Here is a 71,685-nt window from a genome sequence, read left to right on the forward strand (position 1 = left end):
TCTGCTAGTCCAGTGGTTCTCAACCTTTTTTGTGCCAGGACCCATTTGTAATCAATGGCCAGTCTCGACCCAGTGTAGGGCAAAAGGGGGGGGAGGGGAGCGTGGGACATGGGGGCCCCAAGCACACCCAAATAACCCCTTGCAGACTGGAGCTCAGCCAGTCTGCAAGGGAAAAGTCATGGCTTCTCACTTTTTTTCTCTGATAAAGTAGAATCCAGTTTTAAAGTTTGTTTGAGACCCTTTCATATATTCTTGCGACTCACAGGTTGAGAAAAGCTGTGTTAGGGTATGGCTTTAACAGCTAATGCTACCTTTTCAGCCTTCAAAGTTGGGTCTTTTCCAGACACCGGCAAGGCTCCTGGCTTAATTTAGGCAGCCCTAGGGGATGGTTGTTCAAATTATGGATGCCCACCCCTCACTTCTTTGGGCAGCAGTGCCACCCAGATATTACACAGAACTAGGCATTGTAGCTCTGTCCCCAGGCTATGGCATTCGGCAACAGTACAGCACAGTTCTCTGCTTCCTTTTGAAAGGTCTGGTCCTGGCTTTTTGGCATTGTTGCAGTCTGTGGAAAAGTGATAGAGAAGGTACAAAGTCTTCCCCTGATGTTTAACCTGAGTTGGTTCCCAAATTGCATTCCCACCCAGTTATTTTTGTGCTTTCTGGTCTGACAAATGGCGTTGAAACCCTCTGGTTTAGTTTGCCTTGGAGGGAAGCACTGGGCCCTATGCATCTCAGGGGCTGTGCAAGCAGCCCGGCAGCAACCCAGGAAGGCAGGCTCTACTGAAGGAAAAAAAAAAAAGGAGCAGCAAGCTGGATTTTTTTTTTTTTTTGTCTCCCCAGAGCCTGCCTAAGCTGCATGGGGGCCCAATGCTTCCCTCCGGGACCACTGAGGCTGGGGGGTGCCGCAGAGTGGAGGGAAGCACCAGGCCTCCCTACACTCTCCTCCCTGCCGCAGCTCAGGGACCTCTCGGCCCGCTGGCACCTCGCCCTCCCTTCCCCGCTGCAGGTCAGGGTTGGGCCTGAAGCTTGCACACATGCCACAATGGTTTACTTATCCCTAAATTGAAGCAGTGTTTTTACAGACCCACCGCTTCAATTTAGGGAGAATTAAACCGAAGTAAACCCTTGTGGCATGTACAAACGCCCAGTGGTTCCAAATTTTCCTACTGTCCTCATCTTCAGTCAATTCCCCTTCACCTCCACCCATTAATGAATGTACCTGGTCACTGTGTTGTGCTATTCATGGGTGTGGAAAGAAAGGAAAGTTCCTTATTGTAGTGTGTGTGGCAACAGATGTTTGTCATAACAGATCATTTTCTGGTAAGGGCTGTGGCAATGGGAAGTGCTTTGGAAATCACATCTAGGTGAAATTATCCATCCCTTGTATATAAAAACAAAACAAAAAAACCTTGATCTGTTTTGATTCCCCTACCAGTTCTGAGAATGGAGTAGTGGTGGCATTTTTGGTTAAGATGCAGGATTTGGCATTGGGAGACCTTTGTTCTGTGTCTGTTATTGTCACAGGCACTGCCTGATTCTGGGAAAATTGTTTCACTTTACTGTGCCTCCATTTCCTTACTTGTAAAATGGGAAGCTCAAAAGAGACTGGCTGCAAGGCTTGTGTCATTCACATTTGCCAAGTGTTTGGAGTTCATCAAAGAGAAGCTGTGGCTGAAGGGCAAAGTTATTAAATGGGAATTTTTCTCTGCAAAGGGCTTGAAGCTATTAAGGACTTCCATATTACCAATAATTTGTTTGCAGGGAAGGCAAATGCTACACGGAAGGGCAACCATATGAAATACTGATATATGTTTCATTCAGCCTATGCCAAATCTGTGCAGAATTGTCAAGGAAGTTGATTTGAGACGTACTTTACTTCACATTGAAATAAATCCTCTAAGAGAAGACACTAACTGCCTTGCTCAGGTAGAATGTCCTCACTTGCAACTGCTGCAACCCGTCTTTCCTCCCCTCCCCCAGTTGCTGTAGCTTCCCCCTCCCTCCTGTCTGCTGGGAGTGTTGTCTCCAAGTCTAGTGCACAGAACAATAGGGTGTGGTGAGCAGTGCTGTTTTTTAGTCTTGTACACCATCATACACCACCTGTGTTGTGAGGACTAGAAAGGACACACCCAGCACTTGCTAGTGTTCTGGTAGTATGTGTTTTTCATCTGAATGTGGGTTTCTTTTTTCTTGATGTTTTCACTATCCTTCCGTGAAGAACCAATTCCAGGCCTTCACCCAAAGCTCTCTGGTGACTTTTTGTTTTCTGCTAGATCTTGTACAGCCTTCAGTAAATTGTTCTCAGGCATTTTTCTGGTGCTCTGCCTTGAGTTGTAACTGCGTGGCCTGTAGTAGCACCTTTGCGGTGTTGTGCTCTGATGGTGGAGCTGCCCCTCATCAGGGTTGGCCCCAGAACATCAGTCATGCTTTAAAATGCCTTTGGGTAGATGTGATATCTTTTATTAGATCAACTAAATAGTTGGAAAAAAGTTCTTTGCCAGCTTTTGTGCACAAACGCCCTTCTTCAGGCATTGTGAGTCTCAAGGGTTTCTCAGGATTTCTTTTATTGAACCAACTATGTAGTTGGAATAAAGTTAGACAGGCTTTCAAATGCAAGACATAATTTTACCGGCAGAACTTGAACTTACAGAAAACAAGCCACATTTAAATTGGACATCTACATCTCTAGTGTCTCTTAAAAACCTTGGCCTCAGGGTTCCTGGGAGGTCTGACTTAAACTTTACAAAACTGTTTCTTGTACTGTAAATAGTCACAATATTTTAGGGGAGTGGCAGTTGGTGAAGATGAGTAAAGTGCTTCATATCTAACATTGTGGATGCACCCACAATGTGTCTTCCATGAAGAACATTTCAACAAAACGTGTCACATGTAGCAAAATTTTAGTTGCATTTATAGTAACTGTAGGCTTATTAGGAAACTCACTAGCAAAGTATGTGTACTTTGTGGTTATAAAATTATGGTAATAGCTCTCCTTTCATGCCCTAAAGCTACAGTCAATTCCTTATTTCAAAATCCATGGACATCAGAAAAGAGTTCTGTCTTTTTGGGATGATGCTTTTCAAGTTGATCAGCTTTCTTCATGAGCTCGAAATGCTTCCTGTGCACTCTTCAACCTACCAGTCTGACAACAGCCTTGCTGATGGTGACCAAGTTTTGTTGTTCAGCAAGCTGACATCTAGGGTATGATCCTTGTGTCATAAGCAGTATGATGGGTGGTGGATGAGTCACTTCTCTTAGTCATTGCTTTCCTCTAGACACTTGCCAGAAGTCATTACTAAGATGTTGGGTGGATTAACAGATGAACAAAGACTCTGTTCACTACTCAGACACTGGTGGCAGAATCTCTTCTCCCTGTTGAAGTCAATCTGTGGATGCATAAAATTCTCAGCTGTAGGACCACAGGACAATCTGGGGCAGTGGGAGGCTAGAATCAAGGTGTCAAAGACTTCACTTCAGAGTAAAGATGAGGGCTTACGCCAGGTCAGTGCTTTGATGTATTTTTTTCTTGGAGAGGAACTATTTATAGGACTTTTGAAATAGTGTATGGGGTAGAATGCAGGTGCTGGGTTCTGTGACACCCTCCTCTCCCAGCCAAAGTTCATCGTGCACTGCTTAGAAACCCACAGCAGCAGAAGAGTTGTAGTGGAGACATTCTCCTCTGGAGGGGGATCTCCAGTAACAAAAATCTGATGGGATGGATGTGCTTATTCTTGTGCTAGAACTGTTTCTGTCCATACCCCCACTGACATGGGAAATAGGAATGGGGACAGAAGGTTGTTGGTAGAGTGGGTCTTTGGTATGCCCGATTTTCTGTTGAAAAAGAAACAAGGCTGAAAGGGACTTCAAGAGATTATTTACTCCAGCTGGGCATTGAACTGCAACCTTGGTGTTATAGGCACTGTGCTCTAACCAGCTGAGCTAAACAGCTGACAAACTGAGCTACTTGCAGAATTTTTTTATCTGTAATCAAGAGGCAAAGGAGCTCTCAAGGTTGGAGGTGTGTCTGGCAAGAGAAGAGAAAGTGCATATCCATCAGAAGCCCATCTCCAATTTTGATTTATGGGAAGGAACAGGAAACTTCCATAACTGAAGTGTCTTTGCAATGAGAGAAGATTTGTGGTCCCCACAGCAGTGTTTAACTGAAAAACTGGTTTGCTTACCCTCTCTCTCATCTGCCTCCTCCTTGCACTGTACATAGTCCTCTGCAAAGCAGGATACTTCATCATGTGCAAGTCACCATCTGCTATTCCATGTGATAAGTTTCTAGGACTGACCACTGGGGGAGAGAGGACATTTTCCATGTAACAAAACTGATTGTGAAAACTGTGCACTAGGCATGCAGTCTGCTATTTCAACATGTCCTTGACTGTTTGGATGACTCTGTGCAGTGCTCTGGGGCATGCATTGTAGGGCTGCAAAATTCTGGCAACAGTCCAAAATTCTTTCTGTGTTGTCTAGACCAGGAATGGGCAAAATATGGCCCATGGGCTGGATCCAGACTGTCAAAAGATTTTTCTCTGGCCTGCATCGGGTCCCTTGGCCACACCTGGCTTGGGGGGGGGGCAACCCAGGCCATGGCATGTGCAGCTGATCCCACTGACCCTGGGCATGGAGGTGCCACCTGGTGCAGCCTGCCATGGGCACACTGGGAGCTGTAGTCCATGGAGCCAGGTGGCAGGGGTGGTGTGGTGACTGGACTCAGCTTCCTGGCAGACCTCACCACTGCCACCTGGGAGCAGGTAGATGCCCCGCTGTCGCCAAGCCAGGCCCCCCTACCGGGGCGCCCTGGACTCATCTGCTCTGCACCCACTGCCAGAGGGACTGGACAGAGTGGGTGGGTGAGTGGGGTCTTCATGGAGCCCAGCCTGTGATCCCCAGGAGCAGGGCATGCTTGACCAGGTGGATGGAGTGGGCATGGGACAGGCAGGTGGGGGTTGGGGCCAGGATGGCACTGCGGTGACATTGCAGGGCCAGGGCCCAGCTGAGCCACAGTCTGTTCCCCACACATTCCTGCCCGTGGAACCGGCGCCCGTCACAGAGACATGCAGGGAGAGGATTGCGGATCATACTGCACCCACTCTGTCCAAGCAGTGGGTGTGGAACAGATGGGCTGGGGGTGGATCGGATCAATTGTCCCCCTCTCCCCCTGCCACTGCAGGTTAGCATCCCTCTTCCCATCCCCTCCTCCCCGGCCCAGCCTGGCCCGCAACGGCTCATCAAAACTTCTTAAGTAGCCCTCCAGCCTAAATAATTGTCCGCCCTTGGTCTAGACTGTCAAGGCTGTTACCACAGACTGTGCAGCAGTGCTCTTCAGTAACCATTTCGGAGTCACCAAATAAACTGCATCCTTCCCCTGGGGGCAGAAGAATCTGGGACCTCCCATGCTCTTTCCTGTTAATACCTGAGAGATTTCTTTACCGTCAGCTATGTTATGGTCTTCATCCTCTTCACAAGCCTCTAGCCGCACACAAGATTATACCATCTCTGTAAATACACAAGAAAAGTTTGTTCTGTCCAGGAAGCAGAAGTTGTGAGAATATGGGCATGCATACTATGGTTCTCCCCCGTCCCCTTGAGCCCACAGCATGTACTTCCTTTTGATTGAGTTACATACATCTCTCTTGCTTAACTCACGGTTGGAAGAGTGCAAGGATGTGGAGGGGAAAATGGGCAACTTGCAAAGTAGCAGTGGTGCAGGGGTTGAAAAGGCCAGAAAGAGAAATGTCTGAGAGAAATTTGAAAGGGAACATTTTTGCTTTTCCAAACCTGGGGGTTTGGTTTATGTTGTGTTCTTGGCACACGGTGCCCCTGGTTAGGGCCTGGTGATGCTAACTGTTCATTCTACTCTTCTTTCCTATTCAGGAGATGAATCAAAATGCAGCACACAACATGCACAGAGGACAGGATCCATCATGCTCTGGAAAGATGTTTGCATGGGCTTAGCAGAAGTGCTGTCTCCACCACCACGTGGACAGGTAGGTGATCCAGTATCTGTGTGTCTTTTCAAGGCACAGAACCTCCTCATCAGGTCTTGTATGGGTTGGGACCCTTAAATGAGATGTATGCTTACAAGTCTATATGATTGTTTTGTTTGGCTGTATTACAAGTCCTGGTCTAATGAGTTCATGATGCTTTGTATAACTGCCCTGTCTCCACTATTATCATCAGTTTACCCATTTTTGTCAGCCACAAAAGTCTACTGCTGTGTAATCCCAGATCCTATCTGAAGAATCATAACACCTAGAAAATTGTTTTTCTTTCACCTCGCTAATAGAGCATTGCATGGAGCCAAGAAGAGATACCGGTGTGACCCCTCTTAGAGACACTGAGCTAAGATGATGATTCACAGATTCACAGAAGTTTTACAGATTGCCAAAAGTTTAGGGCTGGAAGGGACCTTGGGAGATCATTGGGTCCATTTCAAATTCTTTTTTCCAATCTATCAACTAGTTCTCAATTCATTTACTTCTGGCTACATTTATTTTTGTAAAGTGTTACTCATATGATGTTCTGATGAAAAATTAAATCAAAGTATATTACGTTTTCACAATTACCCTTTATCAATTAAACCTGTCTCATCAAAAAAGTTGGAAGTGCTTGCCTAGACACCTATTTTCCATAAAGCCACATTGACTGACCACATTGTGTTTATTTCTATACTTATTTATACCCCCTGATCAGTATTTCCATTATGTTGCCTGAGATCAATGTTTGCTTAGGTAGCCTGTACTTTCTGGGCTATCCTGTTGACCCTTTATAAACACTGGGGGGAAGCACTTTTTTTTTTTTCTAGTGCTCTGGAACCTCTTCGATGTTCCTAGTTTATTTAAACATAAATTTAAAAAATTGTAAGGTTTAATAGAGCTCAGTGTCTATTTTCTTTTAATTTAATTAATGTAATAATTTGCAAATTATCTGGTATTGCTGACTAAAAAGGTTTAGTTTTGATATTAGCTGTTTCCTGTCCTTCATAGTTACTGTTGGAATAGAAAATATTTCATATTACAATACCATAGTAGTGAATGCATCATCCCATTTATTTCTTTCCAAATGCAGAACAGGAGTGTTTAATCTATGCGTCATGTCTTTTCTACGTCATTGACAATGTCACCATCCTTCTCTAGTTTTAGACCTATGCCAATATTGATCATAGGATTTTTATTTTGTTCTTCCTCTATTTAAAGGATTTCTTCTAATTTTTTTTATTCTTTCTGGCTTCAGTTTTTCTCATTGAAGTTTTTTACTTCCTATATCAATTGTCTTTGCCAATTTTGTCAGTTTTACTTTGCTTTCCTTCTTTGTTTTTGTCTTCCTTAACCTAAAATAAGCCACTGGCTTGAAAGTAAGTTCTGTGTCCTGTAAATTTTAATAGATGTTTTCACATCTAAGCCATTTATTTTTAAATGGGAAGTTTGCAGGCAGTTGCTTCATAGTGTGTGACAAATTGTTTCTGAAATGTCAACCTCTCCTACCAAAAAGACATCTGACTAAAATGCTGAGGTTTGTAAAGTCAGCATGGAACAAGCTTTGAACTACTGTTAGACTTCCAGCTGCAGATCTAAATTGTGCCCCTGGTAGGGATTTTGGGACAGAAACACAACAGAAATCCCAGGTCAGCTGAGGAATAATTTTCCTGGGGTTGTGGGTTCATTTGCAGGTTTAATGGAACAGCCAAATTATACCTGATCAGCATAGTCTTTGCCACGTTCACTTAATGCATCTTAAGTGTCTTTGAATATGAAACGAAATATAAACAAGACAACACTGATTTTCTGGCTTGTAGCTGGAAAACCCAACCTGCTTCCCTATGGCTTAGCAAGGGATTTGTCCCTATTCGAAGGTGTGCCTAGCTCAGGTAGCTACTGTCAAAGTAGGGCTCTGAAAACCCAAGCTGGAACCAGTGTTGTAAAATAGTAAGGTGAGAGCGGTTCCTAAGGGCACCACTCAACAAAGGGCCTGACAACCTCAACAATGCCAAAATGTCCTGTTGAGAAAGGACTTGATAACAGTCTGTTTGATGCTGCATGTGCTGGGCTTGTTTGACAGCCAGGAAATTGCCCAACATATGCAACAGTCTGCTCACCCTGCAAGCCCTGAGGCCAAGAGGGCTTTTTTCCCTAACCATGTCTGCTGCTGTGGCCAATATACACTCTACTGCCCAGTACAGACCTGGGTAAGAGACTCAGCTGATCAGTGGCATCTACCAGTGCGCTGAAAAACAAAGGAAAGAGGTTCAGTGAGGTGCAAATGGCTCTAGTTGGAGTTAGAACAGAACCATGCTGTTCTCGCCTCAACTAGCTGTCATATTTCAATGGCATAAAGCAGTGCATTTAATATAGAGTAAGATTTGGCAAATGTTGTGTGCTGTTTGCCTGACTTTAAAAGCCAGGAGGTAACACAAACAGCCAGTGTCAAGTGGCTTGCACTGTATCTGCCTGGGGAAAAGGACATGGATATAGAGGACTTTTCAGTGTAGTAGACAAAGCTGTTACAAGACCAGTGGCTGAAATCTGAAGAGAAGCAGATTCAGACAACAAATAAGGCATGCATTCCTTAACAAGGAGGAGGGTAATTAAGCATTGAACCAATTTAGTAATGGGTTGTGATAGCTTCCCTATCATTGGAAATGTTTAAATCAAAATTGGCAGCTTCTATGTTAGGCAGGCCTTAGTTCAAAAGGGATTCATGCAGGGAAATCCTATGTATACTAGAAAGGTGAGACTAGGTATCATATTGGTCCTTTCTGGTTTTAGCATGAAAGAATTCATACACAAACCACTATAAACAATAAAGGAAACAAAAATCCTCAGAAAGCTGATTAGCATGACAGCTGGCTTGGTTTTTGTATGGTTCCTGGGGTGCCTCTGCTGGCTTGTCACAGAATTGCTCCTGAACACAGGGCTGGTGATGCTCTTTTGCTGTCCTAGTCAAAGAAAAAATATCACTCAAAGTTTGTCCAAGGGAGAGATACCACCAGAAACAGTGGAACCTGGAAACAGAAATGAAATATTGAGGGGTAGGAAACAGATCACAATAGGGCCAGATGATGTGTATAATTTTCAAAACCACCTGTCATTTTTCAGTGACTAAGGCCATGTGACTACACAGACTTTCTGCTGAATCCAGAACTACTGTGTAGAAACAAGTCCTGCCCATTTGTTTCCTTTCTGCATGTGATCATGCTTAGCTGCTAGGCAGTTTAGATGGCTTAGTCTGAAGTGTCATGTTTCCAGGTCATAGCTGTGTTGATCTATAGGCAAAAGGAATCAAAACTCGTGGAAGAGGTGATGTCTTTTATTAGACCAACTAGATATTTGCAAACAAATTAATGTAAATAATGCTGTTTGCAAATATCTAGTTAGTCTAATAAATGATACCACCTCTTTCACAAGTTTTGATTCCTTTAGTCCTAAGTGTGCACCCAAGTATACTCAGCACATCTGCTCTGCCTAATTGCTGACCAGGGATGGGAGTGAGTGGGAAGGACTTGATTCTCAGTAGCAGTCCAGGACTTGACACAGAAGTGGCATAAATGTGCCCTTATGCTCTTCATAGTCTAAATCCCATCTATTTCTTTTCTTTTCTTTTTCCATAGGGACTCCTGGCTCACTCAATGTCAGAACCCATAAAGGCTCTAGCTGCCTTTAAAATTAGGCATCTGGCTCCTGGAGTTGAATCCAGACCCCTGAATTAAGTGATTAGGCTTCTAATATTGAGCTAATGCAACTCAGAATAGGACCCTAACCAGCAAGCACACTGAGTAGGAAGCTGCCTAAAGTCAACACACTCGGGGTAAAGCTGCTTAGAGCTAATCAGTTTAAAAAAAAAAAAAAAAAAATTTACTGAGAACTGGGTTTTTTGAGCCTAAAAGTGTTTCACTTAGGACTGTTGGAAGGTGTGTTTGTCTATGTGGATCCCATGGCCTGAAACCCCCTTCAGAAGGTAGCTGCACTTTCTCTGTCCTCAAAGAGCTGATTAGGGCTTACTGGTTGTTGTTTTTTTGTTTTTTAACATATGCTTCTGAAGGAGGAGAGTGAGGATAGTGGCAGTGGTGGTGCCTCCCTTCTTTTTAAGGCTTGTGCAGGATGTGGGATACCTCTGTTGTGTTCCCTACCCGTGCCCGAGGAGATGCAAACCCACATTTCCCATCCCAAGCCATATCTACCAAGCTAGGCCTAGTCTCTCCACCCCTCCTGTTGAAGCTAGACTGCTCAAAAATAAAATACTTGATAATGCATTGTGTCAGAAAAAGAGCACAAAAGGGAACCTGATTCTGTAGCCTAGTAAGTATAATTTCTTCTTTTTTTTTTTAAGTTGACAGCTCTCCCTTTAAAAAAAAAATAGCAAAGAGGAGATGTTGATCACAGCTGCACCATTTAGGAAGAAGCAGCCCCTGGAGGAGCTGTATTGGTGACAAACACTGCAGTATAGTTCTGAGAAAAGACGCATTCAAGCCTCATCCTTCCTAAAGAACCCACAATGATGTTAATAACTGCTGTCGCTTGAGTCTATGCATGATACTGTAATCTTGTCGGTGGTGATAGAGATCAAAGCTAAAACATAAAGGTGTAAATATAGCTTTTTGAGTGTGGAGTTTTAGCTTGATGAAAGAGCTATTTCACAAGTATAATTTAAATTATTAGTAGTAGTAGTAGTAATCATCATCATCTAGTAGCAGTATCTCAGAGCCCCAGCCATGGGTCTATTTTGTTAGGTGCTGTACAAACACAGAACAAAAAAATGTTGCCTATTCCCTCAAAATTATTATTATTTTGTTTTCTACTCTAAAGTGAGATTTCCCCTTTCTCCTCCATGCACCTCGTTTTCAGTAACGTATTACTGACTAGTTGGTCATTTTCTTTGTTTGGGGGGAAGGGAGTACAGCCCAAAGACTGACATGAAGATAGAAACCACCTGGCCTAGTGGTTGGAACATGGGACAGAAAGTACAGATACAACATACGTTTATGCTAATGTCATTTATGTTAGTTTGTATATTGTGAGTTGCACTGCTATCTAGAGTTGACAGACAAGATCTCCAACAGAGGTAGTAGCTGCCTATAATATACCATATTATAGGTAGGGGAGCCACTTACACTCGGTTTTCACTGAGAAAAAGCTATCCCAGGATAAAATTGATTAGAGTTGCGATCACACAGCTCATTTTATTATGCACCTCAAACTTTGCTATTGCTGGTTTTGTAATCTATAACTTTTTACAGCAGGATGGGATGATTTACATCCACTCTGCTCAAGTCCTGCTCCTCCTGGTATTTTGTCCCTTAGACGTAAGGGTAAGATGATGGTGTATTACAAATATGGGTGCATTAATGGATTTTCAGGACTTGGACAGGATGGAATAGAATTGCACTGGGGCTCCTACATCCACTCCAGACACTTAATAAGTGGAATTGAATCTGAGTTCATGTATCTACTTCCCATGTACATTGTGTTGAGGCAGATTACACTGGTGTACCTGTGCTACATGTCCATACTCAGAGCCAAGAGACCTGTGGTCTAGTCCCTTTTCTGCTACTGAGTCACTGTGCATCCTTTGGCAAGTTATTTATACAAGACTTTCTTTTTCAAGAAGACTAAGCATGTGAACTGTTATAGCACTCATGGGTGCTCCGCACTTCTGAAAACCAAGACATTTATCAGTCTGTCTCTTGACGTATATAAAATAATAATACATACCCATTTACTTTTTTTTAATTTACAAGGCTCTTACAGTAATTGGCTGAGGTTTGTGAAGAGTTTTGCATGTGTTGGGCACTCTAGATGTGTCTGAGGATAGTGGGGTTAATATTCAAAGTCCTAACTCCAATTTTCTGACAGGGTTGATGTAATTTGCATCCTAAGGTCCTGTGGCTGAAGACTTGTTTAAGCAGAATAGAATTAAAGCCCCTCAAGAATCAAAGATTGGCCTTTGGTCAATGTGCTGTGGAATGACACAGCTGGCTTTTCATTGCTTCAAGATTTATAATGGCAGTGGCCACCAATAGGGATCCCCTGTGAAGGCCAGCTGGAGGGAATTTTCTTTAATGTTTTAATGAACGTACATATATACGAGCCTGTAAATAACTTTCCACTGCCATCAGCTGAGAAGCACCTGATCCTGAAATGTGTAAACTCTGCCATATTAATGCATTTAGATTAGTAAGGTAAAGAATATTCCCCCACCAACGCAAAACTTTCCGTTACTTGCATAGCATGTTGGACAATATTTGACTGAGAACAGCACTTCTTTAAGCATTACTACAGGCGTGGTCTGTAGCATGTGATTTCTTGAGGTGTGTAGGCAGACAGTTTGAAAAAGAGATGCTGAATAATGAGTGTGACGCCATAAGCAAACCATACTTGCCCTGTGCCCTTAGAAAAAGCAACAAAAGATGTTTTGCTAAGGTCATTAAAAAATATTCAGAGCTTCAGAGAGATGATTGCATTTTGTCATTCTCTCCTTGTCTTGGAATTGGCTTTTGGGACCAGACTGTGAAACCAGTCAAAACCTATGTAAGCCTCACTTTGTTAATATGGTCTCTCCTTCCTCTGTTGCTTGGTCCATACATGAGTCTGCTACAGCAGCTGGCTAATGGCCTTAGTCCCTTAGTTCAAGCGATGCAACCCTATATTTTTAGTGAAAGGCTTGAAATACCACAGAAATAGGTTGTTGTTGACATTGCTGGGGATATGTTGGGTACATGTGCTTTTCAGGCTTTACAGCTCATATATCAGTTACATGACAACAAGTTACTTTGCTTTGTGTTATATAAAAATACTCTCTTGTTACCCCTTTGCCAGGATGTGTCCTTCTTGCCCTTCTCAGTAGACTGAGGACACAAGGACAATTGCAAGAAGAGGAGGAAGTCTGTAACAGAGTGGCCCCCATCTACTTAATGAGCAGTCTCGATCTCCTGACCAATCTACAGTATACGCATAATGTTCAGATCAGACTGAATCTCAGGAGTGGAGTGGTGAAGAGGGATGCAGATCCAGGAGTCTCCTTTGTCACTATCCAGTCCCTAGAAACCATGGTCCAAACCTAGATATGTGCAGTAGGATCCCTTTATAGAAATAACATTGCAGGGAGATGGAGAGGAGACCAAGGCTGCCTGATGCCATATGACCATCACAGCTGCTATCCTGTTTGATTGGGCCACTTCTAGGGATTTTAAAGTCTGAAAGTTTTGTTTTAGCATATTTTACCAGAGATCCAGGGCTGAATTCTGCCCGTGTTCCCCAGGATCAGGTGCTTCAGCTCTGCTCCTGCAGCAGTTGAGTCCCGGAGGAGCTCAGCTCTCTGGCAGGCCTGTACCTCATCTGAGCCATCTGACTCTCTTGTAGTTGGAGAAACAGTGACTAGCCACTCCTGTGATTTAACCCTTTGTTACTTGGAGGTTCCACCAAGTCTAATGATATAGGATATCATCTTGCTTTGCCAAATTATCACAGACACCAGTGGAGTATATCAAGTGAACTCAAGCCATTGCTGCATTGTTGATATTTCCCTTATTTAAACCCACCCTTCATCCATGCTTCCTGCCCTTCTCCCAGTTGTCCATCTTCTAAAGGCTTGTCCTAGTCCTTCCCCTTGGAAGGAATTCAGCTCCCACACCCTATCCCATTCAGTTCAGCATAGTTCCTCTACCCTTCTTTGTAATTTCCTTCTCTCTCTTACTAGTGTTCAGAAGAAGGAAACAGCATGTATATTGTTGGGTATTTGTATTTGTGGTTGTGCTTGTACAAGAAATAAGTTCCCCACATCTGACAATTCACTGAGATGTATTTTAGACCCCTTGCTTTTGCTAATCTTTCTTCATTGCCTTGGACTTTCTCCTTCTCCCGGACGAGACAGCCAAACAGCATGATTTGCCTTAGTGATGGGCAGCATGAATCCCTCAGCTTAAATCACCAGCTGGTGTTTTGTGGACAGGACAATCCAAATCACTGCCAGCACTTCATCTGGACCCGTCCTTCCTCTTGTCTTTGTTGAGATCATTGTAGTGTAGTTTTCTGCACCTTTGGCTGTCTGCTGGGACAGATACTTGCTTAAATATCCTGGGGCTTTTGCAGAAAGAGACTGCATTTTAAGGTGACTTTGGCCAAGCAAAATCTCTCAGAAGTGGTAGATTTTTAGACCAACATGCTAGCGCCCAGCAAAGAGAGTCATAATGCTCGGAAAGTAGCCTTGCATGTACACCCATATGAAGTTTCATTGGCTTACTATGGAAGATGAGCAATTCAAAGCTACTGGTGAATGGAAAACTAAAACAGTTGAATTAACTATTAATTATTGGTCATATTTCCGTAGCAGAAAGATCTCAATTTAATAATACCACATTAAGAAGATTATGGTTATAAATTAATCACTCAGGATTCTGGTAATGCTAACCTTAACCATAGTTTGTCTCTTTCATGAACATGAAATTAGCTAGAAAAATCATATACTATTATAATAGCAGACATCTTGTTTGAATCGGTGCTTAATGAATGTGACTGTTCAATATTTATTTTTAAATCCTCTTTCATAGATCTGGAGAAGGAAGTTGCCTACTTTACAATTGCTCTTTTCCCTCAAACCAAAGTCAAAGGTGCTAAAGTTGGTTGGAAATGTTCTGAAGGAATGCACTTTCATTGGAAACCAGCAGCTTGTTAACAGAAAAATGTTTCACGGAACATTTCTAATGGAAGAATGTTCTGTTGGAAAGTTTCTGCATCATTCACTAGGCTCTGAATAAGAAAAATGGACTGCAGAAATAATAGCATATGCCCTCAGGGCTCAAAGCAGTTGCACAAGGGAAACTAATTAAAGCTGTTTGTAAGCTTACCGTGACCATTTTCTGACTCGTTTGGTTTTTTCACAACTTACTGCTGGTAAGAGTTGCTTTATGGGCTGGTCTTTGGGTAGTTCAACAGTGACAGCTTACAGGAATGGATACAGGACATTGAAAATGCACGTGCGGCAGCAGCAGAGAACTTGCTGTGCGTGCATCCAGCAGCCAACACCAGACCCCTCAGTGGCAAAGGAGGGTGGACTGCACTCCTTGGATCCACCCCTCATTACTGGCTCTGACTCAGCTGCTCTTTTGGCTCTGACCCTACTGCCATACAGGACAGGAGATAAAAGTTTGCAAGAGTAACAGCTGACATCCATGAAATCCCTTGTCCCCTGCCAGCCCAAAGTTAGTGAGGATCTGCTTGGTGTGTAATCTGGTGTGAGGAAGGGAGCAATGTCTAGCAACCTGGAATAGGAGCTCTGAGGAAGCCAACTCCTATCTGTCCTTCTTCTGAAAAAAAAGGAGCCTCAGGATCAGACAAGACATGCATGTGGCAATTATAACTCATATTTGTGGTATTGCAAGCTTTTGTAGTGTACTGTTATTAAACGGCCCCATTCAATGCCTGCATTATACCCATTTTTTTAAAGTAATAAAGTCAGTAATAATGCTAAGCAGGAGAACTGAGAGAATGCATCCTTTGACACCAGCTCTTGCAAACAAACTAAGGAAGTAAGCAAACTAAAAAAGCGAAGGCTGAGAGGGGACTTGGTAGCAGCTTAGTGCTACATCAGGGGAGTACATCCAGGGCTCAGTGAACAACTGTTAACTAGGGCACCCTTGGGGAAAACCAGGAGTAATGGCCACAAACCCCTGGAAGACCATTTCAGGCTTAGCAATAGGAAAAGCTTCTTCACAGTCAGGGTGTCCAGACTGGAGTAAACTCCCTCCAGAGGTGGTGCAATTGCCTACCCTGCAAATCTTCAAGAGGAGACTGGACCATCAAGTTGCTGGGGTCACGTGACCCCAGTTGTCTGTCCTGCCTAGTGCAGGGGGGCTGGACCCAATGATCTTGCAGGGACCCTTCCAGCCCCCTATGATCTATGAATCTATGAAGTACAGGTTGGATGAATGTCTTGAAAGCAAGCTAAGGAAATACAGGATAGAAAACTGGCTGGTGCATCAGGCTCGAAGGGTAGTAATCAATGGCTCAATGTCTAATTGGCAGCTGGTATCAAGTGGAGTCCTCCAGGTGTCAGTCCTGTAGCTGGTTTTGTTCAATATATTCATCAATAATCTGGAAGAGGGGATGCAGCGTACTCTAAGCAAGTTTGTTCATAACATCAAGCTGGGAAGTAGAAATGCTGGAGGGTAGAGCTAGGATTCAGAGAGACTTAGACAAATTGGACGACTGAGCCAAAATAAATCTCATGAAGTTCAATACGGACAAGTGCAAAGCCCTGCACTTAGGACAGAACAATTCTATGCATTGGTTCAGACTAGCTTGGGATTGACTAGCTAAGCAGCAGCTCTGCAGAAAGGGACTTGGGCGTTACAAGGGACAAGAAGCTGAATATAAGCCAACAGCAGGCCGTTATTGCAGAAAGCTAACAGGATGCTGGGCTGCACTAATAGGAGTGTTGCCAGCAGACTGAGTGAGTCTTCCCTTCAATTCAGCACTGGTGAGGCCACATCTGGAGTACTGTGTTCAGTTTGAGCCCCAACTACAGAAAGGATGTGGGTGAATTGGAAAGAGTCCAGCGGGGGGCAACAGAAATGGTGAGAGGGCTGGGCACATGACTTCAGAGGAGTGGCTGAGGGAACTGGGCTTGTTTAGTCTGGAGAAGAAAAGACTGAGGGGGGATTTAATAACAGCCTTCAACTACCTGAAAGCGGTTCCAAAGAGCATGGAGCTGGACTGTTCTCAGTGGTGATAGATGACAGAACAAGGAGCGATGGGCTCAAGTTTCAGCAAAGGACATTTAGATTAGCTATTAAGAAACACTTTCTCATGAGGAAGGTAGCAAAGCACTGGAACAAGTTACCCAGAGAGGCTGTGGAATGTCCGTCCTTGGAAGTTTTAAGACCTGGGAAGACAGATCCTTGGGTGTGATGATCTAAATGGGATGGTCCTGCTTTGAGCCGGGGTTTGGACTAGATGACCTCCTGAGGTCTCTTCCAAACCTAATTTTCTATGATTCTGTGATTTCTGTTAGACTGCTTGCTCAAACCCCTCCCATAATGCAGATAGAAGTTTCTGGCTTAGCCATATACTGGTTTAAAGGAAATTTTAAAATGAATGGGAACTAAGTATACTTTAAATGGCATATTTTACAGGCAATGATCTTCAGAGGGCTTAGAGAAATGACTGTGTCAGCTACTCTATTGCCCTGCTCAGAATGATGTGTGTTGGCATAGGCACTGGCATGACTATCAGGTTTTACTACAGTTTTACTGCAGTTTACATTTTAGTGACACTGCAGCAATGAGGGAGGGAATTGGGGAACTAGAATCCTGTCTTGTTTGCTTATTTACACAGCTGTGAATTAAGCCTCATATCAGCCCCTTCCTTTTAGGGATAGAGAAGTACTCAACTCAACACAACATTGTGGCTATGTCTGTGGCAGTCAGCAATGTTGCATAGCACAAGAGTCTAGCTTGTTTGCTCAGATTCCCTAGTGAGTTTGCAAGGCCAACAGTTAAGGAAAAAAAATCATTTATCACCCAAACACATTTGACCCACAGTCACATAGCTCCAGTAGATAAGGAGCCCATAGTCTCCCGTTTAGAACAATTTTTCCAACTAAAACTGTACTTTAAATCAAACAAGTGTTTCTCAATGGAATGAGTTATTAACTACCAGCTGTGCTTCCTAATATTCCAGATCTATATACTTCCCAAATATATTAGATAGTGCCCAAAAGCAGGAAGGGGCAGGCAGACAAGGGGTTAATGCAGTCTTGAGTAGAATTTAAATTCTCCAAGCAGCTTTGCTCTGTGGGGCTATACAATTGCCAGTTACAAGACAAGTGTTCTGCAATAGTTCTCAGATGGAGATTTTATTCTACCAGTTGCTTTCTTTTGGTCTTCAACCAGATGACTTATCAAATGACTCTATCTGACAAAGGCACATCTTCTTTTAGAAGCATGCAGCCCTGAGTAAAATAGAGCAGCACTTAGCTTTTCCTCGACAGCCACCTGGGAGCAGTTAAGGATAGAGGTGAACTGATCAGAAAAAGCTGAGGAACCAGGATATGCCTGCAGCATTGCCATTACCAGGATCCAACAACAAGAAAGTACGTGTCTGGAGATGGAGATGAAGTTTCAGTTGGTTTAGACAGAAAAAACCTTTGGCCATCTTGTACGATGGCTCTTCTTTTTCTCATCTCATTGGTCTTGCTTTTAATTTAAAATAGTAGAAATACATTTTGTCTGAGCCTCAGAGAGCATGGCTATTTGAGGCCTGAGACATTTTAAGTGTCTTGTCCAAAAGTAATTTTCATTCTTGTTTTACTGGAAGTATTGTCTATCCGGGAACTCTGTCCTGGGATACCTTGCTCTAGATTTTTCTTATGCCTCTGACTTCTTTGATATACCATGTGCTGGTTGACGAGTTGTGCAGTGTTCTTATGATAACTAAGAACCCAACAGTATTCAATAACTCCCATTATTGTCGGTCACTTATTAATTGCATAACTCCGATGCCACAGTTGAGCTACCACCGTTGAGTCAAGGTGGCCAGGTAGTCAGAGTAAAGGAGTCTAAAGTTCTGAAATAAGTTTTGCTCATGTGGCCCAGTGGAACGTTCTTGGCTGGAGATGGGCCTCTCTCAGGCTATCGCAGTGCTCTGCACTAGACCTGTCATATATCAGTCGTATAGCCTCATAGAGCAAACTGTTCAGGAAGTGATAATCAGTGTCACATTAGTCTTTCTGATGTCCTTCCTCTAACAGGAATGCAGAACAGTGTAGGCACTTAAACCCAGAATAAAACTCCCCTAAAGCAAATTTTCCACCGCATACACGCACTTCTCCCTGGGCAGACGATAAAAGAGAAAACCAACCGCATGTACATTATGCTACATGACTCACAAAAACTGGAGAGTGCTCTATCTACCAAGATTGGGGTGAGATAAGAACCTTATTGAACAGAATGGGGATTTAGGGTTTCCAACTCTACACTGAAGTAATAGACCCTTATCAAATAGTTTATCCATACCGCCTCTGCACTCCCACTGCTACTTCTTCAGTTGCATCTATGGTATATTTGAATTGTGTTGGGTTTTTTTCTCCTTTCATAGCTGGCCTGTGCCTCAACTGCTGGAGCCTGCAGGAATTGGTCAGCCGAGATGCAGGAAACTACCTCATTCTCCTGGAGAAAATCCTGCAGAAAACTAAAGAGGTAAAGTTAGTAAGAGCAAAGGCTGCTCCAGTAGGGAGGAGCCTGGAGGCTGTGGAGGAGGGGGATTTTTCCTCTTCAGGTATAGTCTGGCATGCATACCATTTTATGTCCTGCTATAGAGTTTGTATTTTATGTCCTGCTAAGGAATCCCACTTTCTGAGTTTTACTTAAGAGTGGTGGTGTATGTGTGAAAGGTTTTGGACTATGGTTGTTTTTAATGCTAGTATAAGTCACTGCCTAATATCTAATATGGGATGCCCGATCCACAGGAATAGAGATCTGCTACAGCCCCAACCCCGGAGCCTTGGCTTTTTAGGTCAAGCTGTAATAGCTCATGCTTTCCAGGTTCGCAGTTCAATTCCTGGTGTGATGATCAATTACACAGTTATCATGCTAACATTATTTTGTAACCTGGTCTAAAACCCTTTGATACCAATTGCAAAGGATCCGGTTTGATTTCAACAGGCCTCATATGGCAGTCGGGCACGACCAGAAGCATACAATAATCACTCGGACATGTTCCGCTCTGAACTGTAACTCGGGGACCACAAACACAGCTCCACATATATTCTGGCACTGGAAAGCCTGAACTCCCCTTTCTACCATCCTATCCCCTCCATAAACTTATAACTTATCCCAGCTAAGTTATAAGCTGGGATGACCAGTTATCCCAACTAACTCCATAAACTTATAACTTATCCCAGCTGTTTTAATATTCTTTCATAACCCATCCAGATGTGGAGTTCTGCTTCATTCTTCTGCTGCTGAGCACAGCCTTCCAATTTCTGCCTGTTCTGGGCTGCAGAGCTCTTCTCATGTTTTTTTGAGTGATTCATGTAGAGCAGGGGTGGGCAAAATATGGCCCATGGGCTGCATCTGGCTTGCCAGGCCATTATATCTGGCCCATGGGGCCCCTATAAAATTTAGAAACTTAATTATTATTCTCCCATAGCGGTCTGTCAAATATGACAAGATGCCAGCAGCAGCAGGACCCAGGAGGAGCCAGTAGTAGGACCCAGTGGTGGCAGGAGGAAGGCCTGCCTGGCCCTGCACCACCCCCAGCCCCCAACCAGATGCTTCTGCCTAGAGGCTTCTGACCTAGCAACCATGGAGCTGTCCCCTGCCCTTCCTCCACCTGAGAGTGGAAACTCAGATAAGAAAGTGGGGAGGAAGGATTGTCGCCGCAGCAAGAGCCAGCCCAGCCCAGCCAAGCCCCTGTGGTTCCTGGCTGGCTCCTGCTGCATCCTGCTGTCCTGGCCATGCAGTCGGTAGTGGCAAGCTGCAAAGCGGTGGGTGGACTGGGGGCAGGGAGCGGTGGCAGCGAGCAGGGAAGGAAGGAAATCAGCAGGGGAAGGACAGCAATGGCAAGCAGAAGAGAAGGGAAAGTGACAGCAAGTTGGCAGGTAGGAGCACAGGGCCCCAGGGCTGGCAGCAGCAGGCATCAGCTGGGAACTGCAGGGGCTGGGCTGGCTCCTGCTGTGTTTTGCAGTCCTGGCCATGCAGCTAAGAACTGTGCAGTACCAGGAGGTGCCTAGCTGGGCCAGCCAGCTCTGTGCCGTGTCGTATGGGTCCTGGCTGCAATGGTGGGACCCGCGGTGCAGCACAGAGCTGGCCTGGCCCAGCCCAGCCCAGTGGCACACGGTTCCCTTGGACAGGGTGGGCCAGGCATTGTAGGGTCCCAGCACTGCAGCAGGGAACTGTGTGGACTTGGCCAACTCCATGCGGGTTCTGATGTTGCAGCTGGAACCCATGCAGCACAGTCCAAAGCTGACTGGGCACCTCTGGGCACCCCGTGGCTCTCAGCTGCAACACTGGAACCCATGCAGCACAGCATGGAGCCGGACAGGCCAGCCCTGCGGTGCGCAGTTCTCAGCTGTAATGCCAGGACCCGCACTGAGGCAGCTAGGCCTGATAGCATGCTAGTGCCAGGACCTGTGAGGATTCCTGCACTATCAGGCTGGGCTGGCTTGTGCCTCAGCATGTGGTTCCCGGCACTCCAGCTGGGAGCCCCACATGGAGGCACAGAGCCAGAGTCCCGTGAGCCCTACATTGTAACTGGGGACTGTGTGATGCCTTCCCCTGCACCCCACACCTACATGCACCAGGGTCAGGCAATTATTTTGTGTGGAGGGCTGCGTACCAAGTTTTGGCAAGCTGTCAAGTTCTGGCAAACTGCTGCTCAGTGCGGAGGAAAGTAGCCCCCTGCTCACCACCACCAGGCAGTGTTTGCTGTGGCTGCTGGCCTGGAGCCCACACTGTGCTAGGAGGTGGTGCAGCTGCTTCACCACCACCTCTGTGCCGCCCTGTGGCTGCTCCACATGGCCACTGCTGCCATTCTGGGCAGCACAGAGGCAGTGAAGCAGGGCTGCAAGTGGCTTCAGCAGGAAGCACTGGCCAGGGAGGGAGGGGACTTTTTCCCCCACGCTGAGCATCACTTCACCCCCCGCCACCACTGCTCAGTCCAGACTGGTGAACACAGGGCACGCAGGATTGGGGTAGCACAGTGGTCCCTGCCTGTACCACAGGGCTGGGGCAGGGACACCTGGAGTGAGCAGGTACGCAAGAGCCAGTGGTAACCAGATGGGAATGCAGGGCTCACACCAGTGGCACTCGGGGCAGGGTGGCAGGAGCGCAGGGTCCTGGCTAGCTGGGGCTCTACGGAGCCAGGTCAGATCCCCCTTCTACCTACTGGTCCAGTCCAGCCTGGCTCCACAGACCCCTGCCAGCCCATGCCCCATGCTCGTACCACCTCACTCTGGGCCCCACTGGCTCTGACACCAGCACAGGCCCTATGCTTCTGCATACTGCTCGCTTCCACTCCTCCCTGCCGCCGCTTTCCTGCCTACGTGCCAGCTCCTGGCTGCATGGCCAGACCATAGGGGTTAGCAGGAGCTGGCCCAGCCCCAAGGACTGGGGCAATCCTCATGGTCCTCCCCTGCCTCCCCCCCCGCCACTTCTTACCCGAATTTCCTGTGCCAGTGCAGCCACGAACAGCCCCATGGTCCCAGGCCAGAAGTCCCTGCTAGGCAGGGGCCGGGCAGGCCCTGTTGTTGCTGCCTGTGGGCTGTATTTTGCCCACCCCGACATACATGGACACACGCCCACACAGCCCCCTACAAACGTCATACCCACACCCCCCCACACACACATACACCCACTGCAACCCAAGAAAACCCTATACCTCCCCACCCCTCCACATGCCCCCACACTCCCCAGAATGTACAAGAGTAAGACTGCATTTTGAGATCTTATGCAATCACCTCTATATATACAGCAAAACACACAGAAATCAGGACAACAATATTTTTAAAAATAAAATTAAAATATATTATTGTAGATGTGTGATTGCTAGTTTACATTTTAGGTGGGTTTTTTGTTCCAAGATGGTAACCCTCCACCCCCCACCCCTCCAGTCCGAAAAGGAGTACTTCTGGGTTAAGGGTGGGACTTCTGGTCCCAAGATGGCAACCAGGGGGGCAGGGCTACCCTTGCAGCCCTCAACAACTCACCAAAACTCATTAAGTAGCACTCCAGCCAAAATAATTGACTGGCTGTAATGCAGAGGGGTCTCGAGGGCTTCTAACTGTTGTCCAGGCATTGCTACTCCTAGATCATCCCAAACTAAAGCTTATCCAATCTCTTTTTGAAAACCTTTAATGAAGGAGATGCCACAGCTTCCTTAGGCAGTCTATGCCACTGCCTCGCTGTTCTAACGGTGAATAAGTCTCTCCTGATAGGCAAGCCAAGCCTACTTTGCTGCAACTTCGAGCCACTACTCTGCCTTCTATTCTCTGAAATAAGGAAAAAAAGGTGTTCTCCCTCCTCTTTATAGTGGCCTTTCAGATATTTGGATCCCTGAGTGTGCTTGACACCTAACACAATAAGAGCCCTGCCCACCAACTATACCTGTAAGAATCTGAAGTTTAGGGGGTGAGAGGATTTTTCAGCATTGGTGTGTAGCCAGTTGCTGTGTTGGTGCTTGATTATTTCACAGTGCATTTGTTAGGGAAATGCCTTCCAAAGTAGGCTTGGTACACCATCTAGCCTCCATTCAGAAGACATTAGTTCCTACAGATTATTGCTCAGATGGGAAAGAAAAATTATTAGTAGACCTTTGGGCAAAGATCTGTTGTTAGAAGTATGATTCTATAGTATATTGGTATCATTGCTTGCGATTAAGCCACAGTGATGGGTAGTGCCAAACAACAGCAGTGATCCCTGTGATGGCAAGTTCAATTTAAAAAATAGTTCCCTGCTAATAAATTTGTGCCCCTCTTGTGCTCATTGTTTATGGATGTTCTTTTCAAATAGATTTGCTGCTAGAAGGGTTCAGAAAAAGCAGTGAATTTTTAAGTGAATAATGGAGAATAGTTACCAAATTCCTAAATGTGAATATTTATACCTGACACCTGATTTTTAGAATTAATAACATCCAGTCATGAAACATCAGCATATCATGTACTGTCTGGCTTATCAAAATTCACTAATGGCTTGAATTCCAAATATAAAGTATTATAAAGTGTTATGAAGCCGATGAAAAGTCTATAAGTGGTGTGCATTTCAGACAAGGACAACATTAAATCTGATCTAAGAATTACTGGTGAATATTGCTTGGCAAGTAATTTTCAATAGCAAATTCAAGAACATTGTAATTTCTTTAACAGATAACTTTCAAACAGGAATATGCTGTGTCAGTCAAATTAATAAACATGAGTTATATGCCTTTTGCTCTGTCTGAATTCTACAAAGCAGTTCAAAATGTCGTGTTCCTTTAACAAGACCTAGCTTGGGCACAGTCACATGGATAGGGCTTTGGTACATGGGAAAACTATTTCCTCCTTCCCTCAAAGTGCTTACAACAGGATCATCTCCTTTCTTTCTCCTGGGGAAGTCTTTAAAATGCTGGACTCCTGTGACCAATGAAAGAAAAGCTGCCGTTAAGCATGCAAGATTTCTGTTCAGTTGGCTGCATTGTCTTGTAGCACCTGAGCTAGTTAAATCTGTTTTAACGTCCTCCAAATTGCATCTGATTTGCTGTCTGTTGCCCCCATTCCAGACTGGGGTGGAGGGGCTACACCTCCAACTCCAGTTTGGAAAGGTGTCAGCTTCTGTGTCTGAAGCAATTTGAGTTTTGCAATGTTGTTTGGGTATTTTTAGGGTTCCAGAAACACATGACGCAAGTACCTCATTCTGGCAGCAGGTTGGTTGGACTTGGGCCATCCCTTTATAGAGCAGTTCCTTGGATCTTGATTCCTTCTGCTGTGTGGGAACTGCAGAGAAAAGGGATGTGGAGCTACACTGGGAAGGAGAATGAACCTGAACATCTGCGCTTTGAATAGCACTGCAAGATACAAGGGAGATTTCCTACTTCCTGAAGTCCTGTTATGTGCATGACCTCTGTTCCACAATAGCAACCAGCCTCCTGTCCAGGGAGCAGCCTGTATTCCAGTCTCATTATCCATTGTGTGCTGCCTATTGTGAGGGGAAAGCCAGGAAGGGAGATCCTAGCTATTAGATTCTAGGAGCCCCTGGTATACATGTGTCATGGGACAGAGCTCCAGTCTGCCTGGTAGCCTAGGATTTACGAGGCTGGGCTTCCTGAGGACCCCTCTTGTTTAAGCATTTTTCCTTGTCCAATTCAAAAGAAATGGACGGCTTCCTGTTATTTTAACAGAAGCTTTACTGCAACTATTCTGAGCTTGCTGTGTAACTAGAAATAGGTTTGGACCTATGAACAATAACCTGTAAACAGCAGGTTGCTAAGATTTGATATATCAAGTGAAGCCTGGGAAGTGAGACATTTGGGGTGCTGATCTATTAACCAGCAACACTTTCACCCTGTGATGTGAAAGCTGATGGCATCACAAATTAAGTAGCGTTAAGGCAGGACATGGATGGAAGACTTCCAAGGAATATCTAGGGACACAGGAAGTGATGGTGTTGACCTCTGAGTACACATGAGCACTTAATTTACAGCAAAATCTCTCTTTTATCAAGAATTTTACAATCTGAATCTGAAGATTTGATGCTGATTCTGTGAGTCAGCTATTCGGACACAGGCACAACTTTAAAAGTTTTTTTTCTACATACCTTGAGGTAGCAGCGCAGCTCATAATTGGTGCGGTGCTGGGGTGCATGGAGCATCCCACAGCAGCACGGGGGGGCTCCCCAGCATGCTCGGCAATGAACCCGGAAGTATTTCCAGTCCACTTCTGGGTCTGCCAGGGAGTGTGCTGCCTCCCCCCCACAACCTCTCCAGCCCAGCAGTCGGCCGCAGGGGGAACCCAGGTGCCCCCTAGACCTAGGAGGCGCCAGTCACTGAGTCAGGGGGGTGTAGGGCCCCCCACCCCCCTGCACGCTCCCTGGCAGACCCAGAAGTGGACAGGAAGTGCTTCTGGTCCACTTCTGGGTCTGCTGCCAAGCGCGCTGGGGCCCACCCCGCCCCCCGTGCTCCTGGGGGACACTTCATCTGCCCCAGCACTGCACGGTTCAGAGCCCCTGCTACCCAGAGATATGTAGAAAAAACAGTAAAAGCGGTGTCCATGTCCGAATTGCCGGATCGATTCAGACAGTTCTGAATTGATTCAGACAGATTAAAGGGTCCTCTGATTCGATTTGGATTCGGAGATTTGGCCACCAAACCGGGCCAAATCTCCGCTGAATTGAATTGGGGATCAAAGCTTCACACAGCCCTAATGGACTCATGTGATTTAGGTAAAAATCTCAACTTTTTGTTTTTAGTGGGGGGAAAAAAATCTGTTTCCCATGGATAAAGAAAAAACCTTCAAACTGTGATTCCCTGGAGAACAGTCCTCATGCACAACTACCAGGCATGATGCCCTAAACATCAAAAGCACCCTTTAACTTGTCCCAGGTAAAGCAGGGGGACAAGGGCACCATTAGTGTCCTGCCACTGTAGGGACAGGAATTAATTTATTAAAATACTCAAGACATTGAAGAAAGAGGACAACATCTCCCACTCCAAAGGAAGGCAAAAACTCCTACAGTCCATTCCAATATGACCATAAAATTCCTTCCTCATACAAATGAACCTGAGAAGAGGAGACAGACCCTTTAGGCAGCAACCTCTGAGGTTTTTTTGAGCTCCCAACAGAAGGATCCCATATCACAGTCCAAATCTTCAGTCTTGGCTATGGTCAACACCAAATGCTTCTAAGGGAGGGGGAAAAATAGAATGGATGCAACAGGAGTGGGGACATTCCTTCCTGGCCCCATATGGCAGCCAACAAAGCCCAGAAGCATGGGATAACCAGGCCCCCTCCACTTTGCATTGCAACCTGGGACTACAACCACAACTCTACACATGACTAGAGAACCTGAACTCCACTTTCTATCAATCTATCCCCTCCATAAATTTAACCAAGATATTTTCATCTTGTTTCATAATCAAGCTGGTTATGGAGTTCTGCTTATTTTCCTGCTGCTGAGCATGGCCCTGTCCAATTTCTGCCTGCTCTGGGCTGCAGAGTTCTTCTAAGTGCTTTGTGTAGGGCGTTCTCCTGGGGTTCCAACTGCTGCGCTTCACAACCTATTCCAGGCACTTCTACTAACCTTTCCTTGAAAACCTCCAATGAAAGAGATTCCACAACTTCTAGGCAATTTATCCTGTCTAGTCCTTCCCCTGAATTACGCTGCTGCTTCTGATACCTTTCCCTTTGAATTGGTTTCCCTGTGGGTGGAGAGTTTGTTTACCATCCCACATGGAACCTAGTTTCTCTCTCTTCTTTCCCCTGCTTTTCCACTGGAAAGTGCCTGGAAGCAGGTTGACTTGAATCTGTGCCCCTTGGGTGCTACATAGGGTAGTGAAGTCCAATCAGTTCATTGTCTGAAAAGTGCAAATAAGAAAGATCCTGCCAAATTTGTGGCTCTAAATTTACAGAGTGGATTAAGCTGTCTCTCACAAAGGTGATCTTCAGTTCAGAACCAGTGTTCTTCTAGGGAGTTAGGGTTTAGCAGTTATTTTTCCACAAGCTATTGTGCCAAGCTATTTCCCTGTGTAGACAAACGTTGATACCATTGCATGGGGAAGTGGGTGAGACCCTTAGATAAATCTGACCATTGGATGGTTTCTTACAAGCTTCCATCTCCCAACATAAGCACTGCCATAGGTCCTTCTCATCCAGTGTCTGTCACACAGCAGCAGAGAGTGGATGCTGAAAGGGGTGGGGAGTGAACAGAGTATAACCAAGGTTTTTTCCACTGTTCCTCTTTCACTTGCAGCCTCCAGCATTTAAGATCTAAGAAGTTCTGATTTAGAGGCTGCATCCTTAACTCCCACGCTCAGTAGCTACTGATACCCCTTTCCTCCAAGAATTTGCACGCCCTCTTTTTGAATTTGGCTAAACTGTCAACTTCTGGAACATCTGGTGGCAGAGTTCCACACTGTAATTACATGCCATGTGAAAAAGACCTTCCTTTTGTTAGTTTTAAACTTACTACCTGTTAGTTTCATTATGTAAAATGAACTAGTGGCATTTAGGTATTCCAGTAAACAAGTAACACAGCTGACCCTTCTTTGTTTTCATGTATATCCTGCAGGTCCAAGATGACTGTGACTATGACCTCCTCACTCCATTGGCTCTGCTCTTCTACTCTGCTGTCTTGTGTGTAAGTTCCAAAGTGTTTAATCTTTAGCGTCCAGGGCTGTGCTGAGAGCTGGAACACTACCCAGTACATCGTGTTGTTGTACAAATCCATTGAATATCCTCATCTAAAAGGCTTAGTTCCGGTAATCTCAGTTTAAAGACAGAGAGGATCTGAAAACGGATAACATTTATCAGAGGCTTGGAGAAACTGCTGTATGACTGGAGATGAGAAGAGTTTACACATGTGTTTAACTTTAAAGATGAGATGAGATGAGGACGAACATGAAGGAAGTATATAAGATAATGCTTATACAGAGAAGGTCATCCACTCCCATTCCTCAGACTAGAAAGTCAAAGGGAACTTTTAATGAAACAGATGATGTTTGGAAATATACAAAATATTTTTTTTCAATACAAAGCAGTCATCCTGTGGAAATCATTGTTGAAAGATCTTAAAGCAGCCAAGAGGTGAGAAAGATTCATAAAAGGATTAGGCATTTGTGGTTTCATGGTTGCTTAGAATGCGTCTTTATGAGAGAGAGAAACTTTGCTGCTTTGGAGCATTAGGCAGTAGCTGATGGAGGCTGAGGAGAAGCAGCCTTGCTATGTAGAGTTTTCCAAGGTCTGAAGTGGTCAGTTTTGACCACTGTCACAGATGGGATACTGGAAAAGATGGGCTGCTGGTCTGAGCCACCTGTTTTCCCTTCATGTTAGAATCATAGGATTGGAAGGGATGTCAGGGGTCATACTAATGGTCTGCATGGCATCATCTTTTCCTTTTGCTTTCAAGCAGCTCAGTCTGATGCTTCGTTGTTGAGTCTTGGAGTGTGGGCTGGAATCCATGAAGATCTGGGTCTGAGTGGTTTGGGTATGTAAGGCTTCAGGACTGCATTCACAGTCCAATTCTAAATGTAAACCTTCTTCCATGTATTTCTTCCTTGTAGACTCCTCACTTTCCCTTAGACTCGGACCTTCTTCGCAAAGCCATTAGCATCTACCACAACTTCCTTACCTGGCCTGTGCCATATTGTGACATCTTCCGGGAGCTCCTGACCTTCATCAGTGATGAACTCAAGGCCCCAGGTAGGAACCCAAATTATCCATTGTTTTACAGAGTCATTAGTCATTTAGTCCTTTGTGGTCTTGCAGATAGCTAACTGGGGACACATGACACATGGAGTCAAGTGTTTTGATTGTTCTTCTTCACTGACCAGAAGTACACGCTCCTGTGGCCCAGTGTACCAGTTCTTTCTGTAATGCAACAAACTGTGGGACCATTTCTTATCATTTGCTCTGTGTTCTATGACATTTGTAAATCGGCATTTGGTTGGGAACCACTGTCAGCTAGGAGGAGCTGTAGCTGAGACCATGGAGCTGCTTGGGCTGGTTGCCCAACATAGATTGGATGCTAGCTCTCTTCCAAATGGTGAGAAGCTACATTTGACAGGGTTAGGTTTTCAGTGGTCTGTGTATGAATCTAGCAGTGTATCAAACTAAAATGGGAGTGTCCATGAGAATGATAAATTCAGTCAGACATTCTGATCATTATGGGTTAAAGACATGAACATTTCCACTGTAGCCCCTTTGTTCTGGCAGTATCTTTTGCATGGTAAAGCAGCTTTAGTTGCTTCCTGTTGCTGTTCCACCTCACCCTTAACTATGCTTTGGGAACACAGTGGCATAATTAGGTGATAACAGTGAATCCATTCATTGAAAATTTAGGCTTTGACTGTGCTGCTGTATAAATATTTTCATATAGTTCATTGAAAGTCCTAGCCACTTCTTGGTGGTTAAGCTGTTGTTACCTCATACATGACTGTACCCAAAGTCCCATTATTCCTCGTAATTAAGATGTGCTGGTGGCTCAATATTCCTTATTAAACAGGCATTCCAATTAAAAGAAGAGGCCATTACAAAATAGTAAATGTTAGGAAAAGATGCAAAGAATGATTATTTTAAGTACAGCACTAGAATATGTTTTAGAATTTAACACCTGGTGAATCACCACTTAACCCCTGGGTACTATTTAACAACTGATGCAGTATTGCCATGGATTAGATTAGCTGTAAACAGAGTTAGGTGGCACAGCATTTAAAACTGTTGGCAGGTGAGATGCTGTTTCAAGGCTTGTGGCAGCATTCTCCTAGCTGATCTATTAAGGGAGACAGAGCCCTAGAGAAGGCCACAGAGATCCTAAAGCAATCTGGTAGGACAGAGGAGGGATTGCTACATGCTGCTTAACCAAGATGTTAGCCAGGGATTCAGTTTATGCTGGTGGCAGTGAATGCCAGCAACTGCAGATTACCTGGTAGAGTGTTGACAAAAATTCCTTTAGCCTTTGCGGAGGGGTTAAGTGGTGATTTAACCAGGGGTTAAATACGAGTAAAATTTTAGAGGTACCAGAAATGGGATTGGATGGAAGATGTTTTCAAGAGAAGCAAAAGAATGAAAAACATTATATCTGCTCTCATACAAGTAGCCAGAAATATAGAAAGAGCTTGGTTACCTTTGGATTTTCCTGCACTGTTGTCAATTCTCAGCAAGGTAAATAAGCATGCGCTGAGCTCCATGCTGCTCTGACTACACTGCTACTGGTATCTAAGCTATGGGTTAAAGCTAGTTTGGGTAGCTTTCCAGTATACCACAGTCATTTGTGGCTCATCTCCATGGGTCCCCTCTGCAGCTGACTGCACTACTTCCCATGCTGCCTTTAAAGGCCTTGTAAGAACGAAACCTGACAGGCTGGGTTGCACTGACCATGAAACCTGTGAATCTCCACGATGAGTGCTGCTCCCATAAAAACATGCAGTGAGAATTCAGTAGGAGTTGGGAACAGTGAAGATAAGAAAAAAGCATGAGGCTGGAAAACTATTAGCCGGGAAACAACACAGACCAAAAGGAAAGGCTGGTATGACACAGGAGCAGTGAAGTGATGCTCATTAGGTAACTCATTGCTGGGCACTTATCCAGGATACTTACCTGTTTTATTGCAGGGGTCAGCATGCATTGGAAATACTTCTGCTTGCTGGTTAACAGCCAGCACTGGCTGTGGGCTACACTTCCCCATCAGGAGATTGTATTGTGATCTCCACTTGCAGTGCCACAACCCCTGACCCTAACTGGCCACTCTAGTGATGGGGAGGTAGGTGGAGGGCTAGGCCCCGATGAACATTTCAGGCCAGCCTAGCATAGCTGGGTGGTCAGTGGTAGGGGGGCATGTTGGGATGAACAGCTGTGCTAGTCAGACTGAGGCCCCAGCTTCAAGGCTGCAACCTGACAGGGTTGCTGTGATGACAACCCTAGTTTCTTTCCTCTGGGGACCCTCTCATCCATCCTTCCCCCTTCCAGCCAGAGTTGCGGATACGCTTACAGTGAGCAACTGTGAAGTAAGGTTTAATCTGGGAGGCTCCAATACAACTGGTTTTCAGACCTGAGCCCTGGGGTCTGATGCACTGAACAGCCACAGTACTGTAGGTGAATGCAGCTGAGCAGGGTAGAGAGAGGTGGGTTGGAAACAAGCCCCGGTTTTGTCTCAGTCCTAATAAGAGGCTGATGTTTAAACTAGGCTGGTTGACCTCTGTCCTCTCTTGGCTCAGCTGTGGCCCCACACTGAAACCAGTCAATTAATCTTCTATACAACGGGGAGCTGTGATTGTGCCTGTAATGCAGGTGGAGCCCTTGAAGGGTGAAACAGCCTGGTGGTCCTGTAGATGGTTGGAGTCCATTAACTCCCTGGAGTTAGCTAGAATCATCTGTGTGTTCAATCATTACTATTATACCAGTTTACAAACTTGGAACTTCTGAGTGCCATTTCACCAGTCAGGTACAGGAAGCCTACTTTAAACATACCTGCAGCATGCTGGGTAATAAATGCCCAGGAGCCTTTAATTAATCTCTAGGAGACTTAATTATATCTTGCTGTCATCACTATGATACAGGTGCACAAGAATTACTTGGCTCATGTCCCCAAGGCAAATGGGTGGTTTTCTGCATCCAGCAAAGAAGCATGCAGCTTGTCAGCCATAGAGAAAGACAGCATGCTGTTGACACATGCTAGTGGGTACTAACTGTAAGCCAAAGGGACTCCCATAAGGGGTGAGAACCTGTAACATATCCATGGCACATCCAGTCCTTGGCCCTTCTGCTTTCATTTGGCACCGGTATAAGTGGCAGCTCTGTGAATGCAATGCTTGTCTGCTGGAAATCCAACTAAGACCTGATGGACTTGTCCTATTAACTCCCTGACTTATAATGAGGTTAAGGCAAAGCCTTATTGAGCTAAGAGGTAAATATTTAACTAAGTCAAAGCTGCTGTCAGTATTTGCCAACAATTCCATAAACTGTGGTATAGTCTGAAATCTAGGATTAATGCATTTTGTTCTGCAAAGCAAGGTTGCTTGCATTAAACTGTGTGCAAAAGCATCAGCCTAGAATTGTACAAGTTGCCCATGAAATGACATAAGGCACTACTTGCCCCTGGGACACTGCTGCTAGGCCTTAAACAGGAGTGTGAACTGTGATGTGATTGCCATCTGGAGGGTTGTGTGAGTCTGTGCACAAGTTATGTGTTAAAGATTTGTCTACACTAGGACTTGAAGGAGCAATGTTAGCACATGTGATAGCTCCTTGATCTGAATTTTTAATGCAGGCAAGGAATCTTAAATGGATGCCAGGCTTCTAGCCTAATCTTTTGACTTGACCAATTTGGCACCATGTAATAAAACAAAGCTGTATATGATTGGGGCCAAGAGAATCCTGCTGTGCGTGTGGTAAGAGTTGCTGTTGTTTTTTAAATGCCCCTCTTCTTCTTCACAGGTATTTCATACCAGAGGCTGGTGCGAACAGAGCAGGGACTGTTTGTGAAGAACTACCAAAGCTCCACCATGTAAGTGCAGTTGGGGGAAAAGGAACAGAGATTTGCAGGGCCTTGGAATTAATGTTCATAACTCTCTCCAAATACATGACACGTTCCAGAGTACCCTTTGTTCTCCATGCAGTAGCAGCTGTAGTGACTAGAGGTGTGTGACTTTGTAGAAGGGGAGGAATAGGAAGACAACACCAAGCTGAAGGTTAAGAAGAATAAAATGAAAAACGTAAAGTTTCCATAGTGGTTATTCTGGGTCCCTAACCATTCTCTGTATCAATACATGCTTGCTGTGATGCTGTATTCCCTTAGCTGATCAGTTCCTGTACAAAGAATTGCCTTGGCTGATCTCTGCTCATGCAAGAGAATGGATGCTTTGAGGTACCTGTTAGAAAGGAAAAGAGGGTATTGAAGGCAGGGAAGAACTGAGTCCACCCCTAGAAGAAGGTTTCAATAGGGTTTAAACCTGGTCAGTAAAAACCCAGTTTTTATACAAGGAAACAGTGGCAGGAGGTTCTGAATGTGAATGAGGTTGGAGGGATGTTATCTGAGCTTCAGTCCCTTCCTCCTGGTGCTATTGCCCTCATTTGTAAATATGAAAATCATAACACAGAGCTGCCCTCACCCTGGTTAGCCATTAGTCACAGCCCTTTGCTGGCAGGTATGGCAGCTCTCCTGTTCCTGCTCTGCACATTTTTCAGGTAGGGTGTGTCTAAATACAAAACTCTGTATTGTATTAATCTTGTTGGTGCAGTTATAGCAGTGCATGTCCCTCCTTGATTGGATGCAATTATAATATGGCAAAGGTGCTTATACCAGTACTGCTGTATGGGAAAGAGAATAAAACAGATTGGCACCTTTATGTTGGTACAACTGCAGGCACTCTAGGAACTTCACTAGGCTATCTAATTAACAGACATTCCCCGCACACACACAAACGAGCACTTGACATATAACATAGCTGTACCAGTGTAAGAATGTGTATAAACAAAGACCCAGGTTTATAAAGAACCTGCAGCCAGTGCCTGAGGCTCTGGATGCATTAGCCTCCAATTCTGAAAACTTTGACTTAAAGTAAGTCACATTCATTTTAATGGGACTGTTCAGCTCCATAGAGTTAAACACCTGCTTTAAGTGCTTTTCTGGACCAGTGTGGAGCCTAGTTTCAAGTTCAGGGGGCTTCCTCTTTGATCACCCTCCCCCAGACATTTAAGGAAGCTCTAAGTTACACTACAGGGGGAAGCATATTTCTCGACTCATTAAAATGGCCATAGCAGTGTCTGCATAACAGAGTTCCCAATTTGGATTTGGCAACGTCAATTTCATGTTCCCAGTCCAACCTGTGCCCAGAAAAATGTCTTGTCTAGGCACAGTCTGCAGCTTGTGTTGAAAGAAAGCTGAGGAGCAAGAATTCTCTAGGTTAGGAAGGGAAGTTGCACAGCACTTGCCTTGTCTCTGCTTGAGGTTAAGAGAGTGGAATTACTTGGTATGTGACATCTCTGACTATACAGAAGTGTGAAGAACAAAAGCAAGCCCATACTGCTTTATGTGAGTGGTAAAGGGGCACCATGAGGATTGCCCTTCACCCATGCATGGTGTTTTTATAATATGGAAGGCTATTGCCATCTAGTGGGTGTCTTATTAAATAGTCTCAGGGGTATAGGTTGTAGCTATGTTGGTCCAAGGGCATAGGCAGACAAGGTTCTTTGGATAAATCTGATATCTTTTATTAGACCAACTCAAATAGTTGGAAAAATTCTTCTTAGCACGCTTTCGGGCACAAACATCCTTTGTCAGGCTGAGGAAGTGTCTGCAGATGGTCTGTGCCCTTCCTGGATGGAGTGGTAAAGCAGCCAGAGGCCAGTCTGTTGTTAAATGTCTAGAACTTATCAAATGTTGCAAAAAGCTGCCCAATTTTCCTCCCTGCCCATATCCTGTGAGCAATACAGGTACTAGGTAACATGATTATTAGTGTAATGCTCTAACTGGGGCCCGTTTTGGAAGGTGCCATTTAATCTCTATGGTAGTGAGAGTTCACTTTCTATCAGATTCACTTACCACCATCTCCTTTATCCTCAGAACGGTGCTGCTGCTGAACCCCTCCGAAATTCAGAGCGACTTCCTGTCCATTGCTGAGAAGCTGAGTGGCACCGAGCAGCCGCAGCACAGCACTGTTGTCACATTAATTGAACACGTCTATCAGGCCAACTTTGGAAATCAGTATGACTTAAGCAGCTTATGTCAAGTACTGAAGGTAGAGTGAGGCTTGTACTGAGGCCCAGCAGTTCTGTCCCTGTCTTGCGGGGTGAAGCTTCTGCAGGCTAATAGTTGTCAGCCTTGCTCCAGAGGCACCTGTATTTCCATAGTGGAGTAGTGCTCTTCTGGGGAGTGAAATTTGCTGAGTGAATGTAAATTGTCTTATGAATTGTAAGGTGGAATGAGATCTCAAAGCTGTTCAGTTCAGAAACTGCTACTTATTCTACTTGCTTTAAAAGCCATCTTTGAATAGCACTGCCTAAATTATTGCTTAATTAAAGGAACTCTTTGTTGAAAAATGGGTTTTGACCATTTGAACATCGAAAAAAAATCTCATGCAATTTTTTTTCCTTTGGAAAGGAATCACAGAATTAAATACTTCCAAGAAGCATCTTGTAAGTTTTTGTTTGCAAGAATAGGAAAGGATATTCCAGTTTTTCTCACTATTTTACTACTCTTTCCCTCCCTCCCCTCATAAACTGAAAGAAGTTTGGGAAAGCAAAGGAAAACTCAACATTTGAAATGGAAAGACAATTTTCATTTTAGTTAAATTTTTCTTTTTTTAACTTGACTGTCTTTTTTAATTTGGAGAGGAGGCACTATGGAAATTCACTCATCTCTGGCTAGAAGTCTTCCTAAAATAATTGCATTAGCTTCTGAGAGAGAGATGCATAGCTGGTTGCCTCAGTCTCTCTCTTCTCTTCTTTCTTTAGTCAAAGACCTTACAAGTGCTCTTAGACATCTATTCTAGCATCACAGAAGCCCTGGAGCTGGCAGCTGTTACTAGCGACCCTGCCACAGCCAGAGAACAGCTGAAGTTCACGCTACAGGACATTGGGACAAGAGCAGGCTTTCCTAAAATCACAGGTATAAGCACAAATTAATTTGGGCTGGTCTCTTGGGTGTTCCACATCTCAGTCTTTAATTCAGATTGTACATATAAGTTAACATCTCTATTTTGAGTGTGTTAAGAGCAAATGCTCTGAAGTGTGAAATCCTGTATTGCATTACATTTCAAAAGTAGAAGGAAAATGCGAACACCTTCAGGTTCACATCCCAACCTTATGATGAATCAGTTACTGGATTTTTTTTTTTCTTGCTGGCTTCTTTTTCTTCCCCAGAATCTCAGCTTTCATTTTAAAAGAATTCAGTCTGCAGCTTTTTTGGTTAAGAATGCATTCAAATGATAAAATTATTGCAGCAATAGCATTGCTTGAACCTGCAAAGAGTTTGAAACTATAGCTCTGAGTGAACTGTCTTACCATCTTGGTGATGTGTAAACAGTAATTTTTGTTAATAGTAATTTTAAATGTCACTGCCCATAATTTTCTCACTACTACACACAGCAATAGAAAAAAGAAGTATAGCTATATTGCCTGTGTAATCTCCTGTGAGCAGCAGCTCATTGTAATATCAGGGGTGCATGCAACGCGTGTTGTTAATGGGTCTGGGAGATTACCATCTGAGTTTGCGCTAACTTTTCTCTTGCTTTCTTTTCCCACAGCGGTAGCCCAGTCATATAAACCCCACACAATTCCAATCCCTGTTGCTCGATGTTATGCTTACAGCTGGGATAAGGATAATTTTGGTAAGATTAAAAATAAAGCACAACTGAGTGTTAATTTTATTCAGGAAGAAATACCATAATCTTTGGGTTCACTTATGTTAAAGGTACATTATTTGCTTCCTGTTGAACACTGGGCCATTTTCAGTAGCTTCAGAGCATCTCAGATTCAATAGACACTCAAGCCCCAGTCTCATTGACAAGTACAGTAGGACCCAGCATCTTCCCAATGTTATATTTGCACGGGGGTTAAGAACCTAAGTGTTTGTGAAGTATCCAGGGATGTACATAGCTTCAGCAAGCAGTTGTATTGACCCACTGAGGTGCTCCAGCTGTTTCCTGTGACTTTTATTTCAAAGGGTGCTTCTTTTCCAGTCAGTTGCACAGGACTGCTGATGAGCTCCACCTGAGTGGAGAAAAGGTGCTGTTTCAAGTAGAAGTGAAAATAAAGAGCTGAGTAACTCATCCTTCATTTGGCCACCTGCTGCAAATCAACTGAGTTGTGAAACATGCAGATATGAATGATCCAGGTTTCACTGAACACACTTAAACTTTAAGCATGTTGAAATCTGGTATAACTTGTGTGCTTACAGATGAGCAAATGTATTAGTATGCACAGGTTTGTTTTGTACAGACATGGTAAATTCCTGCCTTTCTGGAATGTCAGTAGGGTGCACCAGCCTTTTTTTTTGAAAACCTGTGTTACTGGAAACTGCCCAGTACTCAGGTAGTAAGCTCTTTGGGGTATGGACTTTTCTTCTGTGGTTGTACAGCGCAGGAGGGTTTTGGTCCAGGGCTGGAGTTTCTGGGCCCCACTGAAATACAAATAATATTTTCCAAGGTTGCATTATTTAATATTCACTGGTCCACCTGTAGGTGAGAATTTGGCACCCTCCTACACATTACACGTAAGGCATGATTAACCAGGTAATCACGCCTTAAGTTGTGACCCAGCTACATGTTTAACCAATTAATGGCAGGCTAAAACAAGAAATACACTACAAAGTTATGCCACAAAAAATGCGTAATAACTTGTTAGTTTGTTCTAATCACTCCATTAATTGAAGGTGCAGCCAAGTCCTGTGACTGGGAGCCCCATCAACTGAGGGGCTCCCAGCCACAGGGGAGCACCACTGGTTGCCAGCCCTTCAGCTGACAAGGCTCGCAATTGAGGCAGTGTTGTCAGCTGTGTGGCTTGCTGTGGGGAAAAGGCCACTCTCCATGCCCCTCCTGTGATGCTGGGATTGCAGCAGGGCCATATGTGGGGGATGCTGCTGCGGCCCTGAGCCTTACACCTCAGGATGCTCACAGCACCAGTAGCGTTCTTCCTGCCAATGTGGGCTGCAGGGCTCACGGTGGCAGTGGTGTTCCCCATGCTGCCACCCCTGCAGAGCCCACACTTCAGGAGGCTCACACCATGGGCAGCGTTCTCCTTGCTGCTGCCAGTGCAAGCCCTACAGCTCACAGTGCTTGCAGTGGGGCCACCATTCCCAGCGCTGCCCCCACTGCAAACCCTGCTGAGCCACACTAGCTGCGGGGTCACAGCTGCAGGAGCTGGTACAGGGGGAGCCCAAGATTGTGATCCAGCACTGGAGATAAGGTGCGATGGGATCTAGTGCACAATCCCACAATTGCACCTCCTGCCATGCATGTGTGGTACGGCAGGAGCCACAATTATGTGAATTGCACATTAGATCTTATCACACCTTTACTGGCATGTGTAGAGGGGTCCTTTAATTCTTAAATGGGAGAGTAAAATATTAGAGTTTTACCTTTATGCCAATGATAGGCTTGGGAGAAGCCTAAGCTGGTTCTTTCCCCCCATACACCAGCATTTTCCTGCATCCTTTCTATACATACAGTCGCTCGAGGTTCCCTACTCCTGGAAAACCTTTTTATTTCTGTGCAGATTTACTGCTTTTATGGCCTGAAGGCTCCAACAGACTACGTAGATTCTTTTTCTCTGGAAAGCAAACTCTTTTCATTCTTTTCATTAAGAAGAGTTTTGTCAGGCAGCCAGTTATCATTAGGTGGCATTATCGCTTCTTCCCTGATTGGCTATTAACATTTTCTTTTTGATTAAATGGATCTTCAATGCATTGTGGGAGGCACAAGAGAAGGAAAAATCCAATAGCAAAGTCTAATTAGAAAAATAAGTTAAACAAAAACATTCTTTGAGTTTTCAATAGCGTACTTGGAACAAAATCTTTAGTTTGGAACAAAATATTTGTTTCTCTTTTCAGTTTTTCTTTTATATTGAGCAGTTTTCTTGAGCATGCTTAATTTCAACATAACTATGATATTTGTGAAAAAGCTAATTTTGACCAGAAAAGGTTCACAGTTTCTAATAAGATGACTGCTACATTTGATACTATGCTGTAGAATGGCTTCCTAAGAAAAGTTAGAGCAGTTCCATCACTTCACTTATTTGAATCTAGCAAATTTTTGGAGATTAGGTACAGTAGTAGGGAGTCATTGTGAACTGGTTCCAGGACAGATGGGTGGGAGGAGGCCTGATTCACTGTGTGTCTCTTGTTTTTGGTACGGTTTTGTGCTGTGGTGTTTAGGGTTCTGCCCTGGCTCTGATTCTTCCTACATTGCCTTCCAGATATCCTCAATGAGGTGCTTATCAAAGAATGTGACATTGCTAAGCCAGTCGTCTTGGAAGATGAAGAGGAGGAAGAGGAGGAGGAAGAGGTGGAAATTGATGGTTGTTTTCCAGAAAGGGACTCGCTGCTTTCTTCCATTTCAGCAGTTTCCAAGGAGTCTGTGTACCCTGCTCTATCAGAGGACATGTCTAAGCATTCGAGGATATCCCTTTTCACCAATTCCAAGGACTCTCTGTCAGAGCTGTCTCTGGTCTCCAAGAAGACATTCAAGTCCTTTGTCTCAAGCCTCAAGGACTGCATGGACAGTGGCTATGCAGAAGACAGTGATGAGAGCTCTCTTGAGGTTCTGGGGAGGCCAGAGCTGAGGGAGAAGACACTTCACAAACAGAGGCAAAGTCTGACCAATAAGATCTACAAACTCTTCAAGAGCAGAAGCCAGCTGGTCTTGAGGAAAGACCTGAAAGACTATCGAGACATAGGGTCGCTCTCGCTGCCTCTACGCCGGGCTGAGAGCCTGGGCAATCCAGAAGCCAAGCACCGCATCCCAGCACGCTCCCGGAGGGCCCACTCCCTGCCCCAGCACATGCTGAGGCTACGCCTGCCGCCGCAACACACAGCCCAGAAAGTGTGTGTCCAGCGCAGACCTTTTCTCAGTTATGATGAGGATACCAAGGTGTCTACTTTGCGTGTTGTGGTCTTTGGGTCAGACCGCATCTCAGGAAAAGTGGCCAGGGCCTACAGCAACCTCAGGTGAGCAGGACAACACCGTGGGAAGGTGGCTCTCGTTACAATGTATGTACACTGCCCTGACCCTGCAATCTATCCCCTGGAGTTCAAAGGCTGTAATTTCAGGTGGTCTCACTCTGAGCATCTTACTTAATTCCCCAAAGGATCTGACCCCCATCCTCTGCCACCTTTTTATGAGGCTGATTGTACTGGAAGGTGATGATGGAGAATAGGATTTCTGCAGTTATCTTTCAGGATAACTTTACCACAGTGTCTCCCTCCTTTCCCCACAGCGCACATACAATTCTAGTGCATGTAGACCTTGGCCTTTATAAAAGAATCAGGGATTCAAATCTTTACCTAGAGAGGTTGTGGAGTCCTTCTTACTGGAAGTTTTTAATGTTAAACAAACATTTCTCTGGGATGATTTAGACAGAGAAGATCCTACCTTGAGCAGGGGATTGTGATAGATGATCTCTTGAGCTCCCTTCCAGCCCCATTTTTCTATGATGCTACAGTGTCATTGCTGTTTGGCAATGGCATTAAATCATGTCTTGATATTATGAGGCCCCCACTGGGTTACGTATCCTTCAGAGATAACAAAATAATATTCCCTGTGCCAAAGAGCTTACCATTGAAGTCAAATGATGGAAAGTTAAATGATTTCCTTTGCCCTGCAGGTGAGTGTGGGAGGGGTGTGATGTGGGGGTGTGCACATGCACATGTGGTGGTGCAGGCTCACATATGTGGCTGATAGCACATCTCAGTGCACTACCATTGATCTCACTGGCTTGCCAGAGTGTTTTGCCTCACTCACCCAGCCTCTTTCCTCCCTTCTAGGTTGCAAGAAAGCAATTGTCCATTACTGACAAGGTACTTCAAGCTGCAGTTTTTCTACATCCCTGTGAAAAGGAGCAGTTTTACCTCATCTACACCACTGACATATCCTCCTTCTCCAGGAGAACCTCATCTCAGAGCCTCAGCACAAATGGTGGTATGTGTTTTGCCTTCTATCCTAGTGCAAATGGTTCTCTGCATCACAAAAAACCCAGGCTTGGAACATAACAGCTCAGCAGAGAAGCCATACACTAAACAGGAACCGGGGAGAGAACCTCTAAGGCTGGAAGGCTGGAGCACTCTGTAAAGAAAATGCTGTCACAGGTTCTCTACTCAGCCTGGTACCTCCTGGGCCTTAATTTGGCACCTGCCACCCACTAAAAATTAGTTTGTAAGAATTAAAACAAATGAAATAAACCACAAGTGATTGTCCATCCGGTTGCAGGAGCCCTTCTTGGCTGGGATGGAAAGCAGCACCACTGATATCTCCAATTACATTGGGATGTTGGACCCATGGTACGAGCGCAATGTTCTTGGACTGATGAACCTGCCTACGGATGTCTTGGGCCAGGTATGTCCAGGAAAAAATGAGCTTGGCATAGAGTCTTTCCCTTCCCCTCCCTTTCCAGAGTTATTATGGGGTGAGAGGTTCCCTATTCCTTTGGAGTGGCCACCCTGTTGCATCAGTTGGCAGTGACCCTGACAATCCCAATCCACTAGGCTCAGTGTATTTACAGATGATATCTGGCTTCTGCGCCAGACCCCTAATTTCCCTGCCTCTCCTCTAGTGTGTTCACAGAATGGTGAGCAGGAAGGCAGCATCCCTGTCACCTCTGTTGTGCATTAGGGAACAAAACTACCTGTAAGGAAATAAAGAGAGAGACTCAAATGTGAAAGTCAGTCTTTCTGTTACTGTGCCATCATGGTCCTCCTTGTCCCTATTGTCAGTAGAGAGGGTTGCACTCCCCTCTCATTCTAGCAGCTGGTCCCAGTAGGGTAGGGCTGAAGGGCACTTATGGGTGAACCTCTTCTCTGATGTGCCTGTTTGAGGGATAAATGGAGGTTTTTAGTCTCTTCCCCAGTACTTTTCAGCCCTGGGCAAGCAGGACATAGGACAAACTGAATGTGTTTTTAATTTCTCTCCTTGTGCTTACACTAGCAATCTGTCAAGCCTGAAATGGAGCCGCAAGAGGACTCCAGGGAGCAGCTGCCTATCCTGGCTGACATGATTCTTTACTACTGTCGGTTCGCTATGCGCCCAGTGCTGCTGCAGCTCTATCAGACAGAGGTAGGCAGGACTGGAGCTTTCCCTCTTATCTTATCTGATCGTGGGACTGGTAGTCTCTGAATGGACCAGCTAGGAGTCCAGTTTTCCCCCTGACAGAGCAGAACATCTCCCCATTACTGCTACCTCCATCATGCTTAATGGTTTGGCCAGTTTATTTGTCAGACTTGGCCAGCATGGGTGGTGAAACTGTGCTTCCATTAGCTGTCTGCCTGTACCAGCTTTTTCAACATAGCAGAGCCTCCTAGTTACAGGTACTACACTGACATGGGCTACAGGTTGTGAGCTGATGTACCTGGTCTGGTAAGTGAAATGGCCTAGGAGGCTTCTACATTAACACTGGCCTGCTACTCTTGTACCATGGGTGGTTTCTAACACTGGGACTCGGGCATACAGAGCAGATGACACTATATGGTCCTTGAATCACTTTTTTTCTTTTGTATTCAACTATTTAAAACAATTTAATGCTTGCAATTTTAATTAAATGCTTTTTATGCTTGCAATTTTAATAAAGGACATTTAAAATAATTTGAAATGAAAAATTGTAATGTTTTATTCTGAAAATTACAATTTTTTTAGGATTTATTTTTAGAAGTTTTTTTATACTAACAATTCACAAAATTGTGAAGCATTTCAGTACCTCAGTGTCCTTTTTTGCAAAAGTGCTGGGGATGTGCCCAGCTGTTGTCATGAATGTTGTTTTGATGTTAGCTCACTAGCATATCTCCTGTCTTCTCCACCTGACAGCTAACCTTGATGGGGGGGCAGAAGATAACAGAGGTCTTCATCCATTCCTTGGAGCTGGGGCATTCAGCTGCCACTCGGGCCATCAAAGCTTCAGGTATGTATTTGCTCCCCTTTGTGTCACACATCATGGATATAATAGTAATATAGTCAGCTTTAGAAATGGAGGTGCAGATAGACCAGAAGGTAGATGTTTAATGAGTTGCTGCTTACAAAGGATGGAGGACTTCAGAAGAAAATCAGACCAGTGCCTGGCCTGGGTTGGAAGTGGGGCTGGGAGAAGACTGTGGTGAGAGAGACTGCTATGAGCTGGGATCTAGAGATGTTTCTTTTGTTTTTATTTTTTTACAAACCTAGATATTAAAGTCATAAAGTTATAAAGCTTATATTTTCCTTCAATGATGTCTTGCCAGCTTCCATATCTCAGGGAGCATTTTCATTATGTTCATCCTGGTCTGAAGTTAATTTAAGATAACTACAAATAGGTTCTTCCCTGTCATCAGACCCTGATACAGTATAGCTGTTTCAGAAGGTGGTATTTATCTTGGGTTTTTTGGCGCTGTTTGCTTACTGCTTTATTCTTTCTACTTTGTGTGTTATCTCTTGGACTTGACTTCTAAAATTCTGTGCTTACACTTTATTTAGGCAAAGCAGAGAATTGATGCATTTCACATGAAGGCACGTAATCTGCCCTGATATATGGAAGTTCCATCTATTTAAAAATTAAGTATTTTTAGTACAGAAAACAGCTACAACTACAGGCACACCAGTATTCATACTGCTTGGGCGCCAGTTTTGTTTTCCATGGTTGTCTGAAATGTTGTGCCACCAATAAAGACACCTACTGGTTGAATAACATACTGCTAAAACATAGGGGTTAGTTTTGTTTTTCCCTGGACAGATTGCTTTTCTATTCTAACTTCCTCTTCCTGTCTCTGCTAAGCAAACTGCAGTGTCCTACTTGCAGGAAGTCTATTGCCTCCCCGCAACTATGGACGCGATCAATTTATGGTTCCTATAAATAGTGAACCAAACAGCCTTCTTTGGTTTGAAACGTTAAGAGGCCTGATTTTAACTGGGCCTCCAGTTAAACTAATGCAGTTCTCACACTTGCTCTTTTATACCTGCAATACATTTTCCAGGGCAATGTACTAATGGACTTCAAGTACAATATTTCAGGCCCAGCTTGATTTGAGTACAAATTTGAACCTGCAGAAAAGGAGGTCCATTTAGAAAACCACACTTTTGCTCTTTTGTATTTTTTCCAAGGCACATTTACCTAACAGTGCCCATAAATATTTTTTAATTGTTAATCCTGTGGAGATGTCAGCACCCACTTGCCATGTTTCACACTGAACATCCCAAGTTAGCTTATTTACATCTGAGGCAGTTATTAAACTCCATTTTATTTTTCTCTTTTGTCCTCAGTCATATTCTAGTAAAATGATTGGAAGACTTCCTCTCTGATGCAGTAGCACATATCAGGCAATGGAAAGGATCACCATTCCTAAACTGTCTCAAGTGTTCTGAACAATTGGCAAAATAATAATTCTTGGAATTGGGAATGGATGTTAGGTGTAGGGTGGAATGGGAGAGCCCCTAGAAAAACATGATTCAAGGCCCAAAGGAAGGCTGAAGTATAGTATATTGTGGTTTTATATTTGTTTTTAATAACCAGGAGTGCCAACTATCATATATGCTGCAAGGGGTGACTCCTATGTCCATTTGTCCCACGAGGTTGAAAATTAAGATGTTCCTGGCCCACTCTTCTGCTGTTTTCTGCCTTGTGATTTGAGAGACAGAGGAGAATTGGACCCATCAGCAACAAAGTGGCTTTTGCTGAGGGGGTCTGGAAATGTATTGAATGATGGGGAGGAAAAAAGCTGTTGTGTGGTTTCAACTCCTGTTTTGTATTGCACAGGTCCAGGCAGCAAAAGGCTGGGCATAGACGGGGACAGAGAAGCAATCCCATTAACACTACAAATTGCCTATAGCAAGGTAACTGTTTGGTACTGACATGGGGACAAGTGCTGGAAGAGCAACTTCAGTATTTAATGGACCTGTTGCTGGATTAAAGATTTTAAAAGAATCCAAGAAGAAATCTCCCTTGGTGGAGAAAAAATAAATACAAGTCAGAAAGCTACTGCATTAGGGAAGCATGTTTAATATAAAATGATGACCAGGGAAAGGATATCTGGTGCTTCTAGGGCTAAGCTGCTCTTCTTTCTGTGGGGTCAGAAGGGAGGACAGAGCTGTACCTCATATGGTATCTATAAGGTCAACTCTGCCCTGCCTTCTGCCTGGTTTCAGATTAAAGCAGCTAAATACCTCTCCCTGGGGTCAGGAAGGGATATGTCTCCTACATGCCATGTTCAATAGTCAAGTGCATCATGGATATTTTTAGAGGTGCACTAATATATCAGTGGCATATAGGATCACCACCAATAAAAGGAAACTCAACACTATCAGCAATCGGCTTTTTTGGCCAGTGTAGCCAATAATGTCACTGATAAATGCCGCATGCATGCAGCTGTAGCATGCACGTGGCCAGGAATGCAGCCAGGCAGCTTGGAGGAGAAGGGGCATGGGGGAGCAGATCAAGGCCCCCACGGTGAGGGAGGGGGTGGGTCAGGGGTAGCCACTGCTCAGCCAGGGTGGTGAATGCAAGCCCAGGAGTGGGATGGAGCCGCAGGTGACTTATCCAGCAGATGGAGAGGGGTGTAGGGCGGGTGGGTGGCTCCCTGCTGCTGCATGTACCCCCAAGGTGCTCATCCAGGGGACACAGAGGGGATGTTGGGAGGGTGGGTGGTTCCCCACCACTGCACACACCCGCAGGGGAGGCGTAGGGGGCATGTGCCCCCCCACCCCAATTTGTGTGGGGGGTGAAGGTGGGCTGCCCACTGTGGGCTTGAGACCAGGGGCTGCACTGGCCTCTTCCTAATGGAGGGGCTAAACTGGGTCTGCATTTGGGGCAGGTGGGAGTGGGGTGGGTGACAGTGGTGCTGGGATGGGGGGGCTACAGGGTCAGCTATTGCCACCCCAAAATTGCCCATAGCCACCCTTCTCAGTGCCAGTCCCAGCCCAGCCCCCCTGGCCAGGATGAAGCCAGTGCAGCCCCTGGCCTGAAGCCTGCAGCAGTCTGCCCACCCTCCCCCCACCACACAAATCCAAGGGGACACATGTCCCCCATACCTCCCTTGGGGGTGTGCACAACAGTGAAGACCTGCCCCCCTCCCCACCCTGCTTGTACCCCCTACGTGAGCCACCTGCAACTTTGTCCCACTCCCAGGGTCGTATTCACAACCATGACAGGACAGCACCTGCCCCTGCCCCAGTCCCTCCCTCATTGTGGGGGCCTCATTCTGCCCCTACCATGCCCCTTCCCCCCCCACAGACTTACTGGTCAGATGCAGCTCTCCAAGCTGCTGGGCTGCATCCCTGTCAATCAGCTATCGCATAGGTATCATCTGATATGGCTGGTTAATAATCAGCCATTGGTATCGGCCAAGAAACTTTTTAAAGATGCAGACCCCTAACATTTTTTGCCTACCTCTGAAGGATGAAGTGTAGGTCACTACATGATTTAGAATATCTGACTAGGTGCCATATCTGGAGACCAGTTTATAATATTGTCATATTTTGTAGTGTAGACAGGATATTCAACTTCATCCTGACATTGTCCTACAGCCTTAAGAATCTGTGACGTAACTAAGTCCCCAGATATTGTTCTGCTCACAGTGCCTGTTGTCTAATTGAAGGAATTCCTTTTTCTCTGAATAGCTGCAAACTCTCACACAGGCAAGAGAAAGGGCTGTGAATTGATTCTGCCTATTGGGCCCTTTCTGAAAAGAATTGCATGACACAATGAATATACAACAATCCAGCTATTGTTTATTCATCACACTGTGCAGCTATCAAACATTGACCTCATGGAGAGCTAAGGCATTTAGCTTTTTACTATACAAAGCAGGTATATTTTAACAGCTGCCAAAAGTTCTGGTCCAGCCAGCTCACGTAAAATCCAATTCTAAAATAAACCATCCAGAAAGTCCAGAAAATCAGGGGTGGAGTGAAGCAATATCATGGTATAGTATGACCCATTGGCTTTTGGTTGATCCCTACAGACAGCAATCAGCGGAAGGAACCGTTGGAACAATGTTGAAAAGGTCTGCACGTCTATCAACGTCAGAAAAGCCTGTAAGAAACACGAAGAACTAGGTGAGTGTTGGTGACCACAAAACCTTACAGGGGATGTCGAGGGCAGTGGAGGGGATAATGGTGAAGTATCAGCATAGCAAAGAGTGCACATGTAACAGAAGGTGGCAAACTGGAGTTGTCCTTTGTACCTTGGGACAAAACAAGCCACATCTTTCTGATTCAGGTCATCTTCACATTTTCAGAGGGCCACTTCCAAGGAAGAAAGGTATCTGACATCCTGTTATCTTGAGATTTCCAACAAAGGTGCCTTTCATGGTTGTTGTGTCTGCCCACTAGATGGAAACCAGCCACTCGTTTCTTTTAAGCAGAATAACAGTCATGAGCACATGGCACCCTTTAGTCTCTGACCAGGGATACAATGGTTGATATAAACATGAAAGGCTTCACATCCTATTAACCATCTTGGGAGCCCCAAATTAAAAACAGTTCTGTGTGGCATATAGGTAAAATAAAAGTACTGCATGCCTGAGATAAACAGCAGAGGAGCTGGGCCATCAGTTTGCTCCAGAGCAGATTTTTGACCTGTTGGTTACAGGACCGAGTCCTGTACTCTGTACTGCGCCTTTCACATCTTCCCTGGGGTAATTTTGCATTGGCTTTTTCTGAGCAAACTATAATTATATTTATATGTTACCCCAGGAGTGAAGCCCAAAGCTTACAGGTGGTGCAGAGAAGGAAATCTAGTAATCATTCCCTGTGCAACTTCATTCTTTCTGTCAGACATGAAAATAGGGCATCATGCGAGCAGCCAAGTTTGTCCAGGGCAATAGGGTCCCTGATTGCACAGTCACATTGTTTCTGTGCTTCAGGCCATCCTGGGGCAGCCTGTATTCCCCCTTTGCTACAGAAATGAGGATATCCTTTGCCCTGTGTAGTCTGGGATGTCCCAGGCCATATCTGAATGCCCATCTGGGGATGGTGCAACCTGCTGCTTTCCAAGAAAAGCATGTTCTTGGTATGGATGTTTGCTTCCTCTATGCAGTAGCTCATCACTGTTCTCTAGAGTGAAAGGTCTCTGGCTTTACTGGGCTGTGTGCTTTGTCCATCCTACTGTCAAATGGAGCTAGACCCCTCCAGTAAGCTAGTGGCTGAGTTTTCTTCCTCCTTCTCTAAAACAGCTGGGTGTACGTTGTTTTTTATTTCTTAAATTTCTTTCTTTAGATCCTTTTTCAGTACAGTGTGCCCAGATCCCCCATTTTTAAGTGTAGAAGCTGTTCCAAGATTGTAGGCTTCTTAATTAGAAACCATGGGTATTCTCTTTACTTAAGAGCAAAACCACTATTGCACATACACATCAGGTTGCAAATATAATGAGACATTTTCAAGCAAATCTACTCCATTTTACTGAAATGCTCTGTGCAGTGTTCCTGGCTATAAAACTAGGAATTGAGACCAGGGAACCAGGTGAATCAACTGAACTGGAGCCTCTACATGTAAGCCTCTATATTGGTTCTCTCCCATCAACTTAGAAAGTCAACTCCCTCCCCCTCCTCACCCCCTTCTTCCATGCCCCCCCCCTTCCCACAAAGCTTGTATTGCCATTATATTTTTCTAACCACTAGCAATATGCTATTTGTAAAAATTACATTATTACCCATTTTTATCCCAATTCTGGAGCTCATCTTGCTGTTCTGCCTTACAATTTGGGTTAATTCCAAGCATCTTTCTATAGGTAATGTAACATCTAGGAAGATTTTTTTTTTCCCTAACATACCTTTGAAATACCTTTCCAACATACTGGGATTACCTCCTATTTTTAAGTGGAAGAACATGCTTTCCATATAAACCAGTTTGGCCACAGGATGTCACTGTTATTCCAGATACCTGTTACCAATTGAACAGTATCCTATATGTCATGGTGGAAGGATGCTATTGAAGACATAAGGGCTCAGCCTATGGAGCTAGAGTTTGTTCTGAGACATGATGCAAGAGTTGCTTTTGTAGCTTCAGTATTTAGGCATAAAATAGTTCATTACTTACTTTCACTTTTGGAGTACAAGTAACTTGGGGATGTTCAGTATGTGCTAGATATTTCCTGAATTTCCTAGTTTTTCCTCTGCTTCTAGAATCTGTGTTTATGCTGTGTGTGTGATTGCTTGCAGAAAAGGCTGAAGGAATATCAGTTTGATTTACATCAGGGTGTGTAGTTGGAAGCTGTTTTAATTTGACAGCATAACAGTCTTTAGGAAGATGTTCTTATCCCAAAAGATGTAATTAAATTCAAGTTGTATAATCGTAGAAAAACAGGGCTAGAGGGGACCTCCAGAGGTCATCTGGTGTGACTCCCTGCCTCAGCCAGGATTATTCCTATCAAAATTACCCCATACTAATCCTTGCCTAACCTATTCCTAAAACTACCCAGTCAGCCCTGTCATACAACTATGAGGCATATTGTGCAAAGACACCAAAATTACCCTAATCTGCCACAGGTGAAGCAGGGGAACAATGGGAGTCAGTGTCTTGTTGCTGTAAAGGCTGTTAAAATGTACTTGAGAGGTCCAAAGAAGAGGGCTATGTTCCCCACTACAGAGGAAGACAAACCTCACAATAGCATGTACCAGTCTGATCATGGAGTAAAATTGCTTCCTGATCCTATGTGATAACTGGGCTGACCCTGAGCAAAGGAGGAAGACCCTTTAACCAGAAGCCTCTGGGCCCCAGCAGGAGCATTAGTACACCCCAGTTAAAATCCCTAGCCTTGGTTGCAGCCAACACCCAATACCGTTTGAAGAAGGTAGAAAAAAACCCCCAGACACATGTAGCAACAGGAAAGGAAAAAATCCTTCCTTGCCCCACGTGGCAACCAGCAAAGTGTAAGTGTAGGAAAAACCAAACCTACTACCCTCTACTCTGCTCTGTAGCATGGGGACAGCAAGTGTAGTTTTTAGACATCACACCTACAAAGACAGTAAAGCTCCTCTTTCTGTATCTTTTCTATAAACTTATCCCAGCTGCTTTAACTTCCTTTCATAACTAAGCCAGTTGTGGACGTATGCTACACTCTCACCAATATCCCCCTGCTTTAGGAGGCAGAGCTCTTTTTTTGATCTCCTAACAGTCTATCTGTTGCTCTTTACAGAGCTCCCAAGGCATAACTGCTCCTAGATCTTCCCTGACAAATGCTTACCCAACATTGTCAAAACTTCCAATGATAGAGATGCCACAACTTCCCTAGGCAGTCTAACCTAACTTCTCCATGCCCTGTTTAAAACATGGAGCACACAGCACTCTAGATGAGTTCTAACCTGTGCTTAGTAAAGAGGCACTATCACCTCCCATGTCCTGCACCTAATGCTCCTACTCCTGCACCCCAAAACTGCATTCACCTTTTGTGCAGCTACATCACACTGCTGACTTGTATAGAGTTTGTGATCCACCACAAGTCCTAGATCCTTTTCCATAGTGCTGCCAGTTGTTATGCATCTTGTACTTGTGTTTTTGATGATTCTTCCCAAGGTGTTAGCACATTGCATCTGTCAGCATTGAACTCCATCCTGTTGGCTTTAGCCAACAGCTTTCCAATCTGTCAAGATCCTTGTGAATTGTGCTTCTGTCCTCCAGTGCACTTGCAGTTCTTCCCAGTTTTGTGTTATCTGTAAACTTGCTCAAAAAGCTCTCTATTCCAGGATCTAAATCATCAATAAACACAGGGCTGACCCCTGAGGGACACCACTCAAATGCTCCTGTTGTCCTGACATAGATCCATTTGCTTGCAGCTATTGAGCCAGTTGTCTATCCCCCTTGTAGTTTTGTCTAGTCCACATTTCTCCAATTCCTTTATGAGAAGGTCACATGGGACTTGCCAAAAGCCTAACTGAACTCCAAATATACCATATCCACTGCAGTTGTTTCATCCATCTAGCTGGTTGTTTTGTGTAAGGAAGTCAAGTTTCTTTGGTTCTGGAATGCTACAGTGTCACCGATCCAGCAGAGTATTTTCTGTCCTGCAGAGTGAATCCCACTGACTAACACTATGATGGTGTCTTGCTCCTGTGGGTTTGGTAGTATTTTAATGCTCCATTGTTGCGTGTGTAAGTTCTACCCTTACCCCTTTTAATGATGCTATGAAAGATAAAATGTCCTCCAACTCTCTAGTGCCATCTAGTTTTTCTACCCATCTGATGTGCAGCAGTATTCTGGTCTGAGTCCTCTTCTTATGAGGATGACCTCATTAAAATGACAGAGGTGTGTTAAAGATACTTTGAAGTTCCTTTGCTATGTGTTTTTTTTAATTGACAGAAGGTCCTGAGTTCTCTTTCTGACCATTACTCTGATCTCTCAAAGCCCCTGTGCTCTGCTGGCAACCCCTGAGGAGATGAAGCTGGAGGTTGCTTCCTCTGGAGCATGGCAGTTCTGGGCATTAGGCATCGGGGCTATTTCAATTAGAATCAGGGACCTTTAAAATAACCCAAATAACATTTCTTGTGTTCTAGACTCAAAAGTGGAATGCCTCAACCTAACCATAACAGAAGTTGTCAAGAGGCAAAACTCCAAATCAAAGAAAAGCTTCAATCAGGTAAATCAAATTGCTACGTTCTTGTCCTCCCTTGTTTGGCAGTGAGAGGCTAGCCAGTAGCTTGCTTGGGAGACAAAATGAATTTAGAGCCATGAAGCAGCCAGATACCAACTCTTGAGCTTTTGGTGCATTTGCTTCAAGATGGGAGTGGAGACTTTGCTCTGTGTTTGCTAGCAGGGGTAGGGTGATCTCACACGTTCAACTTGCTAAGTGCAGTTAAAACTCAAGCAGACACAAGTTCAAGCAGTTTAGCATGTGTAAAGTACCCTCATGATGTTGCAGAGTTATTCTCTTTTGAGTGAAGGTTATCTCTCACCAGGTACTAACTTTAATAGATCACTACATTCCAATGACTTGCAACTGCTGCACATGAGGATCCTACAAAGCTCTTACTCAGCTATGGCCTGTATTTGTTATTAGGGCTGTGCAAAGCTTCGGGTGCTGATTCAATTTGGTGGCCGAATCTCCAAATCTGAATCGAATCAGGGGACCAATAAAAAGGTCCGAATCAATTCAAAGCTCTCCAAATCTTTGGAAAAGATTAGAGGAAAACTGTATTAGACTGGTATCCTTAGAAAGGGATGACTGGATGGTGGATTACAGCAGCATGCACTTGTTGGCCAGCTGATTGTTACTTTGGAGCAGGAGTGTAAAACTTGTGGCCTGTGGGCTGGATCTGGCCCCAGGAGGTAGGTCATTCAGCCCACTGGGCTTCTCATGGGCTGGATGACCCACCTCCATGGGCAAGATGTGGCCTGCAGGACTTGTTGCTGTGCCTGCTGGAGCTACTCCATCAGGGAGTTTTGATCGTCTTTGACTAAAATTAGCGGCACGGGAAGAGGGAGGGCAAGCTGGAGTAGTGTTAATCCCCTGGATTCTGGAGCTTCACTGAAGCAGTGGCTCCAGCAGCTTTATGGGTTAAAGCCACCACTAGTCACCCTGCTGCCAGAGGTGGTTCATCTGGCCTGCAAGAAGTCCCACAGTCTGTGCTGGGCTTGTGAGAAGCCCCATGGTCCAGGACCAGCTTGCAGGGCCAAATGAATGTCACACCAATGTATTAGAGTAGCGAATATGGCCAACAGTGGCTCATGCACACACAGAAGCACGCAGTGAGTATCTTACGCTGTGAGAGCCTCCATTTTGACTTACTGCCCCAATCCAGGCCAAGTTCTGACATGGAAAGGTACAGTACACACTGAAAAGAATCCTAGCTGCTTTTCCAGGTCTCCAGCTACCCAAATCATAAAACCTAGCTGTGCTTGTTTGGCCACAAAGCATTGCCAACATACCATGTTATCTTTTTCTCTCTCATAGCAAATCAGTGTGTCCCAGATTAAAGTGGACAAGGTCCAGATCACTGGAATCAACTGTTCCTTTGCTGTGTGCCTGGACCAGGATGAGCGGAAAATCTTGCAGAGCGTAACCAGGTAGGAAACTAGCAGAGTGTAACCAGCCTGCCCGCAATAGGCCCATTCTGCGTGTATGAAACCTGTCTCAGGCCACACGTGTGCTTTGAGAAAGCCAGCCCCCTGAAGCCTTGGACCTATGGTTCAACCTTTTTTCAGGTCTTTGCCCCATTTTTAGTCGGGTGACATCATGGTACCGGATATTTTGAATATTTGAACAGCACATTTACCGCTGTTCGCATGTCCAAAGTTAGCAAGGGTTTAGGCCCCAGGACTGCTCTTATCCCACAAGGATTGTTTTATGGAGGCAACCTATCCCTCAGTGAAACAGAGCTGTTTCCCCATTTTAGCTTGTACTTTCCATGGGATAAGAACAAAGCCACAAACAATTACCACAGAGCAGCTGGGCTTTGGTACTTGCTCCCTGGTAATTGCAGGCACAAAAACTAGTTGTGTACTGGCAGTTCTTCCTTAGCCAGTGAAACCTAAACTGGTGCAACTTACCCCTGTTTTATTCAAAGGTAAGCTACACCAGTTCAGCTCTCATCATGGGGTCACTGAGGGTATGGGATTCGTTAACACAGAGCAGATCAAGTGCAGAAAAGGCAGGCTTAGGCAGATAAGGAGCTCTGTGGGACTGGAGCCCCACTGGGGGTCACAATCCCTAGTTTAGGGACCACTGTTCTAGATGAAAAAGTGCTGCTTAGGCTTTGCCCCTGTTTTGAATGTCTGGGGCCAAAACTCTGGAAAATATCCATTACGGGAATTGGGGATAACTTAAGTAGGAGTATGTGGCCCTACACAGCACAGCTGAGCTGCAGGTCATAAGCCCATGTGGGAGTCACAGTGCCATGATGGATGGGGCTTCTCACAGGCCCAGCACAGACTGTGGGACTTCTTCCAGGAAGTCACGATGGATCAGGAGTATCAAGCCCCTCCAGACCTACAGGCTAGATGAGGGTTGCTGGTCCTTTCTGCATGCCAGTTTTTTTGGTGCCCTAAAAAAGGGTCCTTTGTGTTATTTTTCTATATGATCAAGGCCAGATTTTAATTCCTTTATTTCTGTTAGAGCTGAGGAAGTTAATTTGAAAGTTTGATGCATTAAATGAAAAAGGAGCATTATACACTTGTTTCTGGACATGCAAAAGAATTGTGATTTTTTTGAAAGCCTACGTATTCAGAAGGGATTATTGTTTTGTAGATACCTCCACTTAGGGTGGTCTTTTTGGGAATACCAAAGAGGGATTTGACTCTTCAGTGAGGTATTGCTCAGCTCTTCTGAAAATGAGGCCTTTTAAGGGTGTCTGTGAACTCTGTATCACCATTGTCTGTGTCCTTTTTGTACCCCCAGCCTTTGGGTCACAGCTGGACACAGCACAAAGATTTCCATTTCCTGTTTTTTTTTTCCTGCAGGTGTGAAGTCTCGGCATGCTACAAACCCAGGGACAATGAACCCTCTGGAACGAGGAGATCCTCTTCGTTCCATCTTTCTCAAGACCCTTCTGAGTTTTGTTCTCTTCTGTGCTTGCCCATTGTCACCTTTAGTGGAGCACTGCCATAGAAAATCCTGCAAGGCCAGGCTGACATGCAAGATCTCATTTTGCTTCAGACCGTCCAGTGCATCGTGGTATCTGTGAAAGCAGTCTCCAAGAGGACTCCTCCTCCATCAGGTTGGAGACCTACATCTTTCCACCAATGACATCCTGGAACCTAAAGCATTAGTACAGTGGACAAGCTGTTCTTAGTCTGGATATCTAACATGCATCTGAGAAAGACTAAGGTCCCTCCAAAGGTCTGGCTGTTGTCCCAGGCTCTGGGACAGAAGTGATTTCCTGAAAATCTCTAGATGGTGCTGCAGATCTCTGGTTGGAAGGGGTGCGGTAAGAAGAGTAGAGACACTTTTCTGATCACTGATGAGGAAATGGTGGTGAACTGTATTTGAAAGAACCTTTCAACTAGTGCAGATACTGGGGAGAATATGATAGATGGACCTAATGAGGGACATGCAAGGATAAAGAGATTTTTACTGACCGTAGGGTGTAAAGTTGCCTTAAATGCCTGGTGAGCTGCAGACTACCCTTAGAATATTCTGAAGATGCTTCACCCAGAGCAAAGTTGGGTTCACCGTCAAAATTACAAATGATTTGGAGTTCAGAAACATGTTCACCGTTAAGGGTTGTTTTTTTTATGGATGGGACTTATTTGTCCTATAGGTTGGTCCACAGAGATGACTAGATTAGGACTAGAAAGATGATTGTGGCTTAGTGGTCTCATGCCACTGATCTAGTGCAATAGGTTATATCTGGAGTTATTTCATGCACCAAATGATAATTACTGTAAAACCAGGTCACCCAAGTGATCGTTTTCTAAAAACACAGTTTCTGAAGCAGACAGGCTGTCCTTATCAGATAAATGGCCCTGTATCCTGCTTACCTGCACTGAATCTCACCTTTAAAAGAACATGAAAAGGTTAAATGTGATGCTTGCTTTGAGTGCTGTTGAAAGAATTACACTCACAAGAAGGTAATGGGACCAACAGCCAAATACTGGGCAAGCCACTGTGCTGAGTGTGAATGAGTTCAAATGTAACAGAGAGACAGATTTGCTGCAGACTGCCCTGGGATCAAAAACACTAGTGACACCTACAGTAGATATAAGATGCTGAACTCTGCATTTCTTTCTCCAACAGTCCAAGGAAAGCCTCTTAACTTCCTTTTTTCCAGTTATAAGGCTATAGGTACAAAGTGCCAGAAAGGTGCAATACCTGTGGGTGCTGTCTAACCACAAAGACAATAAGAGGTGGAAGAGTTTGTTAACTGTCTCAGTGAAGTAACTATTTGCACACACACGTGGCTGTGCTTCCTGGCATGGTCACTGCTTGGCTTGTTGGTTCCTAATGTTAAGATGGGCTTGGTCAAGTGTCCCCTGCTAAAATGGCCTTTACCAGCCAGAAGAGGATCACTGCATTGATGGTCTTCCTCCATGGCTACTGGGATTGGCTTGGCCATGTAGAGGTCAGTTCAATGACCTTTGAAATCAGAAAACATGGGATTTATTTTGCCACTGGTTTCAGTGGGAACAAGTTCTTAGTGAGTGCATGTTGCATCTGTATCTGCCTTTGATTTTATTATTTTGAGACATCCAGTAGTTGAAGGATTAACTTGTATAGAGATGTCAGGAGCCCTTTTGCCCTTGGTTGCCTGAGATAAGTGTAGCCCAGGCCTGTGTGCCTTAGTTTCTTTTCATCCTTCCCAAGCGGGCTTTGTACCCAGTGTATTTTTGCTGGGGTCTTGCTGAGGTTTTCTGTAGCTACAGCTCAGAAGCAAGCTAGCTGCACTCAGAAATTAATGTGCATAAATGGGGGAAATAGAGGTTATCATAGGCTTCTTACATACCCCTCCCCATATTGTTTTGTTTGCATTTTAACCCCCCCAATTCCCAGCATTCTTTGCTCCAACCAGAAGGCACCTCCCTCCAGATCTTTAATGGATCCTTTATTCCAGCTGTGCTGCACTCAAGTCAGCTAGAAGGGATACTGCTGAGAAATGTGATTTGTTGGAGTACTTAGAAGGAAGGCAGGTTTATAGTATTCCAGGTCCTGCAGGCCATGGGCAGCGAGGAGTCAAGGCCCTCATTCTCAAAGCCCCAAGCTGGTTTAGCTTTGCCCCTGAGATGTTGCTCAGTGGGTACTGTACATAGCACAGATGCTTCCCATGTGTCATCTATGTGGGCTAACTACCACCTTGTCCATCACTTTGAGGACTGGCTGTTTTTGAACCCAGAGTTTCTGGTCTGGAAGTTAAAATGGGAGTGAGAACTCCCGCTTGTGGTATGAGACCTAACAGCAAGTTACTGCTTCTGAGCTTTTCTGGGGAGAGAGAGGACAGATTAAGACCTGCATGGAGCAAGCCCTCTCTGCTAGGCATAGATCCAAAAATGGTGCCTTTTCTAAAAGCCTTGTTATCACTCTGTTGTTAGCCTTCAAGCATCCCCCTTCTCCCATGCCCAAATTTCCACTCTTGTTATGTGCATGAAGACCTTGGATGTTTTTCATCTGCATCCTGGAGGGCTCTGAAAACTGCCTGCACAGGGCTGAGGCCTGTGTTTCTTCTCCGAATGCTTGAATAATGCCATCACTAGGTATTATAGAGGAAGACTTTGCATGCAGTGAAGTGGGTCTCAAGTCTGTGGCATCATGTGGCCCTGCACCAATGGGAATTCCTGGTTGCAGGGAAACTTGCTTCTATTGCATAGCTGAAGCTTCAAGAAGGAGCCAGCTCCCCATATTATATCTATGGAACCAAGAGCACCTACACCCTTAATTTATTATTTGCACATAATAAAACGCCTCTATTTTTGTTCTCAGTGATCAGTCCAAAGAAAATGCCAAGCTGCCACCAACTTGCAACATGAGTGGCAAGAGCTTTCTCCTCTCTGAAGGAACTGGGTCATTTTAAAACCTCTTTCACAGAAACAGCCAGAGTGTGTGAATGAGGTCACTAACCCACACAAAGATTTGAGGCCCCATAACAGAAATTGGGTTTGATACACATCCCTTCGGTTTCCCCCTGTAAAATAGTTGTGTTGTTTTATTGCACTACTCTAACTTCAGCCTATCAAAGGACTCAGTAAAGTATTTCTTAATGGATCTTTTATTCCACACATTTGGAAAATATTTTCCTATTGACTTTTAATTTTTTAGCAAACCATTTGACTTTTTTTTGTCTGTTGAACAGTTGAAAAGTCTCAGCTGGTCTTGTTTGTTTGTTTTAACACTTTTAAACAACACCTTTACCTGTCAGAATGCTGTTTGTGATCTTAGCAACTGTGACTAAATATATCCTTGTCCCCACTAATGGTGCAAATGTTGATGCCTCAGTTGACCCCTCAAAAATATCAGAAAATAGAATTTCCCTGTGATGAAGGAAAAGAAGCACAAACCCTATGGATTTATAACTCTCTTCCATTATACGGTTTTAGATTTGTTTTAACGGTAGAACTTTTCAGGCTAAGCTGTACATATGTGAAACATCAGTAAGTTTGTGTAAGTAGCTGCGCTGATTTGTAAAATATTGTTCAAAGAACTTCTAAGATAATTATAAAATATTAAATGTTGATTTATTTCATGTACAATGTGAGTGACGTGTCTGTACCAGCCAGGTCCTGAGTGGGAAAGGGAAACTGGAATAGCTGGAGCTAAAGGTCCCGTGCAAGGTTTAAATTCATGGCTTATCAACCTAAAAACAATGGTGCTACTGTGTTTCAGCTAAAGTATCATACCTTTAATTGACAGCAGTGGAAAGTTCAAGGCCTTGGGACCCAGGCAGTAGAGAAGGTGAAGATCTACAGTGGGTTGTACATGTTTTTCTATAAACAAAGAGCAACCAGTTCAATATCAGTCTAAACTTACTTCTATATTGGACTAAGGGGAAAAAAACAAAAAATTGTCAAGTGAGAGCACACTGTGGGCTGCCCCTGTTCTGCAGATAAATATGGGATTTGTTCTCCAGGGTTGTAAAATGTGTTACTCCTTTGACCATGAATGAAGTGCTTACAAGTTGCATAATAAAGCATTGGAGTGAGAGAATGGATTACTGCTTATAGAAACAAATACTTCACTCTCCTTGAGTGATAGACTATGAATGCTTCAGTAAGTTTTGGACAAATGGTGTGTTTTGAGGCTATCTCCAGCCTTCATCTCAATGCATCTGCCCAGAGTTGTTTTTAGGACTGAGTCAGTACTGTAAAAATACCCTAAAATATTTTTGTAATTTTTAAATTTGTATTAATAATTTCAAGTGTATCTATCTCTATTTGTTGCTTTCCTACTCCATGACTATTCAAGAAAACAAGCTGGTTGGAGAAATCTGGGGGAGTAGCACAGTTTCACAAGCTTGAAAAAAAAATGCAGTTTTTATGGACAATATGAACAAAAAGAAGCTATTTCATTTGCAAACTATTTATTATGAATTAGATAGTCATCTCGATTCTAATCAGAATGAATAAAGTTTCACCAATTTTAAGTTTTTTAAAAAAGTTTTAGTTTCTTTTGAACTCTTTCAAAGAAAAGCTGGGTTGTTTTTTCAGTTTTCAGGGTTTGGTTTTGTTTTGTTTAGGAGACTTTTTCCCCACTCTCCGCATTTTCCCTTCCTCCCCACTTTTTTTAGAGAGAAAAAAATAAGTGAAAGACAAGGGGTGGAGGAGGAAACAAACCAACATGGAGTTGTGGCATTCAATTAAAAAATGAATGCAACAACAAGTTCTTGTTTCATTCAAAAGTTGGTTTGGAAAATGCCTGCTTTTTTTTTTTTATAAGTTAGTTCTGCTACTCAAAACACTGTTAGATACTTTGCTTCCTGTTTTTATGCAACAGCAGGGATTTAGCAATATGCTTACCATCAAAATGTCTGATTAAACCCAGATCTATTCTAGAAAATATATGCCAGTAAAGCTATAGTTATACCATCAAAACCACCTTGTTCAGGTGCCCTTGTTACAGTAGAACTTTAGTTCCTATACAGCTGATGCCAATTCCAGGAATGAAATACTGGTAAGATCTACCAGCAAAAAGCACTTTTATGCTGCTAAAACTATCTCTGTGCAAGAAATGTTTACCAGTGTATTGATGTAGAGGTTTTGAAGATACAGCCTGTAGGCCAGATCGAGCCCATGGAGCCCTACCATCTGACCCACAGTGCTATCCATTAGCCTCGGGCTGGACTCATAAGCTGCAAGTGCTAGACCAGCCCCATGTGCTGCACACAGGGCCAGATGTGGCATGTGTGCTGCACATGCCACACAGGACTGGATCTGGTGCATGCTGCATGTGGCATCCATGCTGGATCTGGTGGAGCCAATCCAGCCTGCAGACTGCCTTCATGCTCCTCATCCAGCCCATGGGGCCTGATGAATTTAATACACCTGCATTCATGTAAGAAAAATCCCACACCCCTAAATAATATTGTTCCATCAGCAAATGTTTCTAGTTTAGATCTGGCCTAGACCCCTACATTGCTTTGAAATTGTCATCTTCTTTGCATCTTGTGTTTCTGTTTGTAGCAGAAATGAACACCTATACACGGGACAGACCTCTGCTCCAATGCATGCTAATTAGCACATGTCAGAACAGACTCAGTTAATCAAGTCTGCTGTGAATCTGCTGGAACGTGCTAATTTGTGTGCTCCAGCAGCCTCCGCATCACATGTATTCAGTGTCCTGACATTTCAAAATGGCAGCAGGGGCGCTTTAACTAAAGCTCATTAAACAAGCTTTACTTAAAGCGCCCTCACCACCATTTTGAAGTGTAGGATGCTGAAAATATATGATGCTCTAAGAGCTGCTCTGATTAAAGTGCCCCCCCTCCAGCCCAGAGCACAAGTATAGATGCCCAGTGAGCATTACCTTCCTCAATTTAGGACCGGGGCTAAGGATTCAGCCTTAATTTGTCTCAGTATTTATGCCTGAACGGCACGTGTAAACCAGGACTTATCTGAATGGGGCACCTTAAAACCACAAGCCACCTTTCCAGTAAGAAGCAAAAACTTAGGTCCAGTTCAGTCCTATTTCCCTTGATGCACCTAAATGGCATGTCCACAGCTGCATGACAGCAGTTTTGAATGCTTACACATAGCTTGCGACTCAGCTCTGGTTGCAGAGCATTAAGGAGCATGGTCAGCAAGTCTGCACTCTGGCCAAGTTGTAGGGGGAAAAAGAATCACCTGGGCATTAGTGTCAGGCCAGACCAGTCCCAAATTTTTGGTCAAATCACAGCGAGGAGGTGAAGTAGGCAGTTTCAAAAGGAAGACTAGTTAAAGTGTGTTGCTAGGAAGGAGATACAGATTCAGACACTTGGTGAGGGGGGCCTGGAACCTGAGTCTCCTTCCACCCGGGCACTGAGCTAAAATATCAGAGACCCTCCTCCTCTTCCTCCTCCTCTTTATTTCCAGCAGGAGGTGATGCAAAGTGTTTTCATGTTGCCACAAAGGATAAAAGGAACGCCAAACTTTTAAGTGCCCCAAACTGGTTATGTAATAGCTGCCTGCAAGCCATTGAGGCACATAAAGCAAAATAGTATTTAGGCCTCTGTGTGAACAATAAGCAGCTGCCACACCTTAATTCTACCAGTTTTATAGCAGGAAGAAACAGGCTCAGCATACAAATGTCAAAGTTAGCCACCAATCCCTCCCAGTGTCGAAGGCAGGGTAGAGTAACACCTTACACTAACCGGTTTGGAGAGGTCTAAGCTTTTATGGGTGACAGCTTGCTCCATCAGATGGTATGAATGGACTTACAGAAAGCAGGGGTTTTAAATAGAAGGGATTTAAATACAAAGAACAGGCAGAGAGGGAGGGTTTGCCCCTCTCACAAGTGACCCCTCTCCCTACCCTTAAGCCTCTCTAAACCAGTGTCTAATTGCCACCCTGCCCTGCTGTCTGCCTGACCTCTTACTTCCCGCAGCATAGAATAGGTTGAGAACCAGGAACTTATAACTATTCTGGTAAAACTAACAAGTTCTATAGCTTTTCCAGTAATTTTCCCTGAATAGACACGCCCTTAACCACAAAGCTCTAGAAACCCCCCCCCATAAATTAATATCAATAAAGGCATTTTCAACATGATTTTCCCAAGGGCAAAGGGCCTATGTCCTGTTCCGTCCCAGAACACACCCTCTTTTGTTAGGTATATTCTGTAAAATCCTATGGGGGAATCCCTGTTATAAAAAGTTCCCTATAAAGGAGCACAAAGCATCTAAATATTCATAGAGCAAGAGCATGAGAATGACTTGGGACACTTACCTGGAAGGCAGGGTGCCTGGGTTTCAGTCCTTGTGCCCTGACTACTTCACTATTTACATGAAGTGAAACAGCATCAGTAGGAGAGAATGAGGGTAGTGGTGGTGACTAGTGTACCCAGTGAAAAAGGGAAGCAAATGGGAGCTCTGGAAGAAGCCCCAGGCCAAGTTGGACAGGCAGTCCTCTTTTGTTTGATGGAACTAATAAATTTGTGCACCTTGCTTGGTTTGGTTGCAGTATGCCATTTGTGTGGTATGGGCGAAGGTATCTTTAAGTAGCAGAGCCTTTGGTGCTGAGAGTTTCCTGCATCTAATCACAGCTATGGCAAAATAAGGGAAAAAGGGATGAAAATAACCAGTTCTAGGCAGAAGGTTTTAAAAGTTAAGCCATACCATTCTGTAAGGCATGGTGTGATCTCATCTGTAATAATTCATGCAATTCTGATCACTCACTGTAACTGAGATGAACTTGGACTGGGACAAGGACAGAGGACAGCTATATACATTTTGCAATGGGCTGGTACACACACATGCTAAGTGTTCCATGAGATAGCTGTAGTCATTTCTCAAAGCATCTCACAGGGCTGTGCTCCCCTACTGCCCCCCCACCAGCCCCCTCTACCAGCCAGCTGGTTCCAAGCCATTGTTCATGTCACTCAAGCTCGACTCTACTGCCCCAGGGGTCATAGGTCACATATGACCTTACTCCCATACTTCATTACTCATGATGTGGCACACTACCTAGTAATGGAGTGGGGGTACCACCACTACCAATACACCACTGATCATGAAGGTGCACACTATAAGGGCTGGGGCATAGGCCTAGTAATTAGGTCACCATGGGAGGGCCAGATATAGGAGTCAGAGTCCAAGATACCCACAACAGAGGGGAATTCCAGGAGCAGAATCCAGGTGGCGAGAATTTCAGGTGGCTTTTAAGGGTGGGAGCAGATGGGGCTGACTGCTTGTGGCTTTAGGGGATGTGGTGGTGTGATTGCCTCAGCCCAGCTGGGACCAGGGCATTGCTCTGGGCTTGTTGCAGGTGACACTTGTCAAGGGATGACTTGCCTTAGTCTCTTGATTGAGATTGATTGGGTCCAGGGTTTTGGCCTGTCCTCATTATAGGGTTTGGACTACATGGCCTCCTGAGGTCCCTTCTGGCCCTTTTCTATAATATTGCATCCCCTACACTTAATGCAAAATTCCAAAAGTTTCCATTCCTTCTCTTAGTATATTAATACAGCTCTATATATACCTAGCCAACATCAGTATCTTTACCAAATTACCTGAATACTCATACCTCTTGTCATTATCATGCATGTGTTCTGGACTCTCTGACCCCATCTTAACAATAAACCTTAGCAATTAATATCAATAATCAACTATATCACAGATCTGGAAGGTCCAAGTTTATAAGCATCTTCCAAGCCTAAGGCGGCAAGGTCAGCTTTCAGTGAGGCTTGCTTCAGCCAGGGTACATCTACGCATTGCCCTACAGTGACATTGTTGCTGCAACGTGCTTTAGTACTTCCTTTTGGAAGTACTAAAGCATGATGCAGTAACTTCTCATACTGCACCATATGTGTACCACACCACTATTTTGAGCAGCTACTTTGCCTATAGTAGCACATTATAATGGGGGAGTAGTTGCTGGTCATGTGTACACACTAGTGGATGCTACATCGCTGTAACATGACATAGCATCGCATGCAGACACGCCCTTAATGCTCTGGCAAAGCTCTTATATATGCACTGATCAGTGTTTGTATTAACCAGTATTCCAACAAAGCCTCTGACTTCTGCTAAACTGTGATGAGAAGAGCACAGGATGATTATGTGGTGCTATCAATGGCCCTGATATAATTCAGAAACTGCTTACACCTAAATCTGGCCATGACCTCCTGAGTGCTGGTGAGGTGGATGACTCCTGGTGCCAGCAGCCCCTTGATCACCAGGCGAACCTTCTGTACTGGTGATATTACTGCTGTGGATACTACTCATGCTGAACTGGTTGACCCTGGATGGGAGGCTGTCAAGGAATGCAGGTTTCCATATGGCTACGGCCACATGCTTTTGACCATCAGGTTGCTCTCATCACAGTGATTTGGTGCTGAAGGCTGGGGGCTAGCACAGGCTTCCATGAAGGTGACCTGGGACATGCAGAAGTCCAGCTGCCATTTCTTATCTTCCATGTGGCCAGGACAGTGTGCTCCCACCAGTCATTGCTCAGCTGCCTTAACCAGAAATGTCACTCCATGGTTTGGAGTTGGGTCCACATTAGTCTGGACTCCATAGCATGGCATTGTCCTCATTTGCCACATCACTGTTGGCAGCAACATCCAAGTGAAAAGGGTTCACCTTTCCATGTCCTTGGATACATCAGCTTGCGCTTCCAGGGAGCTATGAGCTGGCTGGCACATGAAGCCAAAGATCACAACAAGGAAACTATGAAAAGCCTGTGATCTCTGCCTAGAGCAGCACTGCTGGGACATAGATTTCATAGATTTTAGGGCTGGGAGGGACCTATTAGATCATCAAGTCCGACCCCCTGTCCTGGACGGGAAAGAGTGCTGGGGTCAGATGACCCAGCCAGGTGTTTGTCCAATCTCCTATAAATACCTCTAAGGAAGGGGACAGCACCACCTGCCTTGGAAGCGTATTCCATATTTTGGCAACCCTCACTGTAAATATTTTTTTCCTGATGCCCAATCTAAATTTGCTCTCCTTCAGTTTGTGGCCATTGCGTCTAGTTACCCCAATGGGTGCCGTGGTAAACCTTGTATCCCCTTTTTCCTGCTGTCCCCCGCCCCCCAATGATCTGCATGTAGTTTCATGCACATAATATGGATGGTGATGACCTCGTAAGGCTCTATCCTGCACTCTCTGGGCTCCAGAGTAAAACAGACTGGGCACTCCAGCACAACATAGCAGAGGGTGGGGGTATCAGGTGTGGTTTGGGGGGTCTCCTTGGAGGCCAGTCAGTCAATACTTTCCTCTGCCATCTGCAGTCCTCATGAACCTTCAGAGACCAGGCCCTTACAGGGCATGTGGAGATGGGCACTTTCTCCAGTACCCCGGCTGCAAGCAGCAGCTCTGTAGATCGCTGCGTAGCCTGGGATGCTTGGATGGTGTCCATCTGCCAGGTCCCAGAGCTGCTACATTTTTTAAATGTTTCAAAAATGGTTACACATGGTTAACGTTTCAGTGCTACCTCTGTCCACACCCTGGTACTGCAGGGGTGTTTTCCCTTTAGGTGGCAATTAGAGTAACATGTATATGCAAAGACCACCTGAGTGGAAGGGAGATCCTGGGCCATCAAATCCAGCCCCCTGTGTTTGCAGACAGCCATTTAAGCAAGGATTCTCCCAAATCACCACGTCATCCCCTCGCACACAACAGTCAGGAACACCAAGAACACCTTACAACAGTCAGTAGTGTAACTAGGTTAGGGTGAGGGGGGCACCAGCCTTAGGGGCTGACTACAAGGGGGCACCAGAATCTCTCCCCCTCCTCCTTGGAGCCACTGCAGCGACAACCCTGCACTGCCCCTGCCCAGGCACAGCAGCAGCCCCACTCCTAGCAGTGCATCTGGGGAGTGGGGGACAAGTGGAATGGTGCTTCCCCCCCACACACGAGGAGTTTCTCTCACAGCAGACACAGTGCCGTACCCGGTAGCTTATCTGGGGCATGCGGGGAGGAGCCAATGCAACCCTGGGGAGGCTGCCAGGGAGCCCATGTCACAGGGCTGCTGGGCCAACTCTCTCTCTCTCTCTCTTCTGCCTGGGAAGATAGCACTGACTACAGTAATAGCTGTGCTAAATGCAGCTGAATGAGTTTGCTATACCTCTACTGCATGTACAAGCTGGAGAGACAGTGTCCTGCTACTATAACAACAGGGAAGTAATTTGTTAATATATACTGGGGATGTGGGAAGCTTCAGTCCCTGATTTGATTTGGTGGAGATTTGGCCGAATCTCCAAATCCAAATCGAATCAGAGGACCCTTTAATCTCTCCAAATCGAATTGGAATCCTCCAAATCAATTCAGAGAGATTCAGTGATTCGGACATAAACAGCTTTATATATTTTTGTACATATCTCTAGGTAGCAGGGGCTTGTGAACACTGTGATGCTGGGGAGCATGGGGTGAACCACAGGAGCGTGGGAGGCTCCCCAGCACGCTCGGCAGCAGACCTGGAAGTGGAACAGAAGTACTTCTAGTGGGGACTGGTGCCTCCTGGGCCAAGGTGGAGGCTGTGGGGGGGACTTCTGGTCCACTTCCAAGTTTGCTGTCAAGCACACAGGAGGCCTCCCCATGCTCCTGTGGGGCAGTGTTCACAAGCCATGCTGGTACCTCAAGGTATGTAGAAAAAACATTTAAAGCCGTGTCTATGTCCAAATCGCTGATTCTCCGAATCAGCATCGAATCGTCAGATTCAGATTCAGGTTTCTCCTGTTGGACCTGGTAGTCATGGGGCAGTGGGAGATGGGGATGAGCTGTTGCTCATAGGTTTCTTCAGTTTACCATTTCTGATCATTTCCCTTTACTAGATCATTTTCCTTTTGTTCACCTAGGTGGTAGGATAAATTGTCTGTTGTTTTAAAGTACTATTAGGAGCAACTTCTCAAAGAGAACAAAGGAGGTAATGTCCCCAGCCTCGATATTATTTTAATAGGACCAGCATGCAGGCTTTAGTTCTGTGGAGCTGCACTGTGCTACTTTCATGGAAGCATTTATTTGAACATTTAAGAGATTTGATCAGGTCTCAGCTGTAATGAGCTAGACTTTTAACAATGTTAATTGATGATTTATGTTTACAAGATTAGAACAGAACTACATTTACGCATGCACGCTAATAATTCATAAACTGATGTGATAACTTTGCCTCTTTTGTCTCTCAACTTGCAAATTATCAGTGTGCTCAGATTACCATTTGCTCAAATCATGTCTTTGAGATTTAGAAGCTGAATAACTCTTATCTGTAACAAATTACAATCAGTTCCAGGTGGATATTTGCTCTATGAAAATCTAGCTGTTCTGACGGGTTCCTCATATATCTGTTGCTCATATATCACTTATGAGGACCCTGATCTTGCAAGACTGGTTCTAGTCTCTGTTTCCTTGTCTCTGAATCGATGAGATGAACATAATTGTGGGATGGGGCTTCTTGTGTGAATAGGTATGATTATAAGCACATAATTTGCTTTCCCCACATATTTGCCACTGAAAATTAATTATTCTTCTCAGTAACGATGTTCAGTAGAAAGGCAATGAGATAGGCGTAGGAGCACAGACAGAGTAAACAAATTAAGCAATTTAGATCAATTGTATATCTTTCCTACAGTTATGCCATTAATTCAGACAATTTTATAGTATAAGGCTATTTCCCAGCCAGGAGTTGATGATTTGCAGAAAGGAAGGATTCTTTATCATAATCATCAGCCTGAGGGGGGAGCACCTTGCTGTTGACCTTGAACTGGAAGCTAAATCTCCTGCCACACAGTCATACGCCCTATAACCATACTGTTCTAGGTGTAGCATTATCAGAATGGGATTGATCTCTGCACCCCTGCCAATTAATTGGTAAGTGCCTTACAAATTCACAAACCATTTTGACAATATAGAATAATTTTATGCAATGCATCAACTTGACTCTGACCCATATTTAACAGTGTATAGCTGTTTAGCTTAGCAGTACCCAGCCATGGCACAGGAAGTAAAATAAAATGCTGGATCTAGTTAAAATTACAGGAAAAGTTTCAGAAGGTAGACTGTAACGACCCCTGTGCAACTTGACCAGGACACCAGCCCTATTACTCAAATTGCCATGGGATTTTGGAAGATCACTATAAAGCAGAATCCCTATCCACCTCCTCCACCCAGAGCCAGCTGGTCAAGTAGGCTTCCACCAGCTTCTTATTAGGGTAAGACTAAGAGCATACTGCTGATTCAGAAGAAGCCCTAATTATTTTTGAATGACTAACATCATTTTCTGTGTTGTTTTGTGCCTTTCCTTTGAGGTTTCCCATCCCATGCCTGGTCACATTTAGCTTGTGAGATCTGATAAACTCTGAGGCTGATGTTAATAGATTATTTTAAAATGCTTCTAGAGGCACTTGCTTTAAATACATCTCTAGACTTGCTGAGCCCATCCATGGTAAAAATGTTTCTTAATTCACAGTTTGCATTTCCACTGAAATATATGTTGTTACTGAGCCGCATTGGCTGCTTCAGAAGCATTAGGAATCAGGAATTAGCCAATTTGGGATGTAGAAAAATATATAATAGACAGAACTTAAAGGATGAATAAATGTATTTCTATTGTGCGATGTATAAGTTTTCACACATTAGAAATACATTTGCATATACACTTTATATTCTAGACAGCATGCATACATGTATTATATATATATACTGTGTGCATTATATATAATGTACGTAAACACATACAAACACATTAAGTGTAGACATAAAGTATATTAAGTGTGTAGACATAAAGTATGTAGATATACACTTTATATAGGACTAGATGACATCTGGAGGTCCCTTCCAGGCCTACGTTTCTATCTTTCTACTCTTCTATATTGTATTGTATCGTCTTACCATTGCACTATAATACAATATAATACACTATATTAATTTATCCTTTGCATAATTTTATAAAGGTACCATTTACATTAAGTATGAATACATGTTTGTATGTATACTCAATCTAAGGTATTAAGTAATCTATCTTTAATCTAAAGCAAGGGTTGGCAATTTACCCCCTGCAGGCTAGATTTGACCCCTAAGAAATGTCATCTGGCTGGCAAAGCCAGCACATTAGTGGCAATTCAGTGGCAGGGGATGGTGGCAGAACTTTGGTGGCAGTGGTGTACCGTGGGTCTCCGGCACCTGGGGCCCAATACTTGCATTTGTGCCTCCCCCACCCATGGCCAATCACCGAGCAGGACGGGGGAGGTCCCCCCGTGGCCAACTGCTGAGCCCAGAAAGTGCCAGTCGCAAAACCAGAAATGCCATCAGAGGACTGAGTACCCCCAGTAGGGCCCGGCCAGCACCCACCCAGGCCAGCACCCAGGGACGTGCCCCCCCCTCCCCACCCCAGCTGTTGTTACACCATTGAGGGGGACGGGTTACCAGGTTGGGAGCATGGTGCCTGGAAGGGGAACAAAGGGCAATCTTCAAAGTGCGCTGCACTATTTTGGCCCACCAGTCCTACAAGGTTGTGAACCCCTAATCTAAAGTATATCTCATTCACTCACCCCCTCCTACTGTACACAGTTAGAAAACCCAGAATAACAAAACGGCCTGAATCTTTAAGGGAAAGAAAAAAAAAAACCCCTCAAATACCATTTTATAATTATAGACCACCCTATCACACGTGATTTACATGCCCCAAATGTACTGGTGCTGAACATCTTTGGCTGCAGTGAGAATGTGCCTGTATCATACTTTCACCCCTGAAGAGAGATGTCATGAAAACTGAAGCATCTTACTATGTAAGTTAACTTGTCTCATGATCTGTTCTGTGTTACACTAGGGAAAAAGGACGCTGACAACCAGTAAGTGGAGCTAGTTGAAAAATTAAAAAATTATGAACGAATAATTTCAAAGTTGTTTTATGGCACATTGCTTGAAAATAACCATTTATTTCTCTGCATTTTTGAGAATTTTTTAAATAAGGTTTTTCATTTATTTTCATAGTCTCTGCTTTTTTTTAAAGGTTTCTTCCCCCCTCAATCAGTCATTTAAAAATGTTTTTTTAAAATAATTGAAGAAAAAAGAAAGAGAAAAACAAAAAGGAAACATATAAGGTTATTAAAATAAATAAATATTTCAATAGTAGTATTAAAAAATGAACGCCACTTTTGGGACAAAATGTTGACTGGATCTTCTGGTGACGTAGTGGACCAGTTTGTATCAGGGATTGTTCATTGATGGGAGACTTTTCATTACGGAATTCTTATCCCCTAATTCTAACTTTAGAAAAGCCTTCATCTGTCTGTCTGTTCATAATGTTTTATTCTTGTTCTGACAAGCAGCCGATCAAAGAGAGAAGAAATGTTTGGACAGGTGGCAGCATGCCACCATGATGGTGAGGACAGAGGGGATGGAGTGGGGGCGGGGCAAGGCCAGAACAGTTGGCCTTGTCCCCACCCCTCTGCCCTGCTCCCTGGAGCCGGCGGCAGTGGAGGAGACAGAATGGCCCCTGCTCCCTACAGGTGGTGATGATGGGGGGTTGACCACTGGAACTGGCCTCACCCTCCACCCCACTTGTGTCTTGGAGGTAGCAGCGGTGCGAGGGGGAGAGAGGTAGGGATGCCACGGGGAGTGGGGGCGAGGACACTGGCACTGGCCTTGGCCCACCTATCCCCGCTTCCATTGTCACCACCTGCAGGGTCAACATGGGCTGACACAGCGGTGATGGGGGGAGGAGTGGGCCCGACGTGGGGCGGGGAGGACTGGGTACACTGTGGCAGTGGCAGTAGCAGTGAGGGCAGGGGAAGAGGGCCTGTGCCCAGGCCTGATGCAGGGGAGAGGGGCAGCGAGCCCGAGCAGGGGGAGAAGCCGAACCACTGCAGTGGAGAGGGGGAGCAGGGAGAGAAGGAGCGGGCCTCTGCCCATGCTCGGGCCTGGGCCCATTGCTTCCTCACCCCTCCCTCCTCCATGTCGGTCCCAAGCCCACTCCCCCCATCCACCCACCACCGCCAGGTTGGCCCAGGCCCACAGCTCACCCCTCCTACTTCAGTGACCTGGCTTCTCCCCACTCTCAGGCCTGGTCCTCCTCTACATCAGGACTTGGCCTGCTCCTCCCTTCCCCCCGCCACTGTGGTGGGGAGCAGTGGAGTGGGCCTGGACCTCAAGCAGCAGGAGAGAAGTGGGGAGCAGGCCTGGATGGTGTGGGCACAGGGCTTCCTCCCTGCCCGCTTCCCCCCTCATCATTCTTGTTGGGCAATTGGCTAGTATATACATGTAAATATATGAATATTAGAGGTGCACTGATACATTTGGTCCCATATCAGATTGGCACCGATATAAGGAAAATTGATAGTATCAGCAATCGGCTTTTTTTGGCTGATGTGGCTGATAATGTTGCCAATAAATGCCCCATGCATGCATGCAGCCACAGCAGAACACGCGGGTGGCTAGGAGCACAGCTCAGCAGTGTGGAGAGCAGCTGGATCTTGCTGGTAAGTCTGTTGTGTGGGGAGGGAAGGGGCATGGCAGAGCAGATTAAGGCCCCATGATGAGGGAGTGGGGCTGGGACTGGGGCAGGGGAGGTCCTGCAAAGCCAGGGCATGGCGTGGCATGGCTCATGTGCAGGGGGTACAGCTCCTACCACTGCACACACCCATGGAGGGCATAGGGGACATGTACCCCCGGATCTGTGTGGAGGAAGAGCCTGCAGACTAGGGCCCTGCCACCGGGAAGAGCCCAGTGCAGCCCCGGCCCCAGCCCACAGCAGCAGCTTGCCCTGCACATAGATCCAGGGGCTCATGCCCCTCATGCCTCCTCGGGTGCGCATGGCAGTGGGAGCTGCCCCCCCGCCCCCCCAACATACAAGCTGCTCACAGCTCCATCCTGTGCCCTGCCTTGCCTATGGAGTGCCTGCCTCTGCCCCAGCTCCACCACTTCCCTCCCTCTGGGGGCCTCAGTCTGCCCCACCATGCCTCTTCCCTTCCCCCATCCCTTCCCCCACAACAGACTTACCAGCCAGACACTGCGGTCCAAAGTGCCAGGCCACATATTGGCAATTGGATCAGTATTGGCCGATATGGCTTGTTAAAAATTGGTTATTGGTATCAGCCCAGAAAAATCTCTATTGGTGCACCTCTAATGAATATATAGATGTATGTGTATATATATACACATATGCAGAAAATAGACTTTCCTAATATGTGTGGGCCTATACTCTGGTCTTCACTAGAAGTAACCAAGGGGCAGAAATGCTCATGCCAGTATCATTAACAGTAATAATCCCTAGCTTTTTCCAACAGCAGTTTTCAAAGTGTTTTACAAAGAAGGCCAGTATAATTATCCCCACTTTACAGATGGGGAAA

At 44.8% G+C, this 71,685-nt stretch overlaps 1 protein-coding gene and 1 long non-coding RNA gene across 2 annotated transcripts; one reads left to right on the forward strand and one right to left on the reverse strand.

Annotated features, from left to right (window-relative positions):
- Positions 1-5,859: 5,859 nt before the first annotated feature.
- Positions 5,860-57,958, forward strand: PIK3R5 (phosphoinositide-3-kinase regulatory subunit 5). The gene is made up of 18 exons (XM_019542767.1): positions 5,860-5,999; positions 19,101-19,201; positions 27,761-27,829; positions 28,752-28,890; positions 32,623-32,692; positions 34,751-34,925; positions 35,641-35,794; positions 36,432-36,515; positions 39,100-39,850; positions 40,667-40,820; positions 41,109-41,234; positions 41,823-41,951; positions 42,696-42,789; positions 44,614-44,690; positions 46,817-46,910; positions 51,344-51,426; positions 52,741-52,853; positions 54,246-57,958. Exons 1-18 carry the CDS (start codon positions 5,900-5,902, stop codon positions 54,391-54,393), a joined length of 2,661 nt encoding a protein of 886 aa, XP_019398312.1. The 5' UTR covers positions 5,860-5,899; the 3' UTR covers positions 54,394-57,958.
- Positions 36,640-54,525, reverse strand: LOC109315176. The gene is made up of 4 exons (XR_002102451.1): positions 54,444-54,525; positions 43,801-43,805; positions 37,442-37,445; positions 36,640-36,653 (listed from the first exon to the last, which is right to left on the reverse strand). It is a non-coding gene; the product is annotated as an uncharacterized LOC109315176 (long non-coding RNA).
- Positions 57,959-71,685: the final 13,727 nt, after the last annotated feature.

The sequence above is a fragment of the Crocodylus porosus genome, unplaced genomic scaffold (assembly GCF_001723895.1).
Source record: "Crocodylus porosus isolate Cpor-Errol unplaced genomic scaffold, CroPor_comp1, whole genome shotgun sequence".
In the NCBI taxonomy this organism is placed as follows: Eukaryota; Metazoa; Chordata; order Crocodylia; family Crocodylidae; genus Crocodylus; species Crocodylus porosus.

What these genes read in the sequence shown, in the direction of transcription:
- PIK3R5 (XM_019542767.1), top strand. Translation starts at nt 5,900, where the DNA reads ATGCAGCACACAACATGCACAGAGGACAGGATCCATCATGCTCTGGAA. An exon ending in GAGCCTCAGCACAAATGGTG is followed by an intron (nt 40,821 to 41,108) that starts GTATGTGTTTTG and finishes ATCCGGTTGCAG; the next exon opens with GAGCCCTTCTTGGCTGGGAT. An exon ending in TGCAGCTCTATCAGACAGAG is followed by an intron (nt 41,952 to 42,695) that starts GTAGGCAGGACT and finishes TCCACCTGACAG; the next exon opens with CTAACCTTGATGGGGGGGCA.